General features: G+C 47.7%; 1 protein-coding gene across 1 annotated transcript in view; it reads right to left on the bottom strand.

The window, feature by feature from the left end:
- Positions 1-1,685, bottom strand: part of LOC122939304 (protein spinster homolog 1-like) — an 8,661-nt gene extending 6,976 nt beyond the window's left edge. Inside the window, exons 1-3 of the mRNA XM_044295375.1 lie at positions 1,649-1,685; positions 1,305-1,370; positions 1,005-1,141 (exon numbers count right to left, since the gene is read on the bottom strand). Coding sequence (XP_044151310.1) covers positions 1,005-1,141; positions 1,305-1,370; positions 1,649-1,670 — 225 coding nt within the window. The 5' untranslated portion in view covers positions 1,671-1,685. The remainder of the gene's footprint in view (positions 1-1,004; positions 1,142-1,304; positions 1,371-1,648) is intronic.
- Positions 1,686-72,089: the final 70,404 nt, after the last annotated feature.

The raw sequence follows: 72,089 nt of genomic DNA on the forward strand, positions 1-72,089 counted from the left end.
ATGGTTCTTCATATAATGCAGATTATCAGCAGCCATCACTGCACTGCAATATACAAATTTGCTGGCAGCACTGCACCGAGAGCAGGAATCAGAAAGGGGTCATGTCCAGGCATGGGATTCAGCCAGTTCCCTCCAGTTCTCCAGATCGGGGTGTTAAATTTACAACTGGATCAGAGAACCATGTTACCGTCTGAGTCCCGATCCAGTGCTCTGGTGGAGGCAGGGCAGCTGGAGATGTTCACTTCACGCACCACTGTAGTTTAGCTCCTTAGTTGGATGGTATGTGTGTGCGGTGTATATATGGTGTATTTATGTATGTGTACCATTTATGTGGTTTATTTATGTATATGTGTGTTGCATATATATGGTGTATGTATATGTAAACATGTATTGTGGTGCCGTGTGTCCACTGCTGAGTAGGAAACCTGTTGCTAAAAATTGAAATCCCATCCCTGGGCATGTGGTGCCAAAGGAGAAAGAGGCTGGCCATTAAATGCTTCCCTCTTCTGATCGATGAAAGCACTTTCCATTCCTTCTGCATGGCATGCCCCCTTTCTGAATGCAGCCTGTGGTAAGGTGCTGAGGCAGAGTGGGCTACACTGTGACTGGAGTGGCACAACAGTAAACTGCGTGCCCTTCCTGCCTGATATGAGGTGGAGCACAAGGAAGTCACCTACCCCAGCCCTGAGGCATTGTTTTTTATTTCTGTAAGTTTTTACAATTAAGAACTATTCAAAATGGATAGTTGCATCCCTGGTAAAAGGATTCAAGACGTCTAGTTTCTACTGTATTGAGTTGTATGATACTTTTACTTTGTTTTCCTTCACTATCTTGCTATTCTTGGGGTCTGTTTTTGGGGATCAGTGGGTGTCCAAGAGGTCAAACCCTCACCTATCAGTCATCTATCCCCTTCAAAACTTGGCACAACCTTTTAAATTTTGGATTTGTAGAAGAAATGTTTCCTAAGTGTATGTTACTACCAATACGATTCATAGTAAACTTACATCGTTGGGGATGAAGGAACTGCACAAGATCATGATGGACCAGAAGGAGATCCCTGCACACATAATGTATTTCCTGTTCCAGCGATCACCGATGTATCCAAAGGCTAAAGAACACCGCATATAGCTGGTGGCGAATACTGAAGGCGAGGGGAAGAGAAGGCATGACAGTCAATGTAACACATTATTGCTTATAGGGAGACATTTATTAAGCCTGGTATATTGCATGTTGGTCTTAATCTATCCTCCTCTGCTGTCAGATGGGCCTCTAATGAAAGTGATTATGAAACTGATGAAATTTACCTGCGTGCAACAAGCCCGGTCCACTGTCCTTCATGTGAAATGCATCTTGCAGGTTTTGGAGCACCCCTGTCAGAACAAATGGGAGAAGAGAACTGTGGTTGTAGGTGGTCACTGCCACTTGTATTAAGTTCACAATCTTAGAAAATATCAAGTAACTTTGTAAATGGAGAAATTGCCATGAAATATTTGAAGAGGTATATATGGAATGTAATAAATTACAGGAATAATACTTCAAGGGGGTCAGTGGTAATCATAGTTTTCCACATGGCATGAAGAGTCAGATATTCCTATTGTTGACACCTTCAACTCTAATGGCCTGATAAACCGTACCCCTCCCCACCTACCTGCTGCACTGAAGCGATCCATGTAGTTGGTGAGATTGATGTAGGATAGAATCACTACAGTAATGATGGAGCGTATGTAAGACACTCCAGTCAGGGCATGCACGTCCTGCGGTTCAGGGATTTCGTCAGTGTCCTCCAGCTCATGTGGAGGAGTTCCTATTGCTTTTTCCTCATCCACATTATCTGAGAGCAATTTGGTTGTTTGTGTGCAATCCTGGAGAGATGTCATGTTCACAAGCATGTAAACACTGGAGATAGACACAAGATGGGAGATGGTAGAGAACATTTATTACTCTTATTATAGTCAGAAGTTCTTATAGTCCAGCATTGAACCACAAGATAACCCAGACTTGTGAACAGAGATAAGCAAATTGATCCTAACTAGAGTTTATAACAAATTTGCCAAAAAAAAAACTTTGGTTTCCTGTGAATTTCAGATAAACCGCTCAAAAAGGCATTTGCCATTTTAGAGGTCAGAAGACAGAGAAGAAGGCATCTGCCACCAAACAGTGATAATTTATAGAGAGTTTCTGGTAAAAAAATAAAATCTCATAGTGTAGTGGGTTATTAAACAGGCTGTTACTACCATCCAATTACCCATAGCCATTTGTGTTGCTACCACTTTCACTTTAATAATACTGGCTTGGTGTTAAAGAGCTTGAAAGAAGTTGGATATGGTCCTAGGCGACCTCAGAGTGTCATACACGATTTTGCAGGGCACTCCAATTCAGGTCTAATAAATTCTGGCCAAAACAATCAAATTGGAACCAATATAAAATTTGCTCATCTCTGTCACGTAACAAAATATTATGTCATCACTTTATACTGTGATATAACCGTCTTCCTAGAGGTCTGATATGTTTGATCATCTAGAACCTGTCCAGAGCTATTAATGGCAGATTATAAGGATGTGACTAATACTGTTAGTATACATGGAGAACTCCATACCTGGAAATCCAGATGAGGACATCGCTCTACATTTACTGTCTATGAATTTACCTCATGGTGATGCATTGATACTAAGGCCTTTATTCTTGTCATGTCCCAGACAGTGGGTGCTGCAGGAGGTAACCAGTCAGCAGTGCTTGGAAACCTGAGGCCATTTAGCTATTATAGAACTTCAAGTTCCAGCATCCCAACACCATCTAGATACACTGAAACGTTTAGTTTCCCCCCAACCGGTGCCCAATTTACTCACTGTGTGGGGAGCACGGGGAAGTCTGGTTGTGGTGTATTATAATTTGAGATGAGCGAATCGAATCCCACAAAGTGGAATTCGATCCAAATTTCAGGATAAATTCGATTCGCCTCGAAGCCGAATTTCCTTGTGCTTCGTGTTTGAGAATCGATTTAACCTGAAATAGTGTAAAAAACAAAAAAAATCATATTTAGATCCTCCATTTGCTCACGACAGGCCGTCAGCCTCCATCTTGATTGAAGATCTCGGCCGAAATCCCGTGCATGGTGGCGTATGACAACACCATGCTGGCCAGCATGATGACGTAATCTCGCTCAGCGTGAGATTTCTCTCCAGATCTTCAAGCAAGATGGCGGCGGCCAGCCCCTCGTGAGCAAATGGAGGCGATAAGTTTGATAAAAAAAAGTTTTCGAATGTGGCATCTGAGGAGTTCAATGACGGGGGCGGCGCTATCGCATCTCCCTGTCATTGCATCCGCTACATACAAAAAAATGCGCTTTGCCACAAAGTGATTTTATTATTAAAATTTGACACATCAGCCGAGTCAAACTATTTATAAATTCGCTCATCTCAATCTGTGGGTCATGTCTCTCCCTGGGAAAGGCTTGCTAGTTCCTTAATCAATGGAAGATTAGACTTACCTCGTTCTCTCTCCACAAGAGGGCTCTAACAATCTCTATATCAAAATCTGCAACACAAATCATGTGACTGCAACTAACTAGAGAAAGTGAATGGGCCAAGCCATCCTCCTGTTTTATAGGCAGGGGCCAATTATGACATCATCACCTTGTTCTAAGTATTGTGATTTCATCATCCCTCTTACCCGTCTCTTCAATAGACTTGGCCTATGAAAGTGTACTGACCATTAATGTTTATCAGTTCATATTATATATTTTTTATAATATATGAAAAATCTGTAATTATTGCATATCTCCCTGTAAATACTTTTAAAGTCACTAATATTAATGTAAACTTTAAGGACATAGATTTTTTTCCCTGCAACTACTTCACTGTGTGGGGATCACTGGGAGGTATGATTGTGGTGTTGGTGTATTATAATCTGTAGGTCATGTCTCTTCCTGGGAAATGCTTGTGTAACACCCCAGAGTTGTGTTACTACACACCTCTACCCTGCTACTGTCTCCTAAGAGCCTTTACATTTGTCATCTGACATGATTTTGCTCATGTCTTCACAACTGTGCATTTAAAACTATGTTAAATGTTAATTTCCTTGTAATTTTCCATGTTCACCAGCAGGTGGTAGCAATGGATTGGTAAGGAGCTAGTTTCAGTTTAGTATATCTAGACTGGAATGGTTTATTCCAGCTTAGCTCCCCCTCTGTGGAGGTGTGGACTGTTACCACATCCTTCAGCTTGGGTGGAGAAGGAACTTGGGTCAGTGTGCCAGCCACCCCTGTTGGGTAAGGCTGTGTGATAGAGTTCAAGAGATCCCCTGCATAGGGAAGAAAGCCATGATCTTTTATCGGCTGAGACATTGATCAGATCCCCAGCCTGAGCCCTGCAGCCTCAGCTGGATGACAAGCAAGCAGACAAACTCCAGAATTCCAGGACAAAAGCATTCCCTGTGAGCCTATCTGTGAGTAAAGTCCTGAGACCTAGGAGAAGCCATATTCCTCCCCAGCTAGTCAGTCCCCATAAAGCAGAAGGTAAAGAGAAGTGCAGAACTAAATTCCTGCCACCGTTACAGAGCTACTAAGCAGACGTCTTTTCCAGAAAGCTCCAGAGTTATAGTGCAGAAGATTTATTCCTGCCAACCATTGCCAAAACCTGCTGTGACCAGAGACCAAAGCTGTATTTTGCTTGGATGAAAGTTATCTTCAGTACAGACAAGTTTGAACTTCATCTAAAGATCTGGACATCAATTTCTGCTGCAAAATCCCTATATTACTCCTACTATCACTACACTCAATTTATTGCAAGTGAGCCAGGAGCCAGGAGTCAAGCCGTACCCAGGTAGGAGACACCGTTGACACCATTACCATCACCTATAGAGACATTATAGGCCATTACACCACTCTGGCATTCCTAACCTGGGACGTGCATTATAACACCTTGGGAGGACCCTGTGATAGTACCCTGTGCATGCTGCAATTGGCGTCACAAACAAAATTACAAACTATTTGTCTAGCCCGTTCCTGGTCACTGCACTTGCTATTTCCGATATCTAAAATGTCTCCACCAGTGCCCAGGCCCAGTGTATTGATTATACTTACCCTGATCCCCAATACCCATATCACTCTGGATCACCACTGCACCTCCCTGTTGTTCTGATCAAAACATCTGGCGATGGGGGGAGCAGCCCATAGCAGTCTGTGATGGTGACCAGTCTCATGGGGGCTCGTCCCCACCGCAGGCTGCTATTGGCTGCTCCCCCCATCGCTGGATGTTTTGATCTAAGCAATAAAGAGATGCAGTGGTGGCCGTGCAGGGATCTAGAGCGATGGAGGTGCCGAGAAGCAGGGTAAGTTTAATCCATACAAGGGGCTGGGATAACTCCTTTAATCAATGGAAGAAGATTAGACTTACCTCGTTCTCTCATCACAAGAAGGCGCTAACAATCTCTATATCAAAATCTGCAACACAAGTTATGTGACTGCAACTCACTAGAGAAAGTGAATGTGCCAAGCCATCCTCCTGTTCTATAAACGGGGCCGATTGTGACATCATCACCTTGTTCTAAGCCATTGTGATGTCATCACCACTCTTTTATATCTCCTAGTAGATACTTTTACTGTTACTAATATCAATGTAAACTGTAAGGACATGGATTTTTTTTCATTTTCTTTTTTTCATACAACAAATATTATTGTGAATGAGTATGAAAATAGAAAATCTAATGCTTAAGTTATGTATTTTATAGTGTCGGAGGAAGGCCCTTTTACCATTCATTGGGGTTATACTGGTTAAATTCCTTATGTAACCAGCTAGAGCTCTACTGTAACCAGTATATATATTGGAGAAAATGACAGTTGATGCTGGCAATAGCATTAGTGAGGGACATTGTCCTTCCAGTAGCTATCACTTAAATCTGTATTTTACTGCTAACTATGTAAATATTGCCTCAAAAATCAGCTGTTATTGGCAAGGGAACCTGTGCCTGTCCAGTTTGCTGCTGGGAAACTTTAGCATTACATATCTGTCATTAGTATGAATGACTGCCATGTAATTCATGGATGTGTTACGTTTACCAAATAGCAGCCACTCTAGTAGAGAAACTCTCCTGTCTTGTATACGTATGAAGCCTTGCAAAAATATTAAAACAGAGTAAATTCAGTATCAGTCATCATGCCTTAAGCGACTTCAAAAAGGAGCTAACAATCTTAAAGCAAGGAGTTCTAATCCCATAACAATAACATTACTATAAAATCCGCAGGCAGAAGAAGCAGGAGGAACAAAGGTGAACAGGGTGACTTAGACCCGCCCTTGGTGCATTTAACTGCTCATTTGAATTTGATTAAAAGTACTTTTTCTCCAGAATGAAGCAACGGATCACTAATTGAAAGGTATCATTACATTCAACTGTGTAACTGCAATTGCTGACCACACATGTTTCCATTCACCTGGGCTCGGTCCTTGCAGGCTTTTTCCTTTCTGAAATCCACTCCATGGTTTCCTTCCAGCCTTGCACACTGCATTCCTTCTAGGCTGTTCCCTATAGCACCTCATCAAGGGACGGCGTGCGTCACTTCTTCTTCTTTCAAGGTTTTGTACATTTGACCTGTGTGACCAATTCCTGCCATCCTGCACCTATATAAGTGGTCCAGTCTCCTTCCCAGGTGCCTGAGCATCAAAGGTCATCATGTCCTGCGAAGGTAAATTTGTTTGTGCTTCCTGTGTTCCTGACCTGTGCTTGTATTCTGTATTCTGCTACCTGTCTGATCCTTGCCTGCTACGTCTCGACTCTCCTGTTCCTGACTCAGATTGCCTGACCTGTATCAGTGCCGCTTGCCCTGACCCATTGCTTGTACGACTACGCGTCTGCCTCATCCTCGGTCCTGCACTGTCGCACCTGGTTACAACTCGGTTTGTTGACTACATTCGTACCTCTGGTACCTTGCTCTGGTACCTCCTGCTATGGCTGGACCAGCTGTTTGGTGTGTCCTTTTCAAGAGGTAGCAACCTGACGATCTCCTTGGGAAAAGTCTATCCCTATCTTCAGGGGTACTGTGAAGAATGAGTAGTTCACTTAGAAAACGCTCTTAGAGGAGTTTCACCCATAGAAATCAAAGGAGCTTGTTCTGTACTACCCAAAATGTAAAAAGAGCAACTGAACTGAGATTGACAACGTATAAACTGCTAGTGGTGCTTGGTCAATAATCACACAACCAAGGAGGCAAATAATAGTGTTCAGTGATGAAAGTAGGTTCTTCCATGGTACTAATGAAGTCTGCATCTCAGTTCAAAGGAGGGATAGAGAGCGTCTGCTGCCATCATGCATAGTGAAGACATAAAGGAGCAATCTCATTGTGTGGGATGTCATTAGCTACCATGGCTGTTCCCATCTTGTATTCATGTGGGGAACACTGACCAGTCCTTGTAAATTCAGGATATCATGGAACCAGTCCTACTGCCTTTTTTACTCAGGCAGTAGGACTTAGTTAGAAGGCATGGTGTTCCAACAAGATAACACCCACACATTGCCTGTGCTACACAACATGCTATTGTAGTGTCCCACTAGGTAGGAGTGGGCACTACACAAGGGTTAATTGGGTCACGTGTTACTTCTGCTCACCAGGGACAGTGATATTATATTTATGTATGCATTTAAGGTATTTTTCTGTGTGTTTTTACATTTGTATGGTTCCCCTGTTATATGCTCAGCAGGCTTATTTGGGTGCAGTTAGACATCCTAGACACTAGAGGGCGATAGGGAGCCCCTAGTATAAATGTCCAGGCCCAGACAGGGAGGGGTGAGGTCATAGTCAGGAGTCTGTGGAGACAGAAGTGAGAAGGCACCAGCCAGACATATGCTGAGGGCCTCCTCCTGACATGCAGCTAGACAGTCCTGGTTTCTAGTTGCCACCAGGAGGCTAGTGAAGGAGTACAGCCTGCCTGGAGACCAGTGATCCTACAACCACAGAAGAAGTAACCCCAGTAGTAGGAATGGACCTCCTGGGAGAAACCTGCAGCTTCCCTCACAACAGGAACAATACAACCAGCTCAGAGAAGTAAGCTGAAGGGCAGAGGTACTATAAGATAGAAGCAAGGGTCAATACGGGAGGAAGATTTATTACCAAGGATTAAAGCCAGCATTTAGGCATCCGGGCCTTGGGATCCAGCCAGCTAGAATAGCTGAGGGAATAGAGCAGCCTTGACTGTAAAGCATTAACTGTTTATGTAGTGTCCCACTAGGTAAAGGTGGGCACTACACAAAAAGGGGTTAATGTGTTTATTGCATGTACTGCCATGTGTTGTATTTCCCTGTGTTAACGGGGTGTCAGGCCTGTCAGGGTGCAGTTCAGCCTCCCAGGCGTTAGAGGGAGCTAGAGAGCCCTAGTTATATAGAGGACAGCCCAGACAGGGGAGTGAGTAGTGTATTCCAGGGGACTAGAGGAGTTACCTCGTCAGCCTGAAGCTCCTGAAGCTAAGCTTAGCTCAGTTGAGATACCCCAGTAGTAGGAGAGGTCCTCCTGGGAGCAACCTGCAGTTTCCCTACCAAGAGAGGAGAACACAACCAAGTACAGATAAGTAACCTGATGAGCAGAAACACTATAAAGTGAAGAGCAAGGGTCTATACTGGAGGAAGGAATTCATACCAAGGATTTAAGCCAGCACTTAGGCATCCGGGCCTTGGGATCCAGCCAGCTAGAATAGCTGGGGGGATAGAGCAGCATTGCACTGCAAAGCATTAACTGTTTGCCCTCCAAGTATCTTGCATGATTTAAACCTGCCATCATTGTGAAGTAAGCCTGCTTGGGACATTGTGTTCAAGGGACTGCATCCTCATCTGTAACTCTTGTATTAGACTGTACAAAGTTGGGCTGTTTACCGTTTACCAAGTAAAGCAACGTTTGGTTCACCATACAATCTGTGTACCTCAATTACTATTCTTACCAACCGGTGTGCCACCGTTACAGGCACTGGCGTCACTATAATTAAAGGGACCTTGCCTCAGGCACTCTAAACACCTGCAACAATCAGGGTACCTCACCCAACATCAGGCCAGGTCTCTACACCCAGAATGTGTCCCAGAGGAACTAGTGTCTGCCTCTCATTCACTGCTGCATGCCTGCCCAGGGTCCTCCAAAAAGTGAGTATCCCTCGATTGCCCATACCGTGACCTCACTGTCGCTATACCCTGCAGGTCTGGCGTGTTGCATAAATTGGCGTCACAAACAGGATACGATCATTCCTGCGCCATTGCGGATACAAAAACTGTGTGCTGTTAATTGCCTTAAAGTGACAAGCCCTAATTGTTTTATTGAAAATTGCTGGGCCAAAGTGAACTGTGATAATTGCGGTGTGAAGATTATATTGTATGGACTGTTTGCTGCCGATTTAAATCACCGCTTGCTGTCAGTGAATAGACAGCGATATTGCCCACTTAACCTGACTGGATTACAAGTGCGCCTCGTGGAACTGTTTGGCGCAAAAAAGAGGACTTTGGCGCGAAAAGAACCAGGCGGAGCCATCGCCCAGCCAACAAGGAGAAAGAACGCCGCCCTGTCTGGAAGAAAAAACGCCGCCTACCTGAGTCCCGGAGCTACGAGAGGCCGCGCCCACCTGCTGACGCTGTACGCAGGACGCTCAACGTCCGTAGCCACGCATCTCGCGAGACTTGGAGCGAGCACCACCGGAGTAAGTACCGACTTTAAACTTTTGCCGGCTCCTCCGATTACCTGGGGAAAACGGACAGGCGGCCCCAGTCGTGCCTGCTGAAGTACCCACGGCCGACTCTAGGGCCCCTGCCGCCGCGGCACCGCCAAGCCTGATGCTGCTAACCATGCCGTACTATTTTGGGGCCCCCTGGTTCCCACGTTATTCAGGGGACGCCCACAAGTTAAAGGACTTTAGGGAGCAGATACTGGCCTTGTTCCGGCTTTATCCCATTACTGCTGAACAACAAATGGAGATCCTCCTAGCTCAGTTAGAAGGGGCCGCCCGCAGGGAAGTCATGTCATGGCCCCGTTCTGAGAAGAGTAGCCTGGAACAGATCTTTGATCGCTTGGGCACCACATTTGAGGCCAGAACGGTGTCAGAAGTTAAAATGCGTTTCTTCAGCAGAAAGCAGCAGCCTGAGAGTCGCTCCGCGATTTTGCCCTGTCCTTACAAGAGACACTGAGAGCTGTAGTCCAAGTGGATCCTAAAGAAGCTGAGGACCAGGACCGGACTCTTAGAGAGAAATTCATTGCGGGCATATGTACTGAGCATTTAAAGGGCCAGCTACGCATGTTGTCAGCTCAACACCCCCACTGTACCTTTTTGGACTTTAAGGAATTGGCCATCAGTATATTAGGCCAGAACCCTGCTCCAGGGCCAGCAGCCTTCCCGGAACCTCAGGCTTGTCAGCCAAAGACTGTTAATGTGGGGTCTGCAGGAGTCGGTCAGGCCACCCAAGCTCCAGTCACGGATGTAGTGGCAGCACTAATGGAGCAAGTGAACTATCTTACTCTAAGTCTAGAGAAGGTATGCAAGAAAATAGAGGAGTGGGAGAGACCATTGTTACTATAAGATGAAGGTCCCTTTCCTCCGAGGCTCCCACCTGCATATGGAGATGTATATCCAAAAGAGCCTGATGGGCGACCGAGGTATCGGCCCAGAAGTAGAAAGCAGCCTGTCTGCCACCATTGCAAGAAATATGGACATACTGAATCAATGTGCTGGCAGTTACAACGGGCAACCCCTGAGGCAGAGGACCACCCCTTGGGAGGTAGAACAGTAGGTCCAAAAGATCCAAGCTGGATGCCTAAGTATGTAGGATCCCGTCTGAAAATTAATATAAGTATCAACGGGATACCCTTTGAAGCCCTGTTGGACACTGGGTCACAGGTCACCACCATTCAACGGCCTGCCTTTGACAAATTCTGGGATCCAAGTCTCCTCACCCAGCCACCAGAGTCCTGGCTGGATATCATCGCCAGCAACGGTAAGCCAGTGAAAGTGCAAGGGTATTGGGAACCTACCCTTCAGGTGGGAGAAGCCACCCTGCCACAGCAAGGCGTAATTGTGGTACAAGCAGGAGATAAAGGAGGACACCCTGTGATCTTAGGGACTAACGTTCTAAAAAATTGTTACTCCGAAGTGCTTGAAGCATTGAATCAAACCATATCTTCAGCCTCACCTGCTTCCAGAAGAGTTATTCAAAAGACTATTAGTGTGCTGTGTGCTCAACAAAGCTTCGCCAACAAGAAAGGAGAAATTTGTACTGTCCGGATCCGGGATAACCGGCCGGTAATTCTGCCTCCAAATTCCCAGATCATTCTGTGGTGTTGTGCTGTATTAGGGATCCAGGGCCAGGACTATCAAGCCCTAGTGGAACCTATTCCCATTGAAGACCATCCCTTCATACGGACAGCCAAGAGCAGTGGCGTACCGCCCATAGAGGCAGACCACGCCACTGCTATGGGGCCCGCGGCACTGGGGGGCCCGTAGCGCAGATAAGGCCCCGCCCACTGATGACCTGCAGCCGGCTATGCGGCTGCTTTTCTCCCCAGGGCCCCCCCCCCATGTTTAGCTGAATCGCCTCCCAGAGGCGCGGCTAAGTCCTCAACACCCGCCCCCCTCCTCAGCGCTGCGCTCTGAAACACCCGATCCTCCTCTCGTCGGCGTCCCAAATCCCGCGCAGGCGCAGTGCCGGCGATTGCCTGCGCCTGCGCTCTGATAATACGGCTGAGGGCAACAGCTTCAACATCGTCACTGGGCATGCACCGAGCCCAGTGACGATGTTGAAGCTGTTGCCCTCAGCCGTATTATCAGAGCGCAGGCGCAGGCAATCGCCGGCACTGCGCCTGCGCGGGATTTGGGACGCCGAAGAGAGGAGGATCGGGTGTTTGCAGAGCGCGGCGCTGAGGAGGGGGGCGGGTGTTGAGGACTTAGCCGCGCCTCTGGGAGGCGATTCAGCTAAATGATGGAGGCGTTAGTAGTTTTCATATTTAGGCGGGCACGGCACTAATCAGAGGGGCACCGTTCCTGGGCACCGTGGAGAAAGAAAAACGCCCCTCTGGGCTCCAGTCCTTACAGCAAGAATCGATTTTTAGAAGAAAGGACAAGACTGACATGGAAAAGAAGAACACAGATGGAAAAAAGGTACTTTATTAAACATGGATCCATGAGTACCTTTTTTCCATCTGTCTTGTTCTTTGGATTGTGAGTCTTGTCATTTCTTTAAAAAATCGATTCTTATGATATGTAAATGACGCTGTAAGGAGCCCAGAGGGGCGTTATTCTTTCTCCACTGTGCCCAGGAACGCCCCTCTGAAATGCCGTGCCTGGCTAAGTTTGAAAACTAATAACGCCTCCAAGTTCATCTAAATCGCCTCCCAAATCCGATCCTCCTCTCGCTGGCATCCCAAATCCCGCGCAGGCGCAGTGCCGGCGATTGCCTGCGCTATGATAAGATGACTGACGGCACTGCGCCTGCGCGGGATTTGGGATGCCGGCGAGAGGAGGATCGGGGTGTTTGCCGCAGAGCGCGGCACTGAGGAGGGGGGGTGTTGAGCACTTAGCCGCGCCTCTGGGAGGCGATTTAGATGAACTTGGAGGCGTTATTAGTTTTCAAACTTAGCCGGGCACGGCACTTCAGAGGGGCGTTCCTGGGCACCGTGGAGAAAGAATAACGCCCCTCTGGGCTCCTTACAGCTTCATTTGCATATCATAAGAATCGATTTTTTGAAGACATGACAAGACTCACAATCAAAAGAACAAGACAGATGGAAAACAGGTACTCTGTTAAACATGGATTCATGAAAAAAAAATTGGGGGTAAATTGCTAGTGACAGATTCCCTTTAAGGCTACTTTCACACTTGCGTTCAGAGCGGATCCGTCTGGTGTCTGCACAGACGGATCCGCACCTATAATGCAAACGCTTAGATCCGTTCAGAACGGATCCGTTTGCATTAACATGAACAAAAAAGAAAAATTTTTTTTTTTTGTTCATGATAGTGCAAACGGATCCGTTTTGACTTTACATTGAAAGTCAATGGGGGACGGATCCGTTTGAAAATTGAGCCATACTGTGTCATCTTCAAACGGATCCGTCCCCATTGACTTACATTGTAAGTCTGGACGGATCCGTTTGCCTCCGCACGGCCAGGCGGACACCCGAACGCTGCAAGCAGCGTTCAAGTGTCCGCCTGCTGAGCGGAGGACAGACGGAGCCATACTGATGCATTCTGAGCGGATCCGCATCCACTCAGAATGCATTAGGGCTGGACGGATCCGTTCGGGCCGCTTGTGAGAGCCTTCAAACGGAACTCACAAGCGGAGACCCGAACGCAAGTGTGAAAGTAGCCTAACATGGCACCCCAAATAAGGAGACCTGCAGGCTGCAGCAGATATCCCATGTGACAGGTCACCCCCAGGAAACCCCTAACAGTTTCTGTAGGTCATGTATAAATTTATGTAATGGGGGTGTGGCATGGGAGGAGCAAAGTCAGGAAGTGGGAGGGGCCATGGCGGGTAGTGGGCGGGGTTAAGGGGCCCAATTCAGATTTTTGCTATGGGGCCCAGTGATTCCTATGTACGCCTCTGGCCAAGAGCCTGGTGACCGTGTCTCAAGGTAAAGTGCCTGTCCGTTTAATAAACTTTGGTGATCATCCCGTTACTCTCCTTAAACACTGCCCCGTTGCTCAGCTTTTCCAGGTGTCTTTCCAGGATGTGATCCGTCTGCCTGCCGCGGAGGCGTTCCAGACCACACAGAGCAGCAGCACCCCAACGGCATCCTGGTGGGAAGAACTACATGTGGGGAACGAATCCACCCCAAAGGAGCAAATAGAGGGAGTCCTGAAGCTGGTGAAGGAGCACCACCAGGCTTTCAGCAAACACTCCACGGACTACGGAGAGGTCAGTGTAATCAAACACACCATACCCACTGGCTCTCACCCTCCTATTAAGGAGAGGCACAGACCCATACCACCTACTACCTATCAGTCTGTGAAAGAGATGATACAAGAGATGAAAGACTCTAATATAATCCGGGACAGTCATAGTCCCTGGGCTGCGCCCCTAGTACTTTTCCGGAAAAAAGATGGCAGCATAAGGTTCTGCGTGGATTACAGGAAAATTAATCAAATCACCCACAAAGATGCATATCCCTTGCCACGCATTGAAGAGTCCTTGACTGCCCTGGGGTCATCAGCCTATTTCTCCACCTTGGACTTAACCAGTGGGTACTGGAAGGTACCCATGGCCCCAGAAGATCGAGAAAAGACTGCTTTCACTACACCTATAGGCCTATTTGAATTCAATTATATGCCGTTTGGACTGTGTAACGCTCCAGGAACGTTCCAGAGGCTGATGGAACGTTGTTTAGGCCATAGGAATTTTGAGACTGTACTATTATACCTGGATGACGTCATTATATACTCCAAGACGTATGAGGACCATTTAAAGCACCTGGGTGAGGTGTTTCAAGTTCTTACTAAATATGGCCTCAAAATCAAGCCATCCAAGTGCCACCTGCTGAAACCAGCAGTCAAATATCTCGGGCACGTTGATAGTGCCGAAGGAGTACAGCCTTATCCTGATAAACTTGCTGCTGTCCGTAACTGGCCTACTCCTACGACCGTGAAAGAGGTGAGAAGCTTTCTCAGTTTTGCAGGGTATTACAGGCGTTTCATCCCGCATTTCGCACAAATTGCGGATCCCATCCAGGAACTCTTGAGGGGGCATCCAAAGAAGAGCCAAAAGACTCCTATTCCTGTTGACTGGAATGAAGAACGGGAAATTGCCTTCCAACTCCTAAAGAAGAAGTTGACTGTTCTGGGTTACCCAGATTATCAGAAGCCATTCCACCTCTACCCCCGGTGTGCAAAAGACTGAGGCTACCATTCGCAGAAGATTCTATTGGATTGGGATGAGAGAAGATATTGAGAAATGGTGCCGAGAATGCACTGCCTGTGCTGTGGGGCGAACTGAACGCCATGACCAGAGGGCGCCTCTCCATCCTATCGTAAGTAAGACTCCTTTAGAACTTGTTGCTATTGATCACGTAAAGTTGGAGCCAAGTCGCTCAGGGTATACGTATGCCATGACTATAATTGATCACTTCACCAAGTTTGTCGTAGCAGTGCCTGTGAAAGACCTGACAGCTAAGACTACAGTGGAGGCGTTCTGGAAGCATTTCCTGCTGCCCTACGGCTGCCCAGAAAGGATCTTCACCGACCAAGGGTCTGCGTTTGAGTCGCAGCTGTTCCATGAGATGGGCCTGCTACACAACTGCCAGAAAGTCCGGACCACCGCCTATCATCCGCAAGGTAACGGACTCTGTGAAAAAATGAATAAGACTCTCATTGAAATGCTGAGAGCGGTACCCCCTGAGACAAGGGGTGATTGGCCTGCTCTGTTGCCGCAGCTCATGTACACCTATTATAACACCATCCATTGTTCCACCGGTTACACCCCGTTCTATCTGATGTTTGGGCGACAAGGGAGATTACCTGCGGATCACTCCCTGGGGGTACAAATGCCGGATGTAATCAACCCACTGCCCAGGACTGATTGGGTAGTGGAACACCAAAGGCGTCTCCTCAATGCTAAGGAGATCGTCCATGGACGAATGGAGATTGTTCGGGAGAGGCAGCAAAAAGATTATGATCAGGCTGCCCATGCGGAACCCCTGGCCCTCGGAGACAAGGTGTGGTTAAAAAACAACCACTGGACCAATAAGTTGGACAGCAAATGGGAAAGGATTCCCTATATCATTACTGCCATCCCCAATGCTGCAGCCCACATTTACCAAATCTCCAGGGAAGGGAAAGGTTCCCAAATCGTTCACAGGAACCGTCTCAAGCCTGGTATAGAAGGAGAACCAGCGGCAGAGGATATGGAACCTGAGCCTTCTGCAGAGGAGTTGCCGTCTCCACCTATGGACCCTATGCAGGCTGTGGAGAACTTGATCCATGATAAAGAGCCGCTCCACTGGGCCCTCACGCCTTGGTTGAATTTATTGGTTCCTGCTCCTGTTCCAGTTAGCCCTCAATCTCAGGAGACCTTACCCCAGGGGGCTCCTGAAGAAGCTCCAGAGGCGGTGGGCTCCTCTGACCTTCCTGAATCCCGGCAGGAAGAACCCCTGCCAGTAAGGAGGCCCACCCGTTCTACCAGGGGGCACCCACCTGTGAGGTTTGGGGACTACATTATGGGCCTAGGTAGCCCCTCACGGGAAACCCCTGTTTAACCCTGTTTGCCAGCCGGGGTACGGACTCATGATATTCTTTGAGCCTCCCAGGACTTTTGTTTGTTTCCATTTGTTATGGACAATTTGCTTATAATGGACTATCCTAGTATTTACTAATACGCTGCACCAGGTCAGCGCCCCTGTTCCCTTATGTTATCCTAAAAGAAGAGAACGACGCCCTTGTCACCACTCCTTTCAGTGACACTATTTGTCAAATGTTATATTGGTAATGTGGTGATTGCTGTATATGCATGTTCTCATCTGTTTTTCAGGTTGCCACTTCCAGATGGGCGGACCCTCCATGTTGCGCCGAGGACGGGCAACGTCATAGCGTGGGGGTATGTAGTGTCCCACTAGGTAAAGGTGGGCACTACACAAAAAGGGGTTAATGTGTTTATTGCATGTACTGCCATGTGTTGTATTTCCCTGTGTTAACTGGGTGTCAGGCCTGTCAGGGTGCAGTTTAGCCTCCCAGGCGTTAGAGGGAGCTAGAGAGCCCTAGTTATATAGAGGACAGCCCAGACAGGGGAGTGAGTAGTGTATTCCAGGGGACTAGAGGAGTTACCTCGTCAGCCTGAAGCTCCTGAGGCTAAGCTTAGCTCAGTTGAGATACCCCAGTAGTAGGAGAGGACCTCCTGGGAGCAACCTGCAGTTTCCATACCAAGAGAGGAGAACACAACCAAGTACAGATAAGTAACCTGATGAGCAGAAACACTATAAAGTGAAGAGCAAGGGTCTATACTGGAGGAAGGAATTCATACCAAGGATTTAAGCCAGCACTTAGGCATCCGGGCCTTGGTATCCAGCCAGCTAGAATAGCTGAGGGGATAGAGCAGCATTGCACTGCAAAGCATTAACTGTTTGCCCTCCAAGTATCTTGCATGATTTAAACCTGCCATCATTGTGAAGTAAGCCTGCTTGGGACATTGTGTTCAAGGGACTGCATCCTCATCTGTAACTCTTGTAATAGACTGTACAAAGTTGGTCTGTTTACCGTTTACCAAGTAAAGCAACGTTTGGTTCACCATACAATCTCTGTACCTCAATTACTATTCTTACCAACCAGTGTGCCACCGTTACAGGCACTGGCGTCACTATAATTAAAGGGACCTTGCCTCAGGCACTCTAAACACCTGCAACAATCAGGGTACCTCACCCAACATCAGGCCAGGTCTCTACACCCAGAGTGTGCCCCAGAGGAACTAGTGTCTGCCTCTCATTCACTGCTGCATGCCTGCCCAGGGTCCTCCAAAAAGTGAGTAACCCTCGATTGCCCATACCGTGACCTCACTGTCGCTATACCCTGCAGGTCTGGCGTGTTGCATTTACCCTGCAACTATCTTGCAAGACTAATACCTGACATATAGAGAAGTAAACCTGATTGTGAATGATATGATTCAAGGGACTGCATAACCAACTGTCTGTATAAAGTTTGGACTGTTACCAAGTAAAAGCAACGTTTGGTTCACCATACCATCTGTGTACCTCAATTACTACTCCTATAAATCGGTGTGACACCGTTACAGGCACTGGCGTCACGATCCTTAAAGGGACCTTTCCTCAGGCACTCAAAATACCTGCAACATCCAGGGCACCTCATACACCATCAGGTCTGATCCCTACATCTAGAGTGTGTCCCAGAGGAACTGGTGTCTACCTCTCCTTCACTGCCGCATGCCTGCCCAGGGTTCTCCTCCAAAAAGTGAGTAACCCTCGATTGCCCATAACCGTGACCTCACTATCGCAATACCCTGCAGGTCTGGCGTGCTGCACTATTCAGTGTGTCCATCAGCTAACTAGTCCAGTTCAATTGCCAAATACCTCCACCATCGAAAATGTCTGGACTGGGTGGCGTGATAGATCTACCATGGGATAACTTACTACAGGATATCTAGCATCTGTATGACCGCTACTGTGCCAGAGTCGTAGCCTGTATCAGAGCAAGGGGACACCCAGTATTAATATGACCCTGTTTATATGCTTCAATCTCATGCTGCACCTGGGGAACCCTTATGAAATAGGAAGCCCTGGGCAGTGGTCTAGTTTATTACATCCCATAACTGCTCCTACCCAAAGTCAACCACAATGTAAGTAATTTATACAGGAAATATGGATTTTGTCTAAGGGTCTATAAGTTACTAGCTAGGAACATCTTATTAGTATTGTTAAAGGGAACCTGTCACTGGGATTTTGGGTATAGAGCTGAGGACATGGGTTGCTAGATGGCCGCTAGCACATCCACAATACCCAGTCCCCATAGCTCTGTGTGCTTTTATTGTGGGGGGAAAAAAACGATTTGATACATATGCAAATTAACATAAAAGAGTCATATCTTACTTGTGTGATCAGAGAAGAGTCATATTTTCAAGCTCTGACTCATCTCAAGTTAATTAGCATTTGTATCAAATCGGTTTTTACACACAATAAAAGCACACAGAGCTATGGGGACTAGGTATTGCGGATGTGCTAGCGGCGATCTAGCAACACATATCATCAGGTCTATACCCAAAATCCCACTGACGGGTTCCCTTTAAGTAGACATATTCCTACAGAATCAACCACTGAGGAGCATTTATCAATGTAATGACTCCACTATTGTGATGTACATAAGTTACAAAATTTAACTTAATTTTTTCAATCCCTGTCGGCTGAGAAGTGGGAGGGGTCGTGGCCTAACCAGATTGAAGCGTGGCTTAGTGGAACCTAGAAGTAGATTTTTAACTTAATTTTTTCAATCCCTGTTGGCTGAGGAGTGGGAGGGGGTGTGGCCTATCTGGATCAGGGGTGTAGCTTAGCAGGACCTACAGATTAGTTTTTCTACTGATATACGTCACTAAAGGTTTTGCAAAATATAATTGCAGATGCGAATGAGAATTTATTTATATTTTTCTACTGATACACGTCACTAAAGGTTTATCAACATATAAGTGCAACAACGAATATCGAATGTATTTGTTAAAGGCAATATTAATTATTGATATTTATGCAAATCCCAATAATTAATATTCATAAATAGGTGTGAGTCCTCTAGTGATGACTCTGCCTATTTATGCCTAAAATATAAATAACTATGTTATGTTAACTAGCTAACTACCTCTGTTGCCTATACACTCCACTGAACTACACTACGTGCGACTTACTACTATACTACGGCGGCGACTACTAAAAGCACTATACGCTGTATATGAATAATAAAGTATTTATTATACAATACAATAATATAAGTCTAATTATACGCTATATCTATATATATTTATAGATCAATGGTTATAAATATATATACATATAGACGCACACACAACAGTACAGCAATGGGGTAAATACTGACTGCAGGAGTTCAGCAGCCGGGGTTAGGGGATGGTTGGTGGAGCAGGAGTTAAAGCAGGGGTTGTCGGTGGTATAAGGAAAAAGGGGTTAAATGCAGGGGTTAGGGTTAACCCACTGCAGGCCAGGGGTGAATAAGGGTAAATCAGGGCAGGGGTATTAGGGGTCTGGAGGGAAAGGGTTACTCATCCATCTCCAGGGGCATGTGGCGCTCTGCCTCTCTTCCTTCAGGGAGCTGTTCCCATGTGTCTCTGTTTGTAGTCCAGTTCCAAGAGACCTTCCCTTTGTCTTGGACTGATATATAAGTCACTCTCACTCCCCCCCCCCCTTCCTCCCTCCTCCATCCAAGGTGCAGGGATATGACATCATCGTGTGCGTGTGACGGAATGCATGCACTCAGACTGCAGCAGATAACTGACTGGCCCCCTGAGGCTCAGAATCTGTACAGACAAAGACACCATGGCACCACACACACACCCATGTCATAAACAGTCCCTAAACAGAAGATGGGGGAGTCCTGCTGGGGATGTTTCAAAAGGATCTTTTGATCTTCTGAAGTGACCAAATAGCTGGACAATCCAGCCATCTGGTGCCATCACCAGCAGGTATGCAGGAGGAGGCGGGGGGCGCCGTGACTGGGGGACATAACTGGCCACATGTATAAGTACATATAAGAAAATTGGGGCATATCTATATTTATTATATATACTCAACTCTAATATAAGTATATATGGACATGTGTGTAAATACAGGGACATACAGACAGATCCACATATACACACATAACACTATGACCTTCCCCCCTTTGGCCATAGAAGGCCAATATATATATATATATATACATACATACACTGGACATATGTACATATATATTCAAATCTAACTCTTCCCTCTACAGTATTTTTATTATTCTACTGATATACGTCACTAAAGGTTTTTCAACAAAATAAGTGCAGCAGAGAATGACAAATATATATTTCTTTTTCTACTGATATATGTCACTAAAGGTTTTTCAACATATAGGTGCAGTTACGAAAGGCAAATGTATTTATATTTTTCTACTGATATACAGTCACTAAAGGTTTTTCAACAAATTACTGCGGCACTGAACGCAGAATCTATTTTTCTTTTTCAACCCCAATAACAAGAACAGTTTGCTGGAAATACAGAGCTGTATAATGGCAATTTTGATCCACAGTGAGTGCAGCAAGGTGTAATAGGATTGTTCCTATTACCCAGGCTGTAACCTCCCATATTGAACCCTGTCCTACATAAATGCTGTGAAATGATTCTACCCTATCCTTTCCCTGCACCTTGAATAATCTTTCCCTGCACTTGTAAATCACTTTTTTTTCAAAATGAGGTTTTTCCTATTACTGTCCCTAGCGCCTTCTGACATCTCTCCCTGCACTCAGAACGCTGGGAAATGTCTGAATCCAAGATGGCTGAGGCTATTTAATGGACTGGCTGCTGATTGGATTTATGCATGACATTATGGGACATCCCGCCTTCACAGAATTCCTTGTCCCATGTCCACACACGTGTAGCGGCCATTTTTAGCAGCCATTTTAGGAAAAAATGCCATTCAATACCACAAAGCACAAGGAAATTTGAATTCATTGCGAATCAAATTTTCTTGAAATTCGTATCGAATTCCACTTCGTTAGCTTCGGTTCGCTTGTCTCTATATACAGTCCTGATAAAAAGTTTAAGACCACTTGAAAAATTGCAAAAAATCATATTTATCACTTCAAATATTCGTTTAGGCATGCTTGATGCAAGCGTTTCCATGAGGTGAGTGGGAACATTTCTCCAAGTGGAGATGACGGCCGCACGAAGGCCATCTACTGTCTGGAACTGTTGTCCATTTTTGTAAACTTCCCTTGCCATCCATCCCCAAAGGTTCTCAATTGGATTTAGATCAGGGGAACACGCAGGATGGGACAAAAGAGTGATGTTATTCCCCTGGAAGAAGTCCCTTGTCCTGCGGGCATTGTGTACTATAGCGTTGTCCTGTTGAAAAACCCAGTCGTTACCACACAGACGAGGGCCCTCAGTCATGAGGAATGCTCTCTGCAACATCTGGACATAGCCAGCGGCCGTTTGACGCCCCTGCACTTCCTGAAGCTGCATTGTTCCACTGAGGGAAAAAGCACCCCAGACCATTATGGCGCCCCCTCTACCATGGCGCGTCTAAAACATCTCAGGTGGGATCTGCTTGTCATGCCAGTAACGTTGGAAACCATCAGAACTATCAAGGTTACATTTTTTCTCATCAGAGAATAAAACTTTCTTCCACCTTTGAATGTCCCATGTTTGGTGCTCTCTTGCAAAGTCCAAAAAAGCAGTTCTGTGGCGTTCAAGGAGACGAGGTCTTTGAAGACATTTTTGTTTTTGAAGCCCTTCAGTCTCAGATGCCGTCTGATGGTTATGGGGCTGCAGTCAGCACCAGTAAGGGCCTTAATTTGGGTCGAGGATCGTCCAGTGTCCTGACAGACAGCGAATTGGATCCTCCGGCTCAGTGCTGATGAAATTTCTTTGGGTCTTCCACTTTTATTTTTTGTTCCATAACCCTCGGGATCATTTAAGAATTTAAGAAATTCCAAATGACTGTCTTACTGCGTCCCACCTCAGCACCGATGGCGCGCTGTGAGAGACCCTGCTTATGCAGTTCAACAACCCGACCACGTTCAAAAAGGGAGAGTATTTTTGCCTTTGCCATCACAACGTGTGACTACCTGACAGAAAATGACAATGAATCCACATCTTTGCACAGATTTGGCCTTTTAAAGGCATGTGGTCCTAAACTTTTAATCAGCTGAAAAACAGCCTGTTTCAGTTTATTTGTTGTTTTCATTAAGTTGAATGCTCAAAAAATGTTTTGTCTCACTCCCATTTCTTCTTGTTGCATGTCGAAGCTCTACTTGGAACCTTGTTAAGATCCAGCCATGCTAAATATGATTTTTTGCCATTTTTCAAGTGGTCTTAAACTTTTTATCAGAACTGCATAACCATTATCATCCACCTGCAACAAAACATCCAAGAAATCCATATTATTGGTACCGACCTTGTGTGTCAATTTGATATTCCTGTCATTTGAGTTTAAACTCTTCACGTATTATGATGTACAGGTGTACATGATGTTTCGCTTATTTATATTACATCAGTATAAATGCATCCTGTTTTAATACTTGCATATCACTTGTTCCCATGACGGGTTGGCTTTCTTTTCATAAATGCAACTTTTTGATAAAGTCACATCTTTCTGCCATACCCCTGTATATGTGACTTTTTACCCAAAACACATAAGCTGGCTTAATTTTCCGCAACAATTTGAGCCATTTCTGCTGATAAGAGGATGATAAGCGTAATATGCGGAAATTTGATAGCCCAACCCATTTTGACTTTTATAACTGGTGTGATGCATTCTTTATGGTGAAAATTCTGTAGACAACAGTTGATATATTTGGCACAAATCAAAACTCTATCCTTTTTGGCGCATTTTATGTCATAATTCTGGTGCAACATGCTTAGTAAATGTCCCCCATTCTATATTACATATATAGCAGGATTATCACATGTAGGATTGTGACCAGATTCAGGATTAATAATCTGTGGATGTAGAAGTAGTTCCATTATATACTATTGTAAAGGGGGAATATCAATTATCAATACTATGCGAATATCGATAATTAATATTCCTAAATAGGAGGAGCCGTCTAGTGATGACTCCGCCTATTTATGCCTTTATATAACAATACACAATATCTTCGCTATGCCTTACACTAATCACTATACTAGCTGCATGCGCCTTACTTACTACCGCTAACAAGTACACACTACACAAAGGGTACAAGTAACACAGTATTTATTAACACCTGACACTACGCACACAATACAGTACTAAATATACAATACTCAACTACACTACACGTTCCCAAATTCCACCCACAAACTAACTATACAATACACACATACAGGTATATTAACCCACCCGTCTAGCTCTATACTGTCCCTACGGGGAATGACGAAGGGTTAAAAGGATTTGTTTGCAGAGCAGAGGCATGCTCTACAGAGGATTTGTTTGCAGAGCAGAAGCATGCTCTACAGAGGCAGGCAGGACAGGGGCACGGACATCAGGGGGTACAAAGTGTCCGGGGGGGCGACCAGGGCAGAGATACCAGGTAATGCCTGGCAGGGAAAGGGTTAATCAGGGGAGAGCAGGCACACAGGGAACCAGGGGATGCAGGGGTAACCCAGGGGTTACCCAGGGGTGTCATAGGGGTTACCAGGGGTAGGTGGTACAGGGATCGTTGGTGGGATAGGGGAATATGGGTTAATAGGGAGTGATACTTATGCTCGCGTCCAGGGGGGTCGCTCCTGAGCGCCGATTGCGCTCCTCTTCAGAGGGGCCGGTCGGGGTCCTTCAGGAGGTGGGGGTTCGGACACGGCCTGAGCGCAGGATGCGCTCTCCACTCCAGGTCAGCGGGGGTACATGCGGCTGGGTCCGGTCAGTGGCGTATGTCCTGAGCGCCGATGCGCTCACCAGGTGGGGGGGCCCCGATCCTAACTATTCGGAGGGCGAGATGCGCTCCTCCACGTGGGGGCCCAGACCCTAACTAACCTACCGAGTGCCGGGCCGCCGGATATTTAAACCCGGCCGCCCGCGCTGCGCCGCCCACCAGGTGGCGCGCGCGTCCCCATTATCCACGTGGGTCGGCGCAGTGATATGACGTCACTGCACCGGCCCGCACATCGGGGACGCGCTGCAGACAGGCGGGAGATCCTTTGATCTCCCGCCTGTAGCTCTCAGCATTCCGGACATCGCAATGGTAATTGCGATGCCGGAATGCGCATAATAGAGGGAGCGGAGGTGTCTCCTCTTTCTCTATTATGCTTTAATTATCTCCAGCCGGGCTGCAGATAATTAAAACAAAAGGATTCAAATTCATTAGAATCTGAATCCTTTTGAGGTCGCCAGAATGACCGGACCTTATCCGGTCATCCTGGCGCCTTTACTCAGAATACATCAATGTGAATGCTTGGGCCACATTCACATTGATGCATCTGGGTCCATGTAGGGGGGGGATTTATATGGTATGGGGATATGATAAGGGGGCACAATATGATACAGGGGGCATTATATGATATATCTCTCTTAAGGGGGCACCTACATATATAATCAGGGAGCACAAGCCCCTGCAATATACGAGGGCACAAGCCCCTATAATATAAGGGGGCACATATTTCCCACAGGGGCCACCATGAGCCCCTGGGGATCATCATGGGCAGATGTGCGCAGATGCTGGGCACATCTGCGCACATCGTCCCATGATGCTGTGGTTGATGTATGCACATATATACCATACATGCCCGCACGTGTTTGCAGGCATGCATGGATATATATATGCATACGTCTCAACCGTTCCTCAACAATCCCCCTGTTGTCGGAATATGATACGACAATATAATGGGGGAACGGGTTGAGATATATTTGCCCCCCTTCAACCCTATCTTTGGTGGAAGTTCAGGAAGAACTGTAGTGCACACTGATCTTTAGGTACTTAGACATCCCTAATCCAGCTTCCTCCGACCTGCCCTTCACCGTAACCTACTCCTCCGTCCACAGGATACACAGTCTTCTTCTTGACATCTTTCGGTTAACTGGCCTTTCTTTATCAGTCTCTTGGTGTCGGCCACCCCCACTTTGAAGTGACCACACCCCCACAGTCTCTCGGTAATCCGATCTTCAGGTACGGCCCGCCTCCAAGGAATCTGGAGCTGGTTCACCCTTGCAGTCTTTAACTGGCCTTTCTTTTATCCGTCTCTTGGTGTCGGCCACCCCCACTTTGGAGTGACCACACCCCCACAGTCTCTCGGTAGTTCTGCCGATCTTCCGGTATGGCCCGCCTCCAAGGCATCTGGAGCGGGTTCACCCTCATAGTCTCAGTCCCAACTTTCTTCTATCACAACTTTCCAACGTCTGTTTCCATCTTGACAGGTGCGGTTCTCCCGTTGTCAGATTAATAGGTCTTTACAAGGCAGGTCAGACTCTTAAGCGGTGATGTCATAGTACCTAAATTCTACTGCGGAGAACACCTCCACCACACTACACATCCAGTCCTTCCCTTAAGAACTTCACCGTTCCAGGGTTCAAGGTGGCAAATGAATAATGCCTGTCCCTATCGTGACCTAACCCTATCCCCATTCACACAGAATACATGTTACATCCCTCCCAACACCACCAAATTCCATTACATGTGTGTACCCATAGAGACTCATGCAACCTGGCATTCCTCTCTACCTCCAAAGACACAGGTAGGTCGTAGACCCCTGTGTCAATGGGAAACGACTATAGGATGCAAATGTGTACAGCCAAATTATAACTCACCACAATGCGTTGGGTGAGTTTCCCTGGGAATAGGCTGTCACACATTTGTACCTAGAGTGTCTATGGGTACACAATCAACCAACAAACATAATCAATATATCTACAATACAATGTGCTATGGGGTTTCAGGGTAGTACATGTTATACGTCCCGAACCCCCATTGAAAACCAAAACGTGTCCATACAATAATATTTGGCTACAGGAACCATGTTTGGTTATGTCCTGAGCCTCCTCCTCCGGATAGTTCTGTACAGTTCTGTCTGGTTCTGGTGTATTTTGGTCAATAAGTCCCTTGACCCTCCGACTGTAGATGACGATCACCAGAACCAGAAGAAGTTTCACTGGGTGAAACAAGTGATATGCTCTTCCACCCGAACGTCTCTAAATCTTCCTCCAGAGCCTTAAATAATGCTCCCGCTGGATTGTGGCACAGTCTTCCATCTCTAACACCTCTAGGCAGAGGTCGCTTGGTTGCCAAAATCCAGTGGGATCCTCTGGAGCCTCACAAAAGTGTCAGGGGGAATAGCTGGCCTCTTCCGTGGCCTCTCCTGCGTTTTTCTTCCGCTCCATATAAAACTTATGGCAGAAGAAAATACCAGGCGCTCCCAGGGGAATTTCTCCCCTAACGGTGCAGTTAAATGTATAAAAATTCCCAGCACCAATACCTTTGACCCATGGGTAGAGAAAGGTATTGGGCTGCCCTTTGTCTCACAGGACTCCTCATTAACCCAACACTGGTGTCTGAACACCCTACCTTCAGAGGAGCGTGTCCTCTGCTACACATCCCTCTGCACCAACAGATAAGGAGGGCCTCCCTACTAGTTTAGGATAACTGGAGTTCTGTGGACAAAGCACCATCTTGATGGCACCGCATCCCTGTCCACTCATGTGTACCCAGGCTGACTTCCCCCTGTGATCCCATCTTGTGGAGGCCTGCAGAACCAACGGCATAGGCATGCCCCGGCTCCCCAGGACCCCACAACACCAGATCACAGTCCACACTCTGCTGCCAAACACTCTGCGTCCAATCCCTATCAGAGCTGTGCTACCTGCTCGGACTAGAATTAAGTGCGCAGCACAACATTACACCAATGTTGTCTGTCCGCCCCAGTCCCCAGCGCAACACAGCCCTACCGAAAACCTGGAGCACAACAGTGTTATCTGTATCGATCCGAGACCCTGGTTGCCCAGAATAATATCACATCATTCTTTGTGTGCTGCATGAAGAAGGTCCTTATGCCTTCTCCCGACCAGCAGGATTTCCCGTGTGATATTATCTGCTCACGACCCTATACGTTCTCGATCCACAGTATAACACTGCTCCACTCCAAGGGGACACAGAATGAAACAAGACAGCAGACGGGACATTACAACACTACATAAATCAGCCTGGTGGAACACACTCATAGACAAGGACCACCATCAACATCAAAACGAACGTTACAATGGACAACAAAAACACACAACATGGACATGTATAGGGAACAAATGGTGTAACAAATAGTACAGGGGTGTCAAATGTTGCCTAGCCTAGCTTGGCCATTCTGGTCCCTCAGCAGCTGATGATGCCGCCAAGAGGTTACCCCTTTATGGCCAAGCTGACTAGACCCCGCTGCACCATTCATTACCTGCCTCCCATCACTGGACACATTGCAATTACTTGCACAAGGGCAATTCCTTGCAATGTGTCCTTTGTTCCCACACCTGAAGCACCTGATTGGGCTTTCTGTCTTGTGTGTTTTGCAGTGCTTCGCTATATGACCCAAGCCACCACAAGCAAAGCATTTGATGTTTGCCCGATGTGGCTTAGGTCCGTCCACACTGCAACCGCGCTCCCTGAATTGTTCCACCTTCAGGGAGGCACTCTTCACGATATTTCTTTTCCCCAAAGTCAGGGAAAAATCTCTGTTAGTCTGGACAGGCTTGGTCTGGTGATTTGGCCTGTCACAGACTACTCTCCCCCCTATTTGCCCTGCATAGGGCAAAGTTTTGGGATATTCCAACCCTGACTTTATGGGAAAAGAAAGGGCCGGCACCAACTTGGTGATGACCTGTTGCATGCCAGTCATTATCTGGGAGCTTACAGCAACCTGAGCCTTCAGTTTGGCTACCGTCACACTAGTAGAGGCAGTGCGTTCCTTGAAGGCCTTGACCTCAGTATAAGACTGAGTCAACTGAGCCTCAATTTCCTCCTTCTGCTTCTGCATTTCCACTAATTGTGACTGTATTCGAGCCACCTGCGCATCTCGGTCAACAGTAGACTGCACATTCTCCGCCAGCTGTGCCCGCAATGGCGAAACCTGGTCGGAACTATTGGCACAGCACTGGCAGTGAACAGCCGGAGGAATTGTCTCTGTTGACTGAGACACCAGCGCCACTTCCTTTGGCTTACAGATGCTAGCCTCAAACGTATGAGCGAGTTTGGCCAGCATTATCCGAAGCCGTTTAGTGGCCTTATTCAACACCGTCCGTTTGTTAACACAAAGCTTGTCATAACTACAAGCCTGTGCCAACAAATCGGACCACAGCATTTCTGCTGACTTGTATGTGGTGGGGAGGATGGGATTGAATGTACTGTGTTTGCTCAAGTGTTGCAGTGTGGGGAAGTCCATACTCACCGTTTGAGCGTCCATCTTCTCCTTGGGGCCGTACCTCCTCGCAGCTGCTTGGAAGAAGTCCATTTTCCTGGAACGCCTCTTCCCGACCAGCCTGACTTTGTACGCTGCTCCCACGAAGATGGATCTCTTCCAGTGACGTATCCTCTTCTCCCTCGCAATCACTCGAGCGGTGTAGTGACCGTGCAAAGCAAATAGCAAAATATTAAACACAGATAGAACATAGATTCTCTGCTAAAGATTTTGATCTGCGTTTGGTGCTGTGAGGAAGAGTCGCGTTTCTGTCATGGTCTTAACTCCTTGCTGTTCTCCTTCGTTTGACATGTGCTGGCGGCCATCTTGGTTTCTGGGTTTCTTGTAGCCTCCCACCCTGCGGCTCCTCCTTCCCACTGGGAGGAGCTGGATGCCTAGCTCATATATATAGGAGGTCTGTGGCTTCAGTTCCCTGCTTGGTCCTCCTGTGCTCACATGCTTCTAAGACTGCTGCTGCTTCTGGTTCCTGATCCTGGCTTCGTCTGACTACCCTGCTGATTCCTGATCCTGGCTTCGTCTGACTACCCTGTTGGTTCCTGATCCTGGCTTCATCTGACTACCCTTCTGGTTCCTGATCTCTGGTTTCGCAAGACCCTGCTTCGGTTTAGCCATCCGTTTGGACTTTTGCCTTACATGTTTATTTTCAATAAAGCCTTCTTATTTCCACTCATCTCTTGTTGTACGTCTGGTTCATGGTTCCATGACATTAGGACCAAGCCATGAATTCTGATGGTACAGGGCCATCCTCGCTACCTACGCTGGTTGCCAGACTTGATCAGCAGGATCACCTGTTGGGTCGGTTCGCTGTGGCGTTGCAAACCCTGCTTGAACGCACGGCTCATTTAGCTTCCGTTGCCGATGGGTCGGTTGTCGCTCCTGGGCCCGCTCCTACTGCCGCTCCGGTTGTTGCGCCAGAGTCTACCCCGACACCTGTTGCTGCGCCTGCGGTGTTTCGGGGTATGACCGGTTCTGCCCCCTTCCACAGCGCTTTGGGGGAGAGCCAACTCAGTGCCGAGGTTTCCTTAACCAGGTGGGCATTTACTTCGAGTTGCTGCCACATGCCTTTCCTACTGAGAGATCAAAGGTGGGCTTCTTGATCTCGCTGCTCTCGGACAAGGCCTTGGCCTGGGCCAGCCCTTTATGGGAGAACAACAATCCGGTGGTTGCCGAGTTTTCCGGTTTTGTTGCTTCTCTTCGGAAGGTATTCGATGTGCCGGCTCGTGCTGCCTCTGCTGCGAAGCTCCTTATGTCCATCAGACAGGGTTCACGATCCGTAGCTGAATACGCCATTGAGTTTCGTACCCTGGCAGCAGAGGTGGGCTGGAATAATGAGGCTCTGGTCGCTGCTTTCTCTCATGGTCTCTCGGATGCCTTGAAGGATGAGGTTGCAGCTAAGGACCTACCTGTGGAGCTCGAGTCTCTTATTTCTTTCCTGATTTTGATTGACACCAGACTCAGGGAGAGACCTTCCTTTCAGGAGAGCCTGCGGAGGCCTTCTAACAGATTGGCGCCTACGTTTGCTGTCCCACCCGTGCCTCCCTCTCCTCCCACGCCTCCTGGGGATGACTTGTCTGGGGGTGAACCCATGCAGCTGGGGTTTGCTCGCCTGTCCGAGGGGGAGAGGGTACTCCGGAGACGCGAGGGCCGATGCATGTACTGTGGTCTCGGTGGGCATTTTCGGTTGGCATGCCCGAACCGTCCGGGAAACGCTCGCACCTGAGATCCTGTCGGGGGCAGATCTTGGGTGGAGTCTCCTCGTCCCCGGTTTCCCGTGTTGACAAACCACTGATTACTGTTGTCCTCTCCTGGGTCGGGGGCTCGGTGACGACCCAGGCGTTGGTGGACTCTGGTGCTGGTGGTTTGTTCATTGATAGTGTGTTCGCTGCCGCCAATTCCATTCCTCTGCAGCCTCGAGGTTCCCCACTGGCTCTTGAGGCGATAGACGGCAGACCCCTTCTGCCGCCACACGTGACTCATGAGACCCTTCCAGTGGGGATGGCCATTGGTGCCGTTCACAGAGAGTCGGTCTGTCTCCAGGTTATTTCGTCTCCACACTACTCGGTGGTCTTGGGGTACCCCTGGCTCCAGAAGCATAATCCGACTTTCGATTGGAAATCGGCCGAGATCCTCTCGTGGTCACCGCAGTGTGGGGCTAGTTGCATCCATGGGCCTGTCAAGTTGCTGTGTACTTCCTCGGACTCTCTGTTGCCTCCTGAATACGAGGAGTACCGGGATGTATTCGATAAGGTGCGTGCGGTTGCCCTACCTCCGCACCGCCCATACGATTGTGCCATAGAGTTACAATCTGGTGCCGTTCCTCCTCGTGGCAAAGTCTATCCACTGTCGGTAGCGGAGAATGAGGCCATGGAGGAGTACGTGAGGGAGGCGCTTTCACGCGGACACATTTGCAAATCCTCGTCCCCGGCAGGGGCTGGATTTTTCTTTGTGAAAAAGAAGGGCGGTGAGTTGAGGCCTTGCATCGATTACAGGGGTCTCAATCGCATCACGATCAAGAACGCTTACCCGATACCCTTGATTTCCGAGCTGTTCGATCGCCTCAAAGGGGCCACGGTCTTTACCAAACTCGACCTGAGGGCGGCATATAACCTGGTAAGGATCAAGGCGGGCGATGAGTGGAAGACCGCGTTTAACACCAGGACCGGTCATTATGAATCCTTGGTTATGCCCTTTGGGTTGTGCAATGCGCCCGCAGTCTTCCAGGAATTCATCAACGATGTTTTCCGTGACCTGTTGCAGCAGTGTGTGGTGGTCTATTTGGATGACATCTTGGTATATTCTGAATCCATGGAGGCCCACATTCTGGATGTCAGACGAGTGTTGCAACGGTTACGAGAGAACAAGCTGTTCGGTAAGCTTGAGAAATGCGAATTTCACCGATCCCAGGTAACCTTCTTAGGTTACATCATTTCCGCTGAGGGGTTCTCCATGGATCCTGAGAGGGTTTCGGCTGTCTTACAGTGGCCCCAGCCCAGTGGTCTTCGTGCCCTGCAGCGCTTTTTGGGCTTCGCCAATTATTATCGGAAGTTCATCAGGGACTTTTCCATGCTAGCCAAGCCTCTCACGGATCTGACCAGGAAGGGCAGTAATCCCCAGGTCTGGCCGCCCGAGGCCATCCGAGCTTTTGAGGCTCTAAAGTCCGCCTTTGTGTCGGCTCCGATTCTGTCGCATCCCAACCCTGGGTTGCCGTTTGTCCTCGAGGTGGACGCGTCTGAGACGGGAGTAGGCGCCCTCCTGTCTCAGCGTAGAACACCAGAGGGTCCTCTGCTTCCTTGTGGGTTTTACTCCCGGAAACTGTCTTCCGCGGAGTGAAACTATCAGATTGGTGACAGGGAGTTATTGGCCATCGTGCAGGCCCTTAAAGAATGGAGGCACTTGCTCGAGGGCTCGGTGGTTCCGGTTCTCATCCTGACGGACCACAAGAATCTGACCTACCTCTCTGAGGCCAAGAGATTGACACCACGTCAGGCCAGATGGGCTCTGTTCTTGTCACGTTTTAATTACGTGGTCTCCTACCTACCCGGTTCCAAGAACATCAGAGCGGATGCCTTATCACGGCAGTACTCCGAGCTGTCCGGGGAGGAGTCGATTCCGACTTCGGTCATACCTCCGAATCAGATCCTGGCCGCCATTCGCACCAGCCTGACCTCTCCCCTGGGTGAGCAGATTTTGGCGGCTCAATCTGGTGCTCCCTCTGGGAGACCCAACGGCAGGTGTTTTGTGCCTGAGGAGTTGCGCACTCGGTTGTTGCGAACCTACCATAACTCCAAGGCCGCGGGGCATCCTGGAAAGAATCAGCTGTCCTGGGCTGTTTCACGTCTGTTCTGGTGGCCTTCTCTACGTTCCGACATCGCCGCATATGTAGCGGCATGCTCCGTTTGTGCCCAGAGTAAGTCCCCTCGGCACCTTCCGTTGGGCCTTTTGCAACCCATAGCCACCGGGCAGCGTCCATGGTCACACCTGGGGATGGATTTCATTGTGGACCTCCCTGCATCCCGAGGCCATACGGTCATTCTCATGATAGTGGATCGGTTTTCCAAAATGTGCCACTGTGTACCTCTCAAGAAGTTACCCTCTGCACAAGAGTTGGCCTCGATTTTTGCCAGGGAGGTCTTCCGGTTGCACGGTTTGCCCAAGGAGATTGTGTTGGATCGGGGGAGTCAGTTTGTGTCCAGGTTCTGGCGCGCCTTTTGCTCCCAGTTGGGGATTCAACTCTCTTTCTCATCGGCCTACCACCCTCAGTCCAATGGGGCCGCAGAACGATCCAATCAGGCCTTGGAGCAATTCCTTCGTTGCTATGTCTCCGATCACCAAGACAATTGGGTTGACCTCCTGCCTTGGGCTGAGTTTGCCAGGAACACGGCGGTGAACTCTTCCTCTGGGACGTCTCCCTTCATGGCCAATTATGGGTTCCAACCTGCCGTGTTACCGGAGGTATTCTCTCCCCAGGATATTCCGGCTGTGGAGGATCACCTTTCCGTCCTACGTGCTTCTTGGGTACAGATCCAGAGGTCCCTTGAGGTCTCTGCGCAGCGCCAGAGACTCCAGGCTGATCGCAGACGAGCGCCCGCTCCTTCCTACCAGGTCGGAGACCGCGTATGGTTGTCCACCCGCAACCTCAACCTTCGAGTGCCCACTCCCAAGCTGGCGCCTCGCTTTGTTGGTCCCTTCCGAGTGCTTCGCAGGGTAAACCCGGTAGCCTATGCCCTTGCGCTTCCTCCTGGCATGCGGATCTCCAACGTGTTTCATGTCTCCCTCTTGAAGCCACTGGTGTGTAATCGTTTCACTTCCTCGATTCCTCGGCCTCGTCCGGTCCAAGTGGGCAATCGTGAGGAGTATGAGGTGAGCAATATCCTGGACTCACGCCTGGTCCGCGGCCGGGTGCAGTTTTTGGTCCATTGGCGTGGTTATGGTCCAGAGGAGCGTTCCTGGGTTCCCTCCGCAGATGTCCATGCTCCTGCCTTGCTCCGAGCCTTCCACGCACGCTTCCCTCAGAAACCGTTCCTTACTCCGCGGAGGAGGGGCCCTTGAGGGGGAGGTACTGTCATGGTCTTACCTCCTTGCTGTTCTCCTTCGTTTGACATGTGCTGGCGGCCATCTTGGTTTCTGGGTTTCTTGTAGCCTCCCACCCTGCGGCTCCTCCTTCCCACTGGGAGGAGCTGGATGCCTAGCTCATATATATAGGAGGTCTGTGGCTTCAGTTCCCTGCTTGGTCCTCCTGTGCTCACATGCTTCTAAGACTGCTGCTGCTTCTGGTTCCTGATCCTGGCTTCGTCTGACTACCCTGCTGATTCCTGATCCTGGCTTCGTCTGACTACCCTGTTGGTTCCTGATCCTGGCTTCATCTGACTACCCTTCTGGTTCCTGATCTCTGGTTTCGCAAGACCCTGCTTCGGTTTAGCCATCCGTTTGGACTTTTGCCTTACAGCTTTATTTTCAATAAAGCCTTCTTATTTCCACTCATCTCTTGTTGTACGTCTGGTTCATGGTTCCATGACAGTTTCCTGTCCGAATTATCATGTCCTAGACGCTCAGACCGCTGACCACGTCTCTCCTAGACGCTCAGACCGCTGACCACGTCTCTCTTGCCTGACAATTCACAGGACAACCGACCTCTAGCTTTAAAACCAAACACAGATTTCAAAATCCAAGCAGTGGGCCTGGCTCGCCAATGTAAAGGGGGAATATCAATTATCAATACTATGCGAATATCGATAATTAATATTCCTAAATAGGAGGAGCCGTCTAGTGATGACTCCGCCTATTTATGCCTTTATATAACAATACACAATATCTTCGCTATGCCTTACACTAATCACTATACAGGCTGCATGCGCCTTACTTACTACCGCTAACCGCTAACAAGTACACTCTACACAAAGGGTACAAGTAACACAGTATTTATTAACACCTGACACTACGCACACAATACAGTACTAAATATACAATACTCAACTACACTACACGTTCCCAAATTCCACCCACAAACTAACTATACAATACACACATGCAGGTATATTAACCCACCCGCCTAGCTCTATACTGTCCCTACGGGGAATGACGAAGGGTTAAAAGGATTTGTTTGCAGAGCAGAGGCATGCTCTACAGAGGATTTGTTTGCAGAGCAGAAGCATGCTCTACAGAGGCAGGCAGGACAGGGGCACGGACATCAGGGGGTACAAAGTGTCCGGGGGGGGGGGGGGACCAGGGCAGAGATACCAGGTAATGCCTGGCAGGGAAAGGGTTAATCAGGGGAGAGCAGGCACACAGGGAACCAGGGGATGCAGGGCTAACCCAGGGGTTACCCAGGGGTGTCATAGGGGTTACCAGGGGTAGGTGGTACAGGGATCGTTGGTGGGATAGGGGAATATGGGTTAATAGGGAGTGATACTTATGCTCGCGTCCAGGGGGGGTCGCTCCTGAGCGCCGATTGCGCTCCTCTTTAGAGGGGCCGGTCGGGGTCCTTCAGGAGGTGGGGGTTCGGACACGGCCTGAGCGCAGGATGCGCTCTCCACTCCAGGTCAGCGGGGGTACATGCGGCTGGGTCCGGTCAGTGGCGTATGTCCTGAGCGCCGATGCGCTCACCAGGTGGGGGGGCCCCGATCCTAACTATTCGGAGGGCAAGATGCGCTCCTCCACGTGGGGGCCCAGACCCTAACTAACCTACGGAGTGCCGGGCCGCTGGATATTTAAACCCGGCCGTCCGCGCTGCGCCGCCCACCAGGGGGCGCGCGCGTCCCCATTATCCACGTGGGCCGGCGCAGTGATATGACGTCACTGCGCCGGCCCGCACATCGGGGACACGCTGCAGACAGGCGGGAGATCCTTTGATCTCCCGCCTGTAGCTCTCAGCATTCCGGACATCGCAATGGTAATTGCGATGCCGGAATGCGCATAATAGAGGGAGCGGAGGTGTCTCCTCTTTCTCTATTATGCTTTAATTATCTCCAGCCGGGCTGCAGATAATTAAAACAAAAGGATTCAAATTCATTAGAATCTGAATCCTTTTGAGGTCGCCAGAATGACCGGACCTTATCCGGTCATCCTGGCGCCTTTACTCAGAATACATCAATGTGAATGCTTGGGCCACATTCACATTGATGCATCTGGGTCCATGTAGGGGGGGGATTTATATGGTATGGGGATATGATAAGGGGGCACAATATGATACAGGGGGCATTATATGATATATCTCTCTTAAGGGGGCACCTACATATATAATCAGGGAGCACAAGCCCCTGCAATATACGAGGGCACAAGCTCCTACAATATAAGGGGGCACATATTTCCCACAGGGGCCACCATGAGCCCCTGGGGATCATCATGGGCAGATGTGCGCAGATGCTGGGCACATCTGCGCATATCGTCCCATGATGCTGTGGTTGATGTATGCACATATATACCATACATGTCCGCACGTGTTTGCAGGCATGCATGGATATATATATGCATACGTCTCAACCGTTCCTCAACAACTATACTAGCTGAAGGACCCGGCTTCGCTCGGGTATATTTAATTTATTTCATTTAATGTTTGTGTGTGTCGTTAAAAGATATCAACACTGTCCACTATAGCAGTGATATCTACAGCACCCTGCCCCCGTAACAGTGACCTCCTCAGCCCCCCACTCCTTAACATTGACCCCTCCCACAGTGCCCCGTCCCTTAAATTGGACTGCCACAGCAGCCCACCCCCTTAACGTTGACCTTTACAGGGGCCTTCCCCTTTAACAGTGAGTTTCACAGCACACAACCCCCTTGAAAGTGACCTCCACAGTGGCCTTTAAAGCAATCTGCACCTTAACACTGACCTCCATAGCGGACCGTCCCCTTAACTGTGACCTCCATAGCAGCCTGCCCCTATTTTGGCCAGAGGTCCAGTTTTAGGTCGGACAGTCCGGCTTTCAGACTTCCTCTCCTTCGTCTGGTGCAGGGCTTGGATAGACACAAGGATGTCCATTGGAACAGCTCACTCTTAGACAGCAGCACTGTGCTGTCTGTTTGTGAGCTGCAGGAAGAAAGTCACCCTCCCTCCCACCTCTACCTATCAATTCCCTGAGGAATTACCTGATCGCGGGCGTGGCTTAGCAGCACCTATAAGTCGATTTTTTACTTCATTTTTTCAATCCCTGTCGGCTGAGGAGTGTGAGGAAATGTTGCTTAACTGGATCGGGGGCGTGTCCTTTTGAATGAGTGTGAGCTGCTGGGAGTAAGTCACCCTCCCTCCCACCTATGCACCTGACAGAATTAGATTTTTAACAAAAAAATGTAAATCTCTTTCGGCTGAGGAATGGGAGGGGGCGTGACCTAACAGGATCGGGGCTTGTCCTTTTGAACAGCTCACTCTAAGAAGGCAGCACTGCAGTGGCGTGCCTAGGGTGTTTTTCACGCGGGGCGGGTCCTTTCTCTGGCACCCTCTCCCCCCCAATACTTGACCTCATACTGTACCTCTTAAATCCAGGTACATCTCCTGTCATATAGACCTTCTCTTTCCTCTTCTCCTCCATTAGACCACCATGACAAATTCTTTCGGCCGCGTCTTCTCTACAGAGTTAGTAACCCAGACACGTTAGATTTCTCAATTTTTCTATCAACCTCCCCATCCCGGTATCCCTACAGTGTCATCCTGCTGCCACCCCCAATACTGTGCCCGTTGTGCCCCCCAATGCCCCAGGTACGATACTGCTGAAAAATCTAACTGGGGTCATTTATCAAACTGGTGCAAAGTAGAACTGGATTTCCAAAAGAGCTGTCAAATATGAAAGGTGATAACTGATTGGCTGCTATGGGGAACTAAGCCAGTTCTACTTTACACCAGTTTGATAAATTACCTCAAATGTCCCTATAGTGTCCACAGCAGCTATAATGTCCCCTAGAGTGCACCAATAATAAACACCCTGTAGGAGCAGTGTGGGGGAAATTACTATGTGGGGGAAACTAGATTAGAATATTTTATTCTAATCTATGATGTGCTGCACAAGGAGATGTCTATGTTAACTTCCATATATCTCTAGGAGCAGTAAGGTCGCTATATATGAGTTACAGCTGAAGTTTAGAGATCATCCACAGGAGTCCCTCAGGACTATTCCTTACCCGGAAAGCCCAGTGCCAGTCACCCCCTGCAGCACTTGTCACTTTAGATCCAACGATGTATCCAAGACCACTGTAATAAGCAGAAATAAAGGGGTTAATGTAATGTTCATTTGCTTCATTCATCTTCTTGTCATTGGTGTTCTGTGAAGTGAGAAGAGGGAAATGTGTGGTTCTTCCTGAGGCCAACACTGTGCTACAAGCTGTTTTATGGCAGTCTGTAGTCCGTAATAGCTGTCCTCAGCTAGAGCTATCTAACATTAAAATAAAATAAAAAATGTGTCCAAAGCAACCAATTAATTGAGTTTTCTGTTAAGAGAAGGGAAAATATTTCCACTGTGGATCCTGCTGAAAAACAATGACAGAATGAGCGTCCTGCCGATATGAAAATCCACAGTGTTCTTGTATGTCTGCACAGTTTCCACTGCATGTAGATGATATGTTCAGTGTCAGACTGGGATGCCTAGGGCCCTCCAGTAAAATTTTATTTTGGGGGCCCACCATACAAATACATTCAAATATAATAAATAATCTAACAAGTTTTTTATATGAACATAGGCTGGTTGAGGTGCTGTACACTGAATATATGTATGTAGCACAGCAAATCTACTGTGTTATGTGCCACTTGTGCAGGGGTTGAGAGACTAGGGGCCCACCTTGCTCAGGGGCCCACTGGGGGATTCATCTGTACCCCTGTGGGCCAGTCCAAGCCTGGATATGTTCATGACATTATCTACATGCATTGTCTTGTAACTTGCTGCAGATTTGCAGGGTAAACCCACCATTAGACAGCTTTTATGAATCTCCCCCATGTTTACACAGGACACTCACCAGCCAACGGCCACAACGAAGTAGAATATGGCAAGCATGCGGCTGCGCTGGTCTGCCACAAAGAGATCGGCAATGATAGAAGGGGAGATCGTGGAAAAACTCGCTTCTCCGGCTCCAATCAGTTTATTTATTAGCAGAAGAGGTAGGAAATACTGTAAAGACATAAAATACACCAGTGATGTTTTTGTGAAATTTTCTTATACATCTGTAATACACCCCGGAACATAAACCGTTATTATAGACAGTATGATGAGCAGAAAACAGGCAGTGCTGGACGGCATAGGAGACACCCCACTACACTAAGCCTTACTCAGGGGAAGGGGGCGTCACATAATATCAGCAGGGTTCATACGATAATGCACAGATAGATATGGTTCTTCATATAATGCAGATTATCAGCAGCCATCACTGCACTGCAATATACAAATTTGCTGGCAGCACTGCACCGAGAGCAGGAATCAGAAAGGGGCATGTCCAGGCATGGGATTCAGCCAGTTCCCTCCAGTTCTCCATATCCGGCTGTCCCGATCCAGTTCTCTGGCAGGGGCAGGACAGCTGGAGATTTTTACTTCAGTTGCTTCGTGCAGCACTTATAGTTTAGCTCCTTAGTTGGATGGTATGTGTGTGCGGTGTATATATGGTGTATTTATGTATGTGTACCATGTATATGGTTTATTTATGTGTATGTGTGTTGCATATATATATAGTGTATGTATATGTAAACATGTATCGTGGTGCCGCGTGTCCACCGTTGAGTAGGAAACCTGTTAAAATTTGAATCCCATCCCTGGGCATGTGGTGCCAAAGGTGAAAGAGGCTGGCCATTGAATGATTTCCTCCTCTGATCGATGGAAGCACTTTCCATTCCTTCTGCATGGCATGCCCCCTTTCTGAATGCAGCCTGTGGTAAGGTGCTGAGACAGAGTGGGCTACACTGTGACTGGAGTGGCACAACAGTAAACTGCGTGCCCTTCCTGCCTGATATGAGGTGGCGCACTAGGAAGTCACCTACCCCAGCTGTGGCGACCAGGCCACAGGGGAGCAATATGTGAGGTGACGGTGGTGTGCCGAATAGGGGAAGCAGTTGTATTCACAGTTCTGTAGCTCCCTGGGCCTGCGCGCAGTGAAGGGGAAGACAGCAGAAAATCATTCGGGGGCACTCTCTCTTGTCGGGAACACTAGCCAGATGGAATTTGAGGTGCCCTTGATGGTATTGGGTATGCTTAGGGTGCTTTGGTAGCTGGGCCCCTGTGTTCGTGACGCCAGCACCGCAAGGTGCAAATGTTGGTGGAAAAGATGAAGAGTTGGTTGTTGTGAAAACAGTAGAACTTTTGCTTAAATCACTTGTCTCCAGGTAGTCAGTACAGTTCATTAGTTCAGAAAAAGTAATAATCCAAATATTAAATAGGCTGTAATCCGTTTACCAAACTAGGCAGTTGTCAGTTGAGGAGTTTTCCTAATGCTTTTGCTTTTACAGGCAAGAAATAGATGGATCCTTATAAATGTTTAACTAAGTCCACTTTCTAGCACTCAGGCACTGAATATAATATTTCTGACTTAATATTGAGCAATCCAAAAAGGGCGTTCTCCTTCGTGGCAGTCAAACTCTATGCTACATGGAGGCAAATGGCACTCTTCAAATTGCATAACTTAAAGAGGACCTTTCATTACAATAAAACATCTAAACTAAGTATGCTGACATGGAGAGCGGCGCCCAGGGATCCCCCTGCACTTACTATTATCCCTGGGCGCCGCTCCGTTCTCCCGGTATAGGCTCCGGTATCTTCAGATTTTCGGCTCAACCGGGAGGAGCCTGCTCTAGTTCTCCTGGGCGTCTCCTCAGGCCATGAGCTGAGTGCTGCGATTGGCTCAGGTCATTCTGAAAGATAAAAGTGGGAAAACGAACAGGGGTGGGAAGGGGGGAGAGACACAAACACAAAAAATTCTGCCTAATTAAAACTAATGGTTCCATTGCCCCCCATGTGTCCCCCAAGCTAAACGCTCTGGGGGGCCTAAACATTATTTATGCAGGATGCTCTCCTGAAATATTCAGGGTCACAATGTCCATAGACAGGGCTTTATTTCTGGCGGAACGCAACGGAACGGCGTTCCGCCACCTTTTGACATCGCAGCCTGCCATGCTCCAGCATCGCAGGCTGCGATGTATCAGTGGGGAGGGACTGGGAGGAGGAGCTGGGGGCCGGTGCGTTCACTGTGCTCCGGCCACCAGCTCCAGTACAGTTATAAAATGTGTAAAATTAATAATTATTCTATTCATGCTGCCCCCTCTGTACTATAACATTCAATATATCCATCCTACTCACAGGGATACTGTTATCGTAATGCAGGCCGGCCGGGCAGACGAGCGGCAGTGTCACTGACTGACGTCACGTGCCTGCCCGGCCTACTTTATGAATGAAGCAGGCGGCGCAGGCACGTGACATCGGTCAGTGACGCTGCCGCTCGTCTGCCCGGCCGGCCTGCATTACGATAACAGTAGCCCTGTGAGTAGGATGGATATATTGAATGTTATACTACAGAGGGGGCAGCATGAATAGAATCATTATTAATTTTACACATTTTATAACTGTACTGGAGCAGCAATGGGGGGGTCTGTGGGTGGCACTGTTATGGGGTGGGGGGTCTGTGGATGGCACGGTTAAGGGGGGGTCTGTGGATGGCACTGTTATGGGGTGGGGGGGTCTGTGGATGGCACTGTTATGGGGTGGGGGGTCTGTGGATGGCACTGTTATGGGGTGGGGGGTCTGTGGATGACACTGTTAAGGGGGGTCTGTGGATGGCACTGTTATGGGGTGGGGGGGGGGTCTGTGGATGGCACTGTTATGGGGTGGGGGGTCTGTGGATGGCATTGTTATGGGGTGGGGGGTCTGTGGTTGGAACTGTTATGGGGTGGGGGGGTCTGTGGATGGCACTGTTATGGGGTGGGGGGGTTGTGGATGGCACTGTTATAGGGTGGGGGGAGGTCTGTGGATGGCACTGTTATAGGATGGGGGGTCTGTGGATGGCACTGTTATAGGATGGGGGATCTGTGGATGCCATCCCCAGATGCCCCATTAACAGTGCCATCCCCATCTGGGGTGTTTCTTTGCTGGGCTGGACTTTTATAGCCCCCCCCCCCCCCCCCCGCAAATTTTACTTGCATCCCTGTTCTCTAAAGGGTGGTTTTTGGGGTGCGGTCCTAGGGGTGGGTAGGGGCGTGGCCAGGGGAGGGGGGGGGGTGAGTTCCACCACCTTTCTCTGAGAAAAAAAGCCCTGTCCATAGATGCATGTGATAAAGGATAACTCTACGCACTAATCATCTGGCTGTGTCAAGGTGCTTTTAAGCTTCTCCCGGTCACTGGTGCTTATGAAGTCTATTGGCTAATTTAGCTCTAACCTCCACTAGACTTTCTCTATGATCAGACATAGACTTACTGGTCTGTGCTGTGCTGCTGTATATACTGTGTTTGTCCTCTCTAGGCTTGATCAGGGCCCAGAGGGTGAAAAGGCAGCTACATTGTGTACTAGGCCTGTTCTGCTCCTCCATTAAGTTGCTTCCTCCTCTGTTCTCCACACTCTAAACAACTAACTTTAGTAGCAAACCGCAAGCTATGTATAAGTATGTGGTGCCAGCACCACCTAGGGGGGAGTACATGAAATGACACTGCCAGTCCGGTATTAGGAACTACAATACATTTAGAAATACATTCAATAAATATGCAAATGTTTAATGTGTCCACTTATACACACATAAGTTGGACGCTGCACATCCCTGAGGCATTGATTTTTTATTTATGTAAGTTTTTACAATTAAGAACTATTAGAATGAATGGTTGCCCACCAGGCATCCCAGGGAAAAGGAGGCGGGAGGTCTAGTTTCTACTGTATTATGTTGTATGATACTTTTACTTTATTTTTATTCACTAGCCTGCTGTTCTTAGGATCCTGGGGGTCCGAGCGGTTAGACCCCCACGATCAGTTATCTATCACCTTTAAAACTTGGCACAACCTCTTTCATTTTGGATTCATAGAATAAATGTTTCCTAAGTCTGTATGTTACTACCAGTACGATTCATAGTGAACTTACATCGTTGGGGATGAAGAAACTGCACAAGATCATGATGAACCAAAAGGAGTTCCCTGCACACATAATTTATTTCCTGTTCCAGCGATCACCGACGTATCCCAAGGCTAAAGAACACAGCATATAGCTGGCGGCAAATACTGAAGGCGAGGGGAAGAGAAGACATGTAACACATTATTGCTTAAAGACATAGGGAGACATTTATTAAGCTTGGTATATTATATGTTGGTCTTAATGTATCTTTCTCTGCTGTCAGATGGGCCTCTGATGCCGGTCGGCATCTGAGGGGTACAATGACAGGGGGGCGGCGCTACTTACTTACAAAAAATGCGCCTTGTGATGAAGTTATTCGTCACAAAGTGAATTTTTGGGGTAAAATTCGGCAAATCAGCCTAATCGAACTTTTCATAAATTCACTCATCTCAAATTATACCGGTGAAACTCGAAAAAATTGAGTATCATGAAAATTTCATTAGTTTCAGTAATGCAACTTAAAAGGTGAAACTAATATATGAGATAGACTCATTACATGCAAAGCGAGATATTTCAAGCCTTTATTTGTTATAATTTGGATGATTATGGCTTACAGCTTATGAAACCCGAAATTCACAGAAAATAAGAATATTGTGAAAAGGTTCAATATTCTAGGTTCAAAGTGTCACACTCTAGTCAGCTAATTTATCCATAACACCTGCAAAGGGTTCCTGAGTAGAGTTGAGCGAACACCTGGATGTTCGGGTTCGAGAAGTTCGGCTGAACTTCCCGGAAATGTTCGGGTTCGGGATCCAAACCCGATCCGAACTTCGTCACGAACCCAAACCCCATTGAAGTCAATGGGGACCCGAACTTTTCGGCACTAAAAAGGCTGTAAAACAGCCCAGGAAAGGGCTAGAGGGCTGCAAAAGGCAGCAACATGTAGGTAAATCCCCTGCAAACAAATTTGGATAGGGAAATTAATAAAAATAAAATAAATAAAAATTAACCAATATCAATTGGAGAGAGGTCCCATAGCAGAGAATCTGGCTTCACGTCACCCAGCACTGTAACAGTCCATTGTCATAAATTTAGGCCCAGGCACCCAGGCAGAGGAGAGAGGTCCCGTAACAGAGAATCTGGCTTCATGTCAGCAGAGAATCAGTCTTCATATCATAGCAGAGAATCATGCTTCACGTCACCCAACATTGGAACAGTCCATTGTCAGATATTTAGGCCCCGGCACCCAGGCAGAGGAGAGAGGTCCCGTAACAGAGAATCTGGCTTCATGTCAGCAGAGAATCAGTCTTCATATCATAGCAGAGAATCATGCTTCACGTCACCCAGCACTGTAACAGTCCATTGTCATAAATTTAGGCCCCGGCACCCAGGCAGAGGAGAGAGGTCCCGTAACAGAGAATCTGGCTTCATGTCAGCAGAGAATCAGTCTTCATGTCATAGCGGAGAATCATGCTTCACGTCACCCAACATTGGAACAGTCCATTGTCATATATTTAGGCCCAGGCACCCAGGCAGAGGAGAGAGGTCCCATAACAGAGAATCTGGCTTCATGTCAGCAGAGAATCAGTCTTCATGTCATAGCAGAAATTCATGCTTTACGTCACCCAACACTGGAACAGTCCATTGTCAGATATTTAGGCCCAGGCAACCAGGCAGAGGAGAGAGGTCCCGTAACAGAGAATCTGGCTTCATGTCAGCAGAGAATCAGTCTTCATATCATAGCAGAGAATCATGCTTCACGTCACCCAACATTGGAACAGTCCATTGTCAGATATTTAGGCCCCGGCACCCAGGCAGAGGAGAGAGGTCCCGTAACAGAGAATCTGGCTTCATGTCAGCAGAGAATCAGTCTTCATGTCATAGCACAGAATCATGCTTTACGTCACCCAACACTGGAACAGTCCATTGTCATATATTTAGGCCCAGGCACCCAGGCAGAGGAGAGAGGTCCCGTAACAGAGAATCTGGCTTCATGTCAGCAGAGAATCAGTCTGCATGTCATAGCAGAGAATCATGCTTCACGTGACAGGCGCTGGGTGACAGGTATACGTTTACGGACAGAATTAGACTGGGATATGCACAATAGCATGTGTGTGAAGTTATTGAGAATGACCCTATCAGCACCTTGATTCTGATATACCCTTTTAGGGATGGATTTAAAGTAGGCCTGATACAGCAGAAACCACTAATTTAGAGAATTGCTAATTTGGGAATTGTATTTCAACCCAGAACAAAAACTGTGCTTTGACGGACACTAAATAACTTGACCAGCTACAGCAATAATGACAGATTTGGATGAATATAAATTTGAGGCCTATTATTTAGGCGCTGGGTGACAGGTATACGTTTACGGACAGAATTAGACTGGGATATGCACAGTAGCGTGTGTGTGAAGTTATTGAGAATGACCCTATCAGCACCTTGATTCTGATATACCCTTTTAGGGATGTATTTAAAGTAGGCCTGATACAGCAGAAACCACTAATTTAGAGAATTGCTAAATTGGGAATTGTATTTCAACCCAGAACTAGGCGCTGGGTGACAGGTATACGTTTACAGTCAGAATTAGACTGGGATATGGCCAAAAAATAACCACACTATTGATGGTTAAATGCACTTGGTGTGACAGCTTCACCCTGATGTAGGATATAGCCAGAAAACAACCACACTATTGAGGGTTAAATGCACTTAGTGACAGGCTCAGCTTGCCCCTGATGTAGTATATGGCCAAAAAATAACCAGCACTATTGATGGTTAAATGCACTTGGTGTGACAGCTTCACCCTGATGTAGGATATAGCCAAAAAAACAACCACACTATTGAGGGTTAAATGCACTTGGTGACAGCTTGCCCCTGATGTAGTATATGGCCAAAAAATAACCACACTATTGATGGTTAAATGCACTTGGTGTGACAGCTTGACCCTGATGTAGGATATAGCCAAAAAAACAACCACACTATTGAGGGTTAAATGCACTTGGTGACAGCTTGCCCCTGATGTAGTATATGGCCAAAAAATAACCACACTATTGAAGGTTAAATGCACTTGGTGTGACAGCTTGACCCTGATGTAGGATATAGCCAAAAAACAACCACACTATTGAGGGTTAAATGCACTTGGTGACAGCTTGCCCCTGATGTAGTATATGGCCAAAAAATAACCACACTATTGATGGTTAAATGCACTTGGTGTGACAGCTTCACCCTGATGTAGGATATAGCCAAAAAACAACCACACTATTGAGGGTTAAATGCACTTGGTGACAGGCTCAGCTTGCCCCTGATGTAGTATATGGCCAAAAAATAACCACACTATTGATGGTTAAATGCACTTGGTGTGACAGCTTCACCCTGATGTAGGATATAGCCAAAAAACAACCACACTATTGAGGGTTAAATGCACTTGGTGACAGCTTGCCCCTGATGTAGTATATGGCCAAAAAATAACTACACTATTGATGGTTAAATGCACTTGGTGTGACAGCTTGACCCTGATGTAGGATATAGCCAAAAAACAACCACACTATTGAGGGTTAAATGCACTTGGTGACAGCTTGCCCCTGATGTAGTATATGGCCAAAAAATAACCACACTATTGATGGTTAAATGCACTTGGTGTGACAGCTTCACCCTGATGTAGGATATAGCCAAAAAACAACCACACTATTGAGGGTTAAATGCACTTGGTGACAGGCTCAGCTTGCCCCTGATGTAGTATATGGCCAAAAAATAACCACACTATTGATGGTTAAATGCACTTGGTGTGACAGCTTCACCCTGATGTAGGATATAGCCAAAAAACAACCACACTATTGAGGGTTAAATGGACTTGGTGACAGCTTGCCCCTGATGTAGTATATGGCCAAAAAATAACTACACTATTGATGGTTAAATGCACTTGGTGTGACAGCTTGACCCTGATGTAGGATATAGCCAAAAAACAACCACACTATTGAGGGTTAAATGCACTTGGTGACAGCTTGCCCCTGATGTAGTAAATGGCCAAAAAATAACCACACTATTGATGGTTAAATGCACTTGGTGTGACAGCTTCACCCTGATGTAGGATATAGCCAAAAAACAACCACACTATTGAGGGTTAAATGCACTTGGTGACAGGCTCAGCTTGCCCCTGATGTAGTATATGGCCAAAAAAGAACCACACTATTGATGGTTAAATGCACTTGGTGTGACAGCTTCACCCTGATGTAGGATATAGCCAAAAACAACCACACTATTGAGGGTTAAATGCACTTGGTGACAGCTTGCCCCTGATGTAGTATATGGCCAAAAAATAACCACACTATTGATGGTTAAACGCACTTGGTGTGACAGCTTCACCCTGATGTAGGATATAGCCAAAAAGCAACCACACTATTGAGGGTTAAATGCACTTGGTGACAGCTTGCCCCTGATGTAGTATATGGCCAAAAAATAACCACACTATTGATGGTTAAATGCACTTGGTGTGACAGCTTCACCCTGATGTAGGATATAGCCAAAAAACAAACACACTATTGAGGGTTAAATGCACTTGGTGACAGGCTCAGCTTGCCCCTGATGTAGTATATGGCCAAAAAATCACCACACTATTGATGGTTAAATGCACTTGGTGTGACAGCTTCACCCTGAAGTAGGATATAGCCAAAAAACAACCACACTATTGAGGGTTAAATGCACTTGGTGACAGCTTGCCCCTGATGTAGTATATGGCCAAAAAATAACCACACTATTGATGGTTAAATGCACTTGGTGTGACAGCTTCACCCTGATGTAGGATATAGCCAAAAAATAACCACACTATTGATGGTTAAATGTACTTGGTGGCAGCTTGTGCTGGCGCACCACAAGACACAAAATGGCCGCCGATCACCCCAGAAAAAAGTGAATGAAAAACGCTCTGGGCAGCCTAAAAACAGTGAGCAATTGAATATCAGCAGTTCAATCATCCACAGCTGCAGATCGATCACTGAATGAAGTCTTTTGGAGGAGTTAATCACTGCCTAATCTCACCCTAACGTCGCAGCTGCAACCTCTCCCTATACTTATCAGAGCAGAGTGACGTGCGGCGCTACGTGACTCCAGCTTAAATAGAGGCTGGGTCACATGCTGCACTGGCCAATCACAGCCATGCCAATAGTAGGCATGGCTGTGACGGCTTCTTGGGGCAAGTAGTATGACGCTTGTTGATTGGCTGCTTTGCAGCCTTTCAAAAAGCGCCAAGAAAGCGACGAACACCGAACCCGAACCCAGACTTTTACGAAAACGCCCGGGTTCGGGTCCGTGTCACGGACACCCCAAAATTCGGTACGAACCCGAACTATACAGTTCGGGTTCGCTCATCCCTATTCCTGAGCCTTTAAATTGTCTCAGTATTTCAGTTGCATTACTGAAATGAATGAACTTTTGCACAATATTCTAATATTTAGAATTTTACCTGTAATCTGTAATGAAAATTTCATTAATTTCAGTAATGCGACTTAAAAGGTGAAACTAATATATGAGATAGACTCATTACATGCAAAGACAGATATTTCAAGCCTTTATTTGTTATAATTTGGATGATTATGGCTTACAGCTTATGAAATCTCGGAATTCACTGAAAATAAGAATATTGTGAAAAGGTTCAATATTCTAGGCTCAAAGTGTCACACTCTAATCAGCAAATTTATCCATAACACCTGCAAAGGGTTCCTGAGCCTTTAAATTGTCTCAGTATTTCAGTTGCATTACTGAAATAAATGAACTTTTGCACAATATTCTAATATTTCGAGTTTTACCTGTAATCTGTAGGTTGTGTCTCTTTCTGGGATAGGTTTGCTAGTTCCTTAATGAATGAAAGAAGATTAGACTTACCTCGTTCTCTCTCCACAAGAGGGTGCTAACAATCTCTATATCAAAATCTGCAATACAAATGTGACTGCAACTCACTAGAGAAAGTGAATGGGCCAAGCCATCCTCCTGTTCTAAAGGCAGGGGCCAATTGTGACTAGAGAAGGCCTTGCGGTTCGCCCGGCGGTCGTTTTGCGTCGAAATTTGCGTGTTCGCGATTCGCCGAACATGCGAACATATGGAGAAATTTTCGCCCACCATATTCTTTTACATTATGAAGAACTTTGACCCATGACACATCCATCAGGTGGTACAGGACAGCCAATTTAGACATTTCAGCACATGGACATACCCCCTACCTTATAAATAAACCTGATCTGGCCACTATTTTACATTCAGTGTTTTGCCAGTGTAGGGAGAGGTTGCTGTGTGGAGCAGGGACAGGCTGTTAGGGACACCAAACGCTAGCTAAAAGGGCCACAAAAGTCATTTTAAGGACTAGTGTAGGTGTGCTATCTATATGTGTGATCCACAGAGGGGTGCAATATACTTATAATTTACTTTTATAATGAGTCAAAAACACATAGATCTATATAGTGATCACCTGGAAGTCAGGAGCCTAGGGGCTAGGGGCTTACTAGGGCCATTTTTATATGGAGTAAGGTTCCGGACAACTTTTCCCATTTATTTATACAAAGTTGGCATTTGACCAAAGTGCAGAACCCCTTTAAGCAAAAAGCATAGATGTGGTAGGCAATAACAAGTGCTCGGCGGCACTAAATCAGGTGCTCGGCGGCACCAAATCAGAAACCAAATGACCTGCCACAATCCGGGGGGTTCCAGTGCACATCCATGAATCCTGGAGGGAAAGCAAAAACCATCTATCCCTGGGCTAGATGATTATGTGGTATTGAAGGACAGGGTGGGCAAAGAACTGTCCCTGATATTGCCCTACAGGGGGGTACTATTCTGGTCCTGATAGCCTAACCACAGACCACCCGCCCTGATAAGAGCGACCCCGTCCGGAACCTTACTCCATATAAAAATGGCCCTAGTAAGCCCCTAGCCCCTAGGCCCCTGACTTCCAGGTGATCACTATATAGATCTATGTGTTTTTGACTCATTATAAAAGTATATTATAAGTATATTGCACCCCTCTGTGGATCACACATATAGATAGCACACCTATACTAGTCCTTAAAATGACTTTTCTGGCCCTTTTAGCTAGCGTTTGGTGTCCCTAACAGTCTGTCCCTGCTCCACACAGCAACATCTCCCTACACTGGCAAAATACTGAATGTAAAATAGTGGCCAGATCAGGTTTATTTATAAGGTAGGGGGTATGTCCATATGCTGAAATGTCTCAATTGGCTGTCCTGTACCACCTGATGGATGTGTCATGGGTCAAAGTTCTTCATAATGTAAAAGAATATGGTGGGCGAAAATTTCTCCATATGTTCGCATGTTCGGCGAATCGCGAACACGCAAATTTCGCCGCAAAACGACCGCCGGGCGAACCGCAAGGCCTTCTCTAGTCACAATTGGCCCCTGCCTTTAGAACAGGAGGATGGCTTGGCCCATTCACTTTCTCTAGTGAGTTGTAGTCACATTTGTATTGCAGATTTTGATATAGAGATTGTTAGCACCCTCTTGTGGAGAGAGAACGAGGTAAGTCTAATCTTCTTTCATTCATTAAGGAACTAGCAAACCTATCCCAGAAAGAGACACAATCTACAGATTACAGGTAAAACTCGAAATATTAGAATATTGTGCAAAAGTTCATTTATTTCAGTAATGCAACTGAAATACTGAGACAATTTAAAGGCTCAGGAACCCTTTGCAGGTGTTATGGATAAATTTGCTGACTAGAGTGTGACACTTTGAGCCTAGAATATTGAACCTTTTCACAATATTCTTATTTTCTGTGAATTCCGAGATTTCATAAGCTGTAAGCCATAATCATCCAAATTATAACAAATAAAGGCTTGAAATATCTCGCTTTGCATGTAATGAGTCTATCTCATATATTAGTTTCACCTTTTAAGTCACATTACTGAAATTAATGAAATTTTCATGATACTCAATTTTTTCGAGTTTCACCGGTATAATTAGAGATGAGTGAATTTATGAAAAGTTCGCTTAGGCTGATTTGCAGAATTTTACCCAAAAAATTCACTTTGTGACGAATAACTTTATCACAAGGTGCATTTTTTGTAAGTAGTGCCGCCCCCCCCCCCCCCCCCCCCCCCCCCCGTCATTGTACCCCTCAGATGCTGTGTCCATACATGATCGTGGCATCTGAGTGTAAAAACAGTGTGAAATTAACATAAAATAAAAAAATTAATCAAACTTATCGCCTCCATTTGCTCGCAATGCGCCGGCCGACGCTATCTTGTTTGAAGATCTGGAGCGAAATCTCGCGCAAAGCGAGATTACATCATCACGCCGACCGGCATCAGAGGCCCATCTGACAGCAGAGAAAGATACATTAAGACCAACATATAATATACCAAGCTTAATAAATGTCTCCCTATGTCTTTAAGCAATAATGTGTTACATGTCTTCTCTTCCCCTCGCCTTCAGTATTTGCCGCCAGCTATATGCTGTGTTCTTTAGCCTTGGGATACGTCGGTGATCGCTGGAACAGGAAATAAATTATGTGTGCAGGGATCTCCTTCTGGTCCATCATGATCTTGTGCAGTTTCTTCATCCCCAACGATGTAAGTTCACTATGAATCGTACTGGTAGTAACATACAGACTTAGGAAACATTTATTCTATGAATCCAAAATAAAAGAGGTTGTGCCAACTTTTAAAGGTAATAGATAACTGATCGTGGGGATCTAACCGCTCGGACCCCCAGTGATCCCAAAAACGGATCCTAAGAACAGCAGGCTAGTGAATAAAAATAAACTAAAAGTATCATACAACATAATACAGTAGAAACTAGACCTCCCGCCTCCTTTTCCCTGGGATGCCTGGTGGGCAACCATTCATTCTAATAGTTCTTAATTGTAAAAACTTACATAAATAAAAAAACAATGCCTCAGGGATGTGCAGCGTCCAACTTATGTGTGTATAAGTGGACACATTAAACATTTGCATATTTATTGAATGTATTTCTAAATGTATTGTAGTTCCTAATACCGGACTGGCAGTGTCATTTCATGTACTCCCCCCTAGGTGGTGCTGGCACCACATACTTATACATAGCTTGCGGTTTGCTACTAAAGTTAGTTGTTTAGAGTGTGGAGAACAGAGGAGGAAGCAACTTAATGGAGGAGCAGAACAGGCCTAGTACACAATGTAGCTGCCTTTTCACCCTCTGGGCCCTGATCAAGCCTAGAGAGGACAAACACAGTATTTACAGCAGCACAGCACAGACCAGTAAGTCTATGTCTGATCATAGAGAAAGTCTAGTGGAGGTTAGAGCTAAATTAGCCAATAGACTTCATAAGCAGCAGTGACCGGGAGAAGCTTAAAAGCACCTTGACACAGCCAGATGATTAGTGCGTAGAGTTATCCTTTATCACATGCATCTATGGACAGGGCTTTTTTTCTCAGAGAAAGGTGGTGGAACTCACCCCCCCCCCCCTCCCCTGGCCACGCCCCTACCCACCCCTAGGACCGCACCCCAAAAACCACCCTTTAGAGAACAGGGATGCAAGTAAAATTTGGGGGGGCTATAAAAGTCCAGCCCAGCAAAGAAACACCCCAGATGGGGATGGCACTGTTAATGGGGTATCTGGGGATGGCACTGTTAATGGGGGATCTGGGGATGGCACTGTTAATGGGGGATCTGGGAATGGCATCCACAGATCCCCCATCCTATAACAGTGCCATCCACAGACCCTCCCCATCCTATAACAGTTCTATCCACAGACCCCCCCCCACCCCATAACAATGCCATCCACAACCCCCCCACCACATAACAGTGCCATCCACAACCCCCCTACCCCATAACAGTGCCACCCACAGACCCCCCACCCCATAACAGTGCCATCCACAGACCCCCCCACCCCATAACAGTGCCATCCACAGACCCCCCCCCCCCACCCCATAACAGTGCCAACCACAGACCCCCCCACCCCATAACAGTGCCATCCACAGACCCCCCCACCCCAAAAAAGTGCCATCCACAGACCCCCCCCTTAACAGTTCCATCCACAGACCCCCCCACCCCATAACAGTGCCATCCACAGACCCCCCACCCCATAACAGTGCCATCCACAGACCTCCAGTACAGTTATAAAATGTGTAAAATTAATAATGATTCTATTCATGCTGCCCCCTCTGTAGTATAACATTCGATATATCCATCCTACTCACAGGGCTACTGTTATCGTAATGCAGGCCGGCCGGGCAGACGAGCGGCAGCGTCACTGACTGACATCACGTGCCTGCGCCGCCTGCTTCATTCATAAAGTAGGCCGGGCAGGCACGTGACGTCAGTCAGTGACGCTGCCGCTCGTCTGCCCGGCTGGCCTGCATTACGATAACAGTATCCCTGTGAGTAGGATGGCTATATTGAATGTTATAGTATAGAGGGGGCAGCATGCATAGAATCATTATAAATTTTACACATTTTATAACTGTACTGGAGCTGGTGGCCGGAGCACAGTGAACGCACCGGCCCCCAGCTCCTCCTCCCAGTCCCTCCCCACTGATACATCGCAGCCTGCGATGCTGGAGCATGGCAGGCTGTGATGTCAAAAGGTGGCGGAAAGCCGTTCCGTTGCGTTCCGCCAGAAATAAAGCCCTGTCTATGGACATTGTGACCCTGAATATTTCAGGAGAGCATCCTGCATAAATAATGTTTAGGCCCCCCAGAGCGTTTAGCTTGGGGGACACATGGGGGGCAATGGAACCATTAGTTTTAATTAGGCAGGATTTTTGTGTTTGTGTCTCTATCCCCTTCCCACCCCTGTTCGTTTTCCCACTTTTATCTTTCAGAATGACCTGAGCCAATCGCAGCACTCAGCTCATGGCCTGAGGAGACGCCCAGGAGAACTAGAGCAGGCTCCTCCCGGTTGAGCCGAAAATCTGAAGATACCGGAGCCTATACCGGGAGAACGGAGCGGCGCCCAGGGATAATAGTAAGTGCAGGGGGATACCTGGGCGCCGCTCTCCATGTCAGCATACTTAGTTTAGATGTTTTATTGTAATGAAAGGTCCTCTTTAAGCTATGCAATTTGAAGGGTGACATTTGCCTCCATGTAGCATAGAGTTTGCCTGCCACGAAGGAGAACGCCCTTTTTGGATTGCTCAATATCAAGTCAGAAATATTATATTCAGTACCTGAGTGCTAGAAAGTGGACTTATAGTAGACATATATAAGGATCCATCTATTTCTTGCCTGTGAAAGCAAAAGCATTAGGAAAACTCCTCAACTGACAACTGCCTAGTTTGTTAAACGGATTACAGCCTATTTAATATTTGGATTATTACTTTTTCTGTACTAATGAACTGTACTGACTACCTGGAGACAAGTGATTTAAGCAAAAGTTCTACTGTTTTCACTACAACCAACTCTTCATCTTTTCCACCAACATTTGCACCTTGCGGTGCTGGCGTCACAAACACAGGGGCCCAGCTACCAAAGCACCCTAAGCATACCCAATACCATCAAGGGCACCTCAACTTCCATCTGGCTGGTGTTCCCGGCAAGAGAGAGTGCCCCCGGATGATTTTCTGCTGTCTTCCCCTTCACTGCGCGCAGGCCCAGGGAGCTACAGAACTGTAAATACAACTGCTTCCCCTATTCGGCACACCACCGTCACCTCACATATTGCTCCCCTGTGGCCTGGTCGCCACAGCTGGGGTAGGTGACTTCTTAGTGTGTCACCTCACGCAGTTTACTGTTGTGCCACTCCAGTCACAGTGTAGCCCACTCTGCCTCAGCACCTTACCACAGGCTGCATTCAGAAAGGGGGCATGCCATGCTGAAGGAATGGAAAGTGCTTCCATCGATCAGAGGAGGAAATCATTCAATGGCCAGCCTCTTTCACCTTTGGCACCACATGCCCAGGGATGGGATTCAAATTTTAACAACAGGTTTCCTACTCAATGATGGACACACGGCACCACGATACATGTTTACATATACATACACTATATATATATATGCAACACACATACACATAAATAAACCATATACATGGTACACATACATAAATACACCATATATACACCGCACACACATACCATCCAACTAAGGAGCTAAACTATAAGTGCTGCACGAAGCAACGGAAGTAAAAATCTCCAGCTGTCCTGCCCCTGCCAGAGAACTGGATCGGGACAGCCGGATCTGGAGAACTGGAGGGAACTGGCTGAATCCCATGCCTGGACATGCCCCCTTTCTGATTCCTGCTCTCGGTGCAGTGCTGCCAGCAAATTTGTATATTGCAGTGCAGTGATGGCTGCTGATAATCTGCATTATATGAAGAACCATATCTATCTGTGCATTATCGTATGAACCCTGCTGATATTATGTGACGCCCCCTTCCCCTGAGTAAGGCTTAGTGTAGTGGGGTGTCTCCTATGCCGTCCAGCACTGCCTGTTTTCTGCTCATCATACTGTCTATAATAACGGTTTATGTTCCGGGGTGTATTACAGATGTATAAGAAAACTTCACAAAAGCTTCACTGGTGTATTTTATGTCTTTACAGTATTTCCTACCTCTTCTGCTAATAAAGGGACTGATTGGAGCCAGAGAAGCGAGTTTTTCCACGATCTCCCCTTCTATCATTGCCGATCTCTTTGTGGCAGACCAGCGCAGCCGCATGCTTGCCATATTCTACTTCGTTGTGGCCGTTGGCTGGTGAGTGTCCTGTGTAAACATGGGGGAGATTCATAAAAGCTGTCTAATGGTGGGTTTACCCAGCAAATCTGCAGCAAGTTATAAGACAATGCATGTGGATAATGTCATGAACATATCCAGGCTCGGACTGGCCCACAGGGGTACAGAGGAATCCCCCAGTGGGCCCCTGAGCAAGGTGGGCCCCTAGTCTCTCAACCCCTGCACAAGTGGCACATAACACAGTAGATTTGCTGTGCTACATACATATATTCAGTGTACAGCACCTCAACCAGCCTATGTTCATATAAAAAACTTGTTAGATTATTTATTATATTTAAATGTATTTGCATGGTGGGCCCCCAAAATAATTTTTTTCTGGTGGGCCCTAGGCATCCCAGTCTGACACTGAACATATCATCCACATGCAGTGGAAACTGTGCAGACATACAGTACAGACCAAAGGTTTGGACACACCTTCTCATTCAAAGAGTTTTCTTTATTTTCATGACTATGAAAATTGTAGATTCACACTGAAGGCATCAAAACTATGAATTAACACATGTGGAATTGTAGACATAACAAAAAAGTGTGAAACAACTGAAAATATGTCATATTCTAGGTTCTTCAAAGTAGCCACCTTTTGCTTTGATTACTACTTTGCACACTCTTGGCATGAGCTTCAAGAGGTAGTCTTGAAGGAGTTCCCAGAGATGCTTAGCACTTGTTGGCTCTTTTGCCTTCACTCTGCGGTCCAGCTCACCCCAAACCATCTCGATTGGGTACAGGTCCGGTGACTGTGGAGGCCAGGTCATCTGGCGCAGCACGCCATCACTCTCCTTCATGGTCAAATAGCCCTTACACAGCCTGGAGGTATGTTTGGGGTCATTGTCCTGTTGAAAAATAAATGATGGTCCAACTAAACGCAAACCGGATGGAATAGCATGCCGCTGCAAGATGCTGTGGTAGCCATGCTGGTTCAGTATGCCTTCAATTTTGAATAAATCCCCAACAGTGTCACCAGCGAAGCACCCCCACACCATTACACCTCCTCCTCCATGCTTCACGGTGGGAACCAGGCATGTAGAGTCCATCCGTTCACCTTTTCTGCGTTGCACAAAGACACGGTGGTTGGAACCAAAGATCACAAATTTGGACTCATCAGACCAAAGCACAGATTTCCACTGGTCAAATGTCCATTCCTTGTGTTCTTTAGCCCAAACAAGTCTCTTCTGCTTGTTGTCCTCTCCTTAGCAGTGGTTTCCTAGCAGATATTCTACCATGAAGGCCTGATTCACACAGTCTCCTCTTAACATTTGTTCTAGAGATGTGTCTGCTGCTAGAACTCTGTGTTGCATTGACCTGGTCTCTAATCTGAGCTGCTGTTAACCTGCGATTTCTGAGGCTGGTGACTCGGATGAACTTATCCTCCGCAGCAGAGGTGACTCTTGGTCTTCCTTTCCTGGGGCGGTCCGCATGTGAGCCAGTTTCTTTGTAGCGCTGGATGGTTTTTGTGACTGCACTTGGAAACACTTTCAAAGTTTTCCCAATTTTTCGGACTGACTGACCTTCATTTCTTAAAGTAATGATGGCCACTCGTTTTTCTTTACTTAGCTGCTTATTTCCTGCCATAATACAAATTCTAACAGTCTATTCAGTAGACTATCAGCTGTGTATCCACCTGACTTCTCCACAAGGCAACTTGCAGCACGCCAGACCTGCAGGGTATAGCGACAGTGAGGTCACGGTATGGGCAATCGAGGGTTACTCACTTTTCTGAGGAGAACCCTGGGCAGGCATGCGACAGTGAAAGAGAGGTAGACACAAGTTCCTCTGGGGCACACTCTGTAGTTAGGGACCAGGCCTGATGGTATGTGAGGTGCCCTGGATGTTATAGGTGTTTTGAGTGCCTTAGGTAAGGTCCCTTTAAGGATCATGACGCCAGTGCCTGTAACGGTGGCACACCGATTTGTAGGAGGATTAATAGAGTACGCAGTTGGTAAACCAAACGTTGCTTTACTTGATGGAAACAGTCCAACTTTGTACATGCAGTTACAGCAGATAATGCAGTCCTTTACAGTTCCAAATACACAGCAGGTTTAGGCTAGTTTCACACTAGCGTTCGGCTGTCCGCTCGTGAGCTCCGTTTGAAGGGGCTCACGAGCGGACCCAAACGCTTCCGTCCAGCCCTGATGCAGTCTGAATGGATGCAGATCCGCTCAGAATGCATCAGTCTGCAGCTCCGCTCAGCAGGCGGACACCTGAACGCTGCTTGCAACGTTCGGGTGTCCGCCTGGCCGTGCGGAGGCGTGTGGATCCGTCCAGACTTACAATGTAAGTCAATGGGGACGGATCCGTTTGAAGATGCCACAATATGGCTCAATCTTCAAGCGGATCCGTCCCCCATTGACTTTCAATGTAAAAGTCTGGACGGATCCGCTCAGGCTAATTTCACACTAGCTTTTTTTTTGCCAATATAATGCAGACGGATCCGTTCTGAACGGAGCCTCCGTCTGCATTAATATGATCGGATCCGTTCAGAACGGATCCGATCGAACGCTAGTGTGAAAGTAGCCTTACTTCACAAAATGGCAGGTATAATCTTGCAAGATACTTGGAGGGTATACAGTTAATGCTTTGCAGTGCAATGCTGCTCTATCCCCACAGCTATTCTAGCTGGCTGGATCCCAAGGCCCTGATGCCTAATTGCTGGCTTGAATCCTTGGTATATAATCCTTCCTCCAGTATTGGCACTTGCTCTATATAAAAACACTTCTGCCCATCAGGTTACTTAGCTGTACTTGAGGTATTGTCCTTCCTGTGAGGGATACTGCAGGTTGCTCCCAGGAGATGCTCTCCTACTACTGGGGTGTCTCATCTGTGTTGGTTGGATTACTGGTCTCCAGGCAGGCTGAACTCTTCCTAGCCTCCTAGTGCAGCTAGAAACCAGGACTATCCAGCTGCATGTCAGGAGGAGGCCCTCAGCATATCGGTAATGGCTAAATACTATATTCGGGAAGGACCTGCTGACGTCATAACATCACGTGGCTCTCCTAGATCACGTGGATCGGAAATAGGAGAGCCGCGCTCTTTTTTACATGCACCATGGAGCTCGCTCGGGTCAGTAGTGCGGGGAGTGTGAACTAAAAAACGCCTGCAGCGATGTAGAAGTCCGCGGAGCCTACTGATGGAGTAACTGATTTTGTATTGAAACTGTTGGTGATGTGCAGTGAGGGATTGTACACCGGGGGGGGGGGGGGGGTATATCTTGTATGGGGGGGGGGCAGCTGCGTTGATGCTGAGGGGGGGGGGGGGTATATCTGTATGGGGGGGCAGCTGCGTTGATGCTGAGGGGGGGGGGTATATCTTGTATGGGGGGGCAGCTGCGTTGATGCTGAGGGGGGTATATCTTGTATGGGGGGACAGCTGCGTTGATGCTGAGGGGGGTATATCTTGTATGGGGGGGGCAGCTGCGTTGATGCTGAGGGGGGGGGTATATCTTTATGGGGGGGCAGCTGCGTTAATGCTGAGGGGGGTATATCTTGTATGGGGGCAGCTGCGTTGATGCTGAGGGGGGGTATATCTTGTATGGGGGGGCAGCTGCGTTGATGCTGAGGGGGGTATATCTTGTATGGGGGGGCAGCTGCGTTGATGCTGAGGGGGGTATATCTTGTATGGTGGGGGGCAGCTGCGTTGATGCTGAGGGGGGTATATCTTGTATGGGGGGGCAGCTGCGTTGATGCTGAGGGGGGTATATCTTGTATGGGGGGGCAGCTGCGTTGATGCTGAGGGGGGTATATCTTGTATGGTGGGGGGCAGCTGCGTTGATGCTGAGGGGGGTATATCTTGTATGGGGGGTATATCTTGTATGGGGGGGGCAGCTGCGTTGATACTGAGGGGGGGGCAGCTGCGTTGATGCTGAGAGGGGTATATCTTGTATGGGGGGCAGCTGCGTTGATGCTGAGGGGGGTATATCTTGTATGGGGGGCAGCTGCGTTGATGCTGAGGGGGGTATATCTTGTATGGGGGGGCAGCTGCGTTGATTCTGAGGGGGGGTATATCTTGTATGGGGGGGCAGCTGTGTTGATGCTGAGGGGGGGTATATCTTGAATGGGGGGGCAGCTGCATTGATGCTGAGGGGGGTATATCTTGTATGGGGGGGCAGCTGCGTTGATGCTGAGGGGGGGTATATCTTGTATGGGGGGGCAGCTGCGTTGATGCTGAGGGGGGGGGTATATCTTGTATGGGGGGGCAGCTGCGTTGATGCTGAGGGGGGGTATATCTTTATGGGGGGCAGCTGCGTTGATGCTGAGGGGGGGTATATCTTGTATGGGGGCAGCTGCGTTGATGCTGAGGGGGGTATATCTTGTATGGGGGGGGCAGCTGCGTTGATGCTGAGGGGGGGGTATATCTTGTATGGGGGGGCAGCTGCGTGATGCTGAGGGGGGTATATCTTGTATGGTGGGGGACAGCTGCGTTGATGCTGAGGGGAGGTATATCTTGTATGGGGGGGGCAGCTGCGTTGATGCTGAGGGGGGGTATATCTTGTTTGGGGGCAGCTGCGTTGATGCTGAGGGGGTATATCTTGTATGGTGGGGGGCAGCTGCGTTGATGCTGAGGGGGGTATATCTTGTATGGGGGGTATATCTTGTATGGGGGGGGCAGCTGCGTTGATGCTGAGGGGGGGCAGCTGCGTTGATGCTGAGGGGGGTATATCTTGTATGGGGGGTATATCTTGTATGGGGGGGGGCAGCTGCGTTGATGCTGAGGGGGGGGCAGCTGCGTTGATGCTGAGGGGGGGTATATCTTGTATGGGGGGCAGCTGCGTTGATGCTGAGGGGGGTATATCTTGTATGGGGGGGCAGCTGCGTTGATGCTGAGGGGGGTATATCTTGTATGGGGGGCAGCTACGTTGATGCTGAGGGGGGTATATCTTGTATGGGGGGGCAGCTGCGTTGATGCTGAGGGGGGTATATCTTGTATGGGGGGGCAGCTGCGTTGATGCTGAGGGGGGTATATCTTGTATGGGGGGGCAGCTGCGTTGATGCTGAGGGGGGGTATATCTTGTATGGGGGGGCAGCTGCGTTGATGCTGAGGGGGGTTATATCTTGTATGGGGGGTATATCTTGTATGGGGGGCAGCTGCGTTGATGCTGAGGGGAGGGTATATCTTTTATGGGGGTTGCAGCTGCGTTGATGCGGGGGGGTATATCTTGTATGGGGGGGCAGCTGCGTTGATGCTGAGGGGGGGTATATCTTGTATGGGGAGGCAGCTGCGTTGATGCTGAGGGGGGTATATCTTGTATGGGGGGGCAGCTGCGTTGATGCTGAGGGGGGTATATCTTGTATGGGGGGCAGCTGCGTTGATGCTGAGGGGGGTATATCTTGTATGGGGGGGCAGCTGCGTTGATGCTGAGGGGGGTATATCTTGTATGGGGGGGCAGCTGCGTTGATGCTGAGGGGGGTATATCTTGTATGGGGGGGCAGCTGCGTTGATGCTGAGGGGGGTATATCTTGTATGGGGGGGAAGCTGCGTTGATGCTGAGGGGGGTATATCTTGTATGGGGGGCAGCTGCGTTGATGCTGAGGGGGGGTATATCTTGTATGGGGGGGCAGCTGCGTTGATGCTGAGGGGGGTATATCTTGTATGGGGGGGCAGCTGCGCTGATGCTGAGGGAGGGGGTATCTTGTATGGAGGGGCAGCTGCGTGGATGCTGAGGGAGGGGGTATCTTGTATGGGGGGGGCAGCTGCGTGGATGCTGAGGGAGGGGGTATCTTGTATGGGGGGGGCAGCTGCGTGGATGCTGAGGGAGGGTGTATCTGGTTGTATGTGAAGGGGGACAGCAGTGTGTGGGATTGTATGTTGTTGGTAGTGTGTGTAAAGTCTGTATTACAGAGGCAGATTTTCCAGGCGCTAAGGAAGGAATCGCCTGCTTGCTGAGGAGACCACTGCTATTACGTGCAGTCATCGTTATACCATCGCTTGTCTCCATGCTGTACAGTTATTTTCCAGCGGCAGACTGTAATTAGCACAATCTGCCTTTTGCTTGCTCATCGGGTAATTACCGGCGGTATTAGGCCTCATGCACACGACCGTTTTTTTTTTGTTTGTTTTTTTGTGGTCCGCAAAAATGGGTTCCATTGGTCCGTGATTCGTGTCCATTTTTTCTTCCGTGGGTCTTCCTTGATTTTTGGAGGATCCACGGACATGGAGGAAAAAGTCGTTTTGGTGTCCGCCTGGCCGTGCGGACCCAAACGGATCCGTCCTGACTTGCAATGCAAGTCAATGGGGACAGATCCATTTGACGTTGACACAATATGGTGCATTTGCAAACGGATCCGCCCCCCATTGACTTTCAATGTAAAGACAGGGTATATTTTAACTTGAAGCGTCCCCGTCACCATGGGAACGCCTCTATGTTAGAATATAACATCGGATTTGAGTTAGATCTTGATAACTCAGATCCGACAGTATATTCTAACACAGAGGCGTTCCCATGGTGATGGGGACGCTTCAAGTTAGAATATACTAAGGACTGTGTACATGACTGCCCCCTCCTGCCTGGCAGCACCCGATCTCTTACAGGGGGCTGGGGGTTAATTGTGCGTATCATAGCCCCATGTAAGAGATCAGATGCTGCCAGGCAGGAGGGGGCAGACCCCCCCCCCCTACCTACCACACACACACCTCACACTGCCCACACGCTTCTAATACCACACGCACCTCACACTGCCCCACACGCTTCTAATACCACACGCACCTCACACTGCCCCACACGCTTCTAATACCACACGCACCTCACACTGCCCCACACTCTTCTAATACCACACGCACCTCACACTGCCCCACACGCTTCTAATACCACACGCACCTCACACTGCCCCACACGCTTCTATTACCACACGCAGCTCACACTACCCCACACGCTTCTAATACCACATGCACCTCACACTGCCCCACACGCACCTCACACTGCCCCACACGCACCTCACACTGCCCCACACGCTTCTAATACCACACGCACCTCACACTGCCCCACACGCTTCTATTACCACACGCAGCTCACACTGCCCACACGCTTCTAATACCACACACACCTCACACTGCCCCACACGCTTCTAATACCACACACACCTCACACTGCCCCACACGCTTCTAATACCACACGCACCTCACACTGCCCCATACGCTTCTATTACCACACGCAGCTCACACTGCCCCACACGCTTCTAATACCACACGCACCTCACACTGCCCCACACTCTTCTAATACCACACGCACCTCACACTGCCCCACACGCTTCTATTACCACACACACCTCACACTGCCCCACACGCTTCTAATACCACACACACCTCACACTGCCCCACACGCTTCTATTACCACACACACCTCACACTGCCCCACACGCTTCTAATACCACACACACCTCACACTGCCCCACACGCTTCTAATACCACACGCACCTCACACTGCCCCATACGCTTCTAATACCACACGCACCTCACACTGCCCCACACGAACCTCACACTGCCCCACACGCTTCTAATACCACACGCACCTCACACTGCCCCACACGCTTCTATTACCACACGCAGCTCACACTGCCCACACGCTTCTAATACCACACACACCTCACACTGCCCCACACGCTTCTAATACCACACGCACCTCACACTGCCACACACGCTTCTATTACCACACGCACCTCACACTGCCCCACACTCTTCTAATACCACACGCACCTCATACTGCCCCCCATGCTTCTAATACCACACGCACCTCATACTGCCCCCCACGCTTCTAATACCACACGCACCTCACACACGCTGATGTGTGTGTGTGAGATGCATGTAGCGAATGCAGGCTATTAAAGCGAAGTGGTAAAGTACAGGGAGCATCCGCCATATTGGACCGGACTTTCTCACTTCGCTATCATTACCTCATGTTATTTAGACCAGTAACGGTTTCCTGCACGCTCACCTCTCAGGCCCCTGTACACACCACCGCTATTTATTTCTGTTCCGCTGAAAAATGAATCTAGCCAGCAATGGAGGCAATGTGGAGAATCACAGTACATTAGAAGGTGGCTTGTATTAACTTTATCTACATCACGGGATGCTCAATCTGCGGCCCTTTAGCTGTTGTAAAACTACAACTCCCACCATGCCCTTCTGTAGGCTGAAAGCTGTAGAATGTCTGGGAATGATGGTAGTTGTAGTTTTACAACAGCTGAAGGGCCTCAGGTTGAGCATGCCTGATCTACATGATGAATGCTATGTGTAGAAGTGAGAGGACCCCTTTAACTGGGTTAGAGGTGGGCTAGGTCAGGATTTGGGGAGTACAGTTTAGGCATGTTTATAATGGTGTACTACTGGTTAGGATTCTGTGGGTGCACTGGGGTAACATGGTTTAGCACTGGCACGGTGTGCTGGAGGGACACAGAGGATGGTGGCATGCTTGAGATTTTTATTTTTATTTTTTTTGTCCCTTACAAAAGGTATATGTAAAGCTTGTGGGGTGCTTGTAACAGTGTGGGTGTAGTCTGGGGGTACATGGGGGACCAGTGGGGTGCTGGTAAGTGTGGGTGTAGTCTGGGGGTACATGGGGGACCAGTGGGGTGTTGGTAACAGTGTGGGTGTAGTCTGGGGGTACATGGGGGACCAGAAGTGTTAGAAGATTACAAATCGCTGACATGGGCGAGATTACATTGGTTATTCCGGTCCCCAGTGCATGGAACGGGCGACACATGTGTCTCAATATGGGAGCATCTCACCAGATAAAAAAAAAAGTCCTGTTTGAAAGAGTGTGACGTGCCCTACAATGCTGTTTAGTTTACGATTTTTAATCCTGCATATTTTTTTATAGGGATAACCATAATTTGTGGTTAAATAAATAATGTTTTTAGATGAATAAAATATGTAAAACATTTCAAATAATTTTTTTTTTTTTTTTTTGTAAATTATCCATTTTTTTTTTTTTTATAACTATATACTTTGGTAAACTGTGTGCATGTGTCTCCGATGGTACTCTGGGGGAATTGATCATGAGAGGAGAATATTTGAAGTCCGTTTTGCTTGAGTCTGGGTTGGAGAACTTTATTCCACATTCATCACACGTCACAGGCGGTCTGATAAATGTGGCTTGTTCTTACACCCAACACTTCTTCTAGAGAAGCTCCTCCCGTTTTCCTATTTTTCCCTCCTGGATTGAGAGTGCGACTTTTAAAAAAGTCTCAATGATAAATCTGGAGTAATAATCATTAACATAGCTAACCACACCCACTTTTCCATCCATATTACAAAACTGGCATGAGTTGTGTAAAAATTCTAAATTTGGCGCAATTAATAGCAAAAAAGTTACAAAAGCCATATTTTGCACTTTTTGATGCCAGAATTCTGGAGTGAAGTTCTGATAAATCAGGGCCTATGTATGATGTCACAGAAAAAATGCACCAAACGGATATGCCACTGACTATACTGGCTAGTCATAAATGCAGATATTAAAAGCTGAGACTTTCGCCAATATATTCCTGTCAGGAAGATATCGGAGCCCACATGCACCACGTCACGGCTCTCAGCATGGCAAGGGGTCATACCACTACGCTACCTATGGTGTGAACAAGGTCTGAAGGTGATGTAATCCAGCTCACAGCCAAGCTTCCACACAACCGCCTAGCAGGACAACTAGTGCAATGTGAACAAAGCCAGACTGTAAGCCACACCCATATCAGACCATGTGATGGAGGCTACCAGGTGCAAAGGAGAGTGTTTGAATGCCAGGTAAAGGCACATACACTACATATAAAACAAGACAAAAACACAGAAATATAGTGGCAAATCTGCGGGAGCTGCTCAACCCCTAACACTGTAGCGTGTTTTTCATTGGGGGAGCAGCCCCACCGCATGTGGACCGCAGCAAACGACTATCCCCAGCAAAAAATATTTTGCATACGGTGGAGGATGTCGGCGCGGTCCACATGCACCACAAAAGCATCCTACACAAAACGGAGCATTGTGCGGATGAAAATATAATCATAAATCACAGAAAAAATGCACCAAACGGATATGCCACTGACTATACTGGCTAGTCATAAATGCAGATATTAAAAGCTGAGACTTTTGCCAATATATTCCTGTCAGGAAGATATCGGAGCCCACATGCACCACGTCACGGCTCTCAGCATGGCAAGGGGTCCTACCACTACGCTACCTATGGTGTGAACAAGGTCTGAAGGTGATGTAATCCAGCTCACAGCCAAGCTTTTTGTGTAGGATGCTTTTGTGGTGCATGTGGACCTCGCCGACATCCTCCACCGTATGCTAAATATTTTTTGCTGGGGATAGTCGTTTGCTGCGGTCCACATGCGGTGGGGCTGCTCCCCCAATGAAAAACACGCTACAGTGTTAGGGGTTGAGCAGCTCCCCCAGATTTGCCACTATATTTCTGTGTTTTTGTCTTGTTTTATATGTAGTGTATGTGCCTTTACCTGGCATTTAAACACTCTTCTTTGCACCTGGTAGCCTCCATCACATGGTCTGATATGGGTGTGGCTTACAGTCTGGCTTTGTTCACATTGCACTAGTTGTCCTGCTAGGCGGTTGTGTGGAAGCCTGGCTGTGAGCTGGATTACATCACCTTCAGACCTTGTTCACACCATAGGTAGCGTAGTGGTAGGACCCCTTGCCATGCTGAGAGCCGTGACGTGGTGCATGTGGGCTCCGATATCTTCCTGACAGGAATATATTGGCAAAAGTCTCAGCTTTTAATATCTGCATTTATGACTAGCCAGTATAGTCAGTGGCATATCTGTTTGGTGCATTTTTCTGTGATTTATGATTATATTTTCATCCGCACAATGCTCCGTTTTGTGTAGGATGCTTTTGTGGTGCATGTGGACCGCGCCGACATCCTCCACCGCATGCAAAATATTTTTTGCTGGGGATAGTCGTTTGCTGCGGTCCACATGCGGTGGGGCTGCTCCCCCAATGAAAAACACGCTACAGTGTTAGGGGTTGAGCAGCTCCCCCAGATTTGCCACTATATTTCTGTGTTTTTGCCTATGTATGATGTAACTGACACACACATTACACAGCCTTGGTGACCTTTGCTACTAGGGGGCAGCATCTACTGCTAGAAGGGGTCTCCCTGCATTGTACAATGCTTCAATCATGTGTCACAGAAAGGACACTTCTGATGCTCACCTACTCCAACAATGTTCCTAACTGTTTGCACGATCTCTCCTAGTCCACAGTCACTCCTTAATTCCCCCTATAAGGGGAAGGTACAGTGGGGTCAAAATAACTGACTAGTGACAGATCAGCCAAAATCAAGTAAAAACAAAGTGGAAACCAAATGAGCCAGCACAGACAAAAACACATGGAGACAGCAAACACAAATCAATAACCAATTCCACTAAAATCAATACTGGGGGAGACACAGGAGACATTTACACTGTCGCTCCTGCACAGTATGCAAGGCAGGGTCGCTAAATCCTATCCCTGAAAAGGACCTCAGCAGTATGAATCCTCCATAATAAAGGGAAAAGGTCCTTTTGGGCTATGGGAAATAGTCACTTCAGTGTGAGTCGGCTAAGGGTCCATTGACATGTTCGTAAGTGGTTTCCGGATCCGCAGGACACAGCAATGTGCGTTCCACAATCTGCGGACTGTACATCGCCAACACTATAATAGAAAATGACTAATCTTGTCTGCAATTGCAGACAAGAATAGGACATGTTCTATTTTCCCTTTCATCCTTCATGACGGCATACCATGAGAGATGACCCGCCTCCAACCAGGTAGGGACAGGAAAAATAAATGACCCTCCTCCGGCTCCTCACTGTCTTCCTGTCCCTCCAGGTGGTAGATGGGTTATTCCTCACGGCACTTGCTGTGGGTCCACTTTTGTGCCGGAAGGTAGAGGTGGCGATTTTACTGTCATTATGCCTAGGCACATGAGGGATGCAGGCAGCACCCGTTCCCTAGTTGGGCTTTGGGGTGCTGGAAGTCTGTACGTAAGGGATCCTGCACCTTACCTCCTGCTCTGCGCGCCGGGGTGGAGGTCCATGTGCCAACCAGACACTTAGTTCCTCCTGTCTTTTCAGCGCTCCTCATGGCATCCCGAATCTTCGGTGCATGACTATGACGTCACAGGAAGTCGCATGCGTTCCAGCTGTACTTCTGGTTCTGTGACTAACGTAGATCAAGGCGGAAGTCGCCCTCTGATCTGAGGTCTGCAGGTAAGGAGAAATAAAAAGGGGGACAAACATGGCAGAGGTCTGACAGTACGTTGGAATTGGGATCAGGCCAGATGGAGTCCGCCATGAGTCCTGCTGCTGTGGGTTACTTTCACTTGGGGGATGCTGTATACTTATGCTAACCTCTTGTGTTTCTGTCAACCCTCTCCTATATGTGTGCAGAGTGATAAGGATGGTGTGCAGAAAACAAAATCCACCCCTAAAATTAGGAAATGTGTAGTGTGTTTGGTAAAATTACCAGAAACATGTACTGCAAATATGGCCAAAGATTTGGTTCCATATATCGGGGAGGAATAAAAGGATGTAATTAGAGAGGAGATACGCTCAGCTTTATCCAAACAGCCTGGGTCCGTCTACCTCTAAACGTAGGGAACAAAAAATGATGTATTCTAGCTCCTCAGATTCAGACCAAGGAAGTTTGGACTCTGTTGATTCCTCTGGATCTGATACAGATTTTAATTGAGAGAATTGATTAAAGCCATTAGGGCGACCATTGACCTCTCAGATGAGAAAGTCCATAGGTCCGTCCAGGACAAAATGTTTAGTGGACTTGAACATAAGAAAAAACGAGTCTTCCCAGTCCTTAAAAATATGCATAATATGATAAAAAGGGAATGGAAGACGCCAGATAGGAAATTGGGGCGTGCCGAAAATGGGCGTGCCGAAAATGGGCGTGCCGAACAGTGAGGAGACGGAGTCTCTAGGTGCTGCAGCAACGCCCCAATAGCACCTAGAGGCTCATTTGCATTTTTTTAAAGTTAGTTTTCTGGGCAAACGGCAGCATGTAGGCAGATAAAAGTTACGCAGTTATGTACTGCCGACATTAGCACATCGCTAATGTCAGCAAGCTACATAACGAATTTTGTGATGATCGAAACCCTTTAACTTCATGCCCTAAAATAGATGTCACTTTCCAAGTTGGTTAAAGGTTCTAATGCCCTTCCCTTTGAGGACATGGGGTCCTTAAAAGACCCCATGGATAAAAAGGTAGATTCACGCCTAAAGAAGACTTGGGAAGCTGCCACGGATATTTTCAAACCCAATCTAGCCACCACCTCTGTGTCTCGGTCCCTTAAAAAGTGGTTACAACAATTAGAATCTCTTAGAGAAGGGACGTCTTATGATACGTCGAAAGACTCTTTTTCCCCTTTTACTAGAGGCGGTAGATTTCTTGTCTGATTCTACGGCAGAGTCAGTTAGGATGGCGGCAAGAACCATTGGGTTAACACTAGTGGCCAGAAGGGCTCTATGGTTGAAATCCTGGACGCGGGACATTATCCCAGTCCCTCCTCATCAACAAAAGTTGGGTTACTATTCAACCATGTTTTTGGTAACAAAAAAAAACAAATGGAACTTTTCGGTTGATAATAAACCTAAAGAGTCTGAACAGATTTATAAAATACAAAAAGTTCAAGATGGAATACATAAACACCACCATAAGGCTACTTTCACACTTGCGGCAGGACGGATTCGACATGCTGTTCACCATGTCGGATCCGTCCTGCGGCTATTTCGCCAGACAGCCGCTCCGTCCCTATTGACTAGAATGGGGACGGGGGCGGAGCTCCGGCAATGCACGGTGAAAGCTGCCGGACTAAAAAGCCTGACATGTAGTAATTTTAGTCCGGCGGCCTTTCGCCGTGCTGCGCCGGAGCTCCGCCCCCGTCCCCATTATAGTCAATGAGGACGGAGCGGCGGCACAGCGAAATAGCTGCAGGACGGATGCGACATGGTGAACAGCATGTCGGATCCGTCCTGCCGCAAGTGTGAAAGTAGCCTAAGATAATGTAGAATGAAAGGAAGTAGCGGCACTCACCAGTGTGGTCGAAAAAGGTTTGACGTTCAGCCAGATGAAGCGCATTTAGCGCGAAACGGCCGCCGCTGATCAATACGTGTGTGAATTGTCTCCCCTCTGCCTGATGTGATTTTGGATCAAAATAAAGCTGCAAACCTTTTTCGACCACACTGGTGAGTGCCGCTACTTCCTTTCATTCTACATTATCTTCGACTTGAATCTTGTCTTCATAGCCGAGCACCGCCGCTTGTGTGTGTCCTCCTCAGCCACATACAGCACTGGATTCCTGTGCGCTGAGCCGCTGCGAGTGGTGCCGCCCCCTACCTCGTTTTTGCAACTACTGTGAAAGTAGCCTAAACCTGTTAAAAGAAGGGGACTTTTTAACATCAATAGACTTGTATGCGTATTACCATATTCCGGTATGTGAAAGAGCTCAAAAATGTCTTTGTATTGCAGTCTTTCTGGGAACAAAGTTATATAATTTTCAGTTCCAAGTCCTCCCCTTTGGGGTCACCTCAGCTCCGAGGGTGTTCACAAAGGTAATGATAGCTGTAGTGGCCCACTTGAGGAGACGAAATGTCTTAATAATCCCCTAATCTTCTAATTGTGGGAGATTCGAGAGAATGTCTAGAGAAGAATCTATGTCAGACTTGCCAGACTCTGTTTCAAACAGGTGGGGTGATAAACTGGGAGAAATCAAACCCCTGCCCTTAACGGAGTCCACCCATCAAAAAAAACTTTCTTCCAACCGAAAAGGTGACAGAAGTAATAGGAAAGGTCTCAAACTTCCAAAATCTGTCCGTTTGTACGATCAGAGACGCTATGAGACTGTTGGGCACACTAACATCATGTATTCCCGCAGTCAAATGGGCCCAATTCCACACTCGGATCCTCCAGCAGTGGTTATTGGGATGTTGGGACAGAAATCTATATATCAGATAGTTCAAATTCCCTCTTGGGTAAACCATTCCCTACAGTGGTGGATAGATCCAGATCACCTGAGGGAAGGAGTTGCCTGTAGAGTTGAGCGAACACCTGGATGTTCGGGTTCGAGAAGTTCGGCCGAACATCCCGGAAATGTTCGGGTTCGGGATCCGAACCCGATCCGAACTTCGTCCCGAACCCGAACCCCATTGAAGTCAATGGGGACCCGAACTTTTCGGCACTAAAAAGGCTGTAAAACAGCCCAGGAAAGAGCTAGAGGGCTGCAAAAGGCAGCAACATGTAGGTAAATCCCCTGCAAACAAATGTGGATAGGGAAATGAATTAAAATAAAAATTAAATAAATAAAAATTAACCAAAATCAATTGGAGAGAGGTTCCATAGCAGAGAATCTGGCTTCCCGTCACCCACCACTGGAACAGTCCATTCTCAGATATTTAGGCCCCGGCACCCAGGCAGAGGAGAAAGGTCCCGTAACAGAGAATCTGTCTTCATGTCAGCAGAGAATTAGTCTGCATGTCATAGCAGAGAATGAGGCTTCACGTCAGCCACCACTGCAACAGTCCATTGGCATATATTTAGGCCCAGCACCCAGGCAGAGGAGGGAGGTCCCGTAACAGAGAATCTGTCTTCATGTCAGCAGAGAATTAGTCTGCATGTCATAGCAGAGAATGAGGCTTCACGTCAGCCACCACTGCAACAGTCCATTGGCATATATTTAGGCCCAGCACACACACAGGCAGAGGAGAGAGGTCCCGTAACAGAGAATCTGGCTTCATGTCAGCAGAGAATCAGTCTGCATGTCATAGCAGAGAATGAGGCTTCACGTCACCCACCACTGCAACAGTCCATTGGCATATATTTAGGCCCAGCACACACACAGGCAGAGGAGAGAGGTCCCGTAACAGAGGATCTGGCTTCATGTCAGCAGAGAATCAGTCTGCATGTCATAGCAGAGAATCAGGCTTCACGTCAGCCACCACTGCAACAGTCCATTGTCATAAATTTAGGCCCAGCACCCAGGCAGAGGAGAGAGGTCCCGTAACAGACAATCTGGCTTCATGTCAGCAGAGAATTAGTCTGCATGTCATAGCAGAGAATGAGGCTTCACGTCAGCCACCACTGCAACAGTCCATTGGCATATATTTAGGCCTAGCACACAGGCAGAGGAGAGAGGTCCCGTAACAGACAATCTGGCTTCATGTCAGCAGAGAATCAGTCTGCATGTCATAGCAGAGAATGAGGCTTCACGTCACCCACCACTGCAACAGTCCATTGGCATATATTTAGGCCTAGCACACAGGCAGAGCAGAGAGGTCCCGTAACAGACAATCTGGCTTCATGACAGCAGAGAATCAGTCTGCATGTCATAGCAGAGAATGAGGCTTCACGTCACCCACCACTGCAACAGTCCATTGGCATATATTTAGGCCTAGCACACAGGCAGAGCAGAGAGGTCCCGTAACAGACGATCTGGCTTCATGTCAGCAGAGAATCAGTCTGCATGTCATAGCAGAGAATGAGGCTTCACGTCAGCCACCACTGCAACAGTCCATTGGCATATATTTAGGCCTAGCACACAGGCAGAGGAGAGAGGTCCCGTAACAGACAATCTGGCTTCATGTCAGCAGAGAATCAGTCTGCATGTCATAGCAGAGAATGAGGCTTCACGTCAGCCACCACTGCAACAGTCCATTGGCATATATTTAGGCCCAGCACCCAGGCAGAGGAGGGAGGTCCCGTAACAGACAATCTGGCTTCATGTCAGCAGAGAATCAGTCTGCATGTCATAGCAGAGAATGAGGCTTCACGTCACCCACCACTGCAACAGTCCATTGGCATATATTTAGGCCCAGCACCCAGGCAGAGGAGGGAGGTCCCGT

This window comes from Bufo gargarizans, chromosome 5 (genome assembly GCF_014858855.1).
Source record: "Bufo gargarizans isolate SCDJY-AF-19 chromosome 5, ASM1485885v1, whole genome shotgun sequence".
Classification (NCBI taxonomy): domain Eukaryota; kingdom Metazoa; phylum Chordata; class Amphibia; order Anura; family Bufonidae; genus Bufo; species Bufo gargarizans.